General features: G+C 46.2%; 2 protein-coding genes across 3 annotated transcripts; both read right to left on the bottom strand.

The window, feature by feature from the left end:
• Positions 1-27,996: 27,996 nt before the first annotated feature.
• Positions 27,997-39,840, bottom strand: LOC125546458 (sodium/hydrogen exchanger 8-like). Its single transcript, XM_048710714.1, has 24 exons — positions 39,768-39,840; positions 38,871-39,218; positions 38,692-38,742; positions 38,480-38,571; positions 37,935-38,012; positions 37,694-37,851; positions 37,032-37,133; positions 36,834-36,951; positions 36,027-36,079; positions 35,880-35,945; positions 35,057-35,101; positions 34,840-34,895; positions 34,432-34,616; positions 34,252-34,302; positions 34,069-34,176; positions 32,908-33,139; positions 31,916-32,218; positions 31,310-31,407; positions 30,943-31,074; positions 30,610-30,828; positions 30,295-30,501; positions 29,029-29,287; positions 28,619-28,920; positions 27,997-28,520 (listed from the first exon to the last, which is right to left on the bottom strand). The coding sequence occupies exons 1-24, from the start codon at positions 39,838-39,840 to the stop codon at positions 28,167-28,169; spliced, it is 3,690 nt and encodes a 1,229-aa protein (XP_048566671.1). The 3' UTR covers positions 27,997-28,166.
• A 7,946-nt stretch (positions 39,841-47,786) lies between these two features.
• LOC125542349 (beta-1,2-xylosyltransferase XYXT1-like) lies at positions 47,787-51,398 on the bottom strand. 2 transcript variants are annotated; one of them, XM_048705352.1, is made up of 6 exons: positions 50,955-51,393; positions 50,769-50,837; positions 50,549-50,665; positions 50,189-50,341; positions 49,810-50,049; positions 47,787-49,268 (listed from the first exon to the last, which is right to left on the bottom strand). In XM_048705352.1, exons 1-6 carry the CDS (start codon positions 51,133-51,135, stop codon positions 48,085-48,087), a joined length of 1,944 nt encoding a protein of 647 aa, XP_048561309.1. In that variant the 5' UTR covers positions 51,136-51,393; the 3' UTR covers positions 47,787-48,084. The 2 variants fall into 2 exon arrangements, with proteins under 2 accessions (XP_048561309.1, XP_048561310.1); XM_048705353.1 differs by lacking the exon at positions 50,769-50,837 and having other exon boundaries at positions 50,955-51,398.
• Positions 51,399-72,089: the final 20,691 nt, after the last annotated feature.

Below are 72,089 nucleotides of genomic sequence, written 5' to 3'. Positions count from 1 at the left end.
TACTGTGTTAAGGAGCATACTTTTTTTGATGGGAAGGAGTATATTTTCTTATATTTGGCATACTTAACAATATCATTTAATTATTTATTATATATTTATATTGTATATCATTGAAAAATACTTTAAGTGTTGCGCCTAATTTAATTTCTGCTTTCTAACGATTTTTAATTTTTGTATACTTGTGTAATTTATGTAGTTTACACATATGTATGTTACATATCTCTAAAATATGTGGTTTCACAAATATTGTAATAGTAGTTGTAATATATGATTAGGAAAATATATTTGTAGAAAGTTCTAGTGGTTGTATTATATAATTAGGAAACTATATCTGTAGAAAATTCTAGAGTACAATATACTTGTTTTTTGAGCACCTATGTATAAGTTTGACAATATATTTAATAATATATGTGAGAGACCCACAATGTACGAATTTAAAAAAAATTGTTTAAACCATATGGTTTAACGATGTATCGATATACTCGTTTCCCATTGTTAGAGTCCAGAACAAAATGGAGCCTCCTCGGGCATTTGGATTTTCAGCCGTCGGATCGAAATCTCCTCGCGACACGGACCGTCGGATCTCGATCCAAATCGCTGTGGGTCGTTGGATATTTACCCGATCAACCTCGGCCGTCGGATAAAATTCCAATTGCAACAAATTGTAATATCCATGTGTTGGGGAACGTAGCAGAAATTCAAAATTTTCTACGCATCACCAAGATGAATCTATGGAGTAATCTAGCAACGAGGGGAAGGAGAGTGCATCTACATACCCTTGTAGATCGCTAAGCGGAAGCGTTCAAGTGAACGGGGTTGATGGAGTCGTACTCGTCGTGATCCAAATCACCGATGATCCTAGTGCCGAACGGACGGCACCTCCGTGTTCAACACACGTACAGCCCGGTGACGTCTCCTACGCCTTGATCCAGCAAGGGGAGAAGGAGAGGTTGGGGAAGACTCCATCCAGCAGCAGCACGACGGCGTGGTGGTGGTGGAGGAGCGTGGTACTCCAGCAGGGCTTCGCCAAGCACCGCAAGAGATGAGGAGGGAGAGAGGTAGGGCTGCGCCAGGGAGAGGTCAAAACTCATGTGTCGGCAGCCCCAAAGACCTCAACTATACATAGGGGAGAGGGAGGGGGGTGCGCCCCCTTTAGGGTTTCCACCCCAAGGGGTGCGGCAGCCCCAAACCCATCTAGGGTGGCGGCCAAGGGGGGAAGAGGGGGAAACTTGCCCCCCAAGCTAGGTGGAGGCGCCCCCTCCCCAAACCCTAGGCGCCTTGGGCCCTTGTGGGGGCGCACCAGCCCATCTGGGGCTGGTCCCCTCCCACACTTGGCCCATGCTGCCCTCTGGGGCCGGTGGCCCCACTTGGTGGAGCTCCAGGACCCTCCCGGTGGTCCCAGTACATTACCGATAGCAACCAAAACCTTTCCGGTGACCAAAACAGGACTTGCCATATATAAATCTTTACCTCCGGACCATTCCGGAACTCCTCGTAATGTCTGGGATCTCATCCGAGACTCCGAACAACATTCGGTAACCACGTATATCTATTCCCTATAACCCTAGCGTCATCGAACCTTAAGTGTGTAGACCCTACGGGTTCGGGAAACATGCAGACATGACCGAGACACCTCTCCGATCAATAACCAACAACGGGATCTGGATACCCATGTTGGCTCCCACATGCTCCACGATGATCTCATCGGATGAACCACGATGTCAAGGACTTAATCAATCCCGTATACAATTCCCTTTGTCTAGCGGTACGATACTTGCCCGAGATTCGATCGTCGGTATCCCGATACCTGGTTCAATCTCGTTATCGGCAAGTCTCTTTTACTTGTTCCGTAACACATCATCCCGTGATCAACTACTTGATCACATTGTGCACATTATGATGATGTCCTACCGAGTGGTCCCAGAGATACCTCTCCATTTACACGGAGTGACAAATCCCAGTCTCGATTCATGCCAACCCAACAGACACTTTCGAAGATACCTGTAGTGTACCTTTATAGCCACCCAGTTACATTGTGACGTTTGGCACACCCAAAGCACTCCTACGGTATCCGGGAGTTGCACAATCTCATGGTCTAAGGAAATGATACTTGACATTAGAAAAGCTTTAGCATACAAACTACATGATCTTGTGCTAGGCTTAGGATTGGGTCTTGTCCATCACATCATTCTCCTAATGATGTGATCCCGTTATCAACGACATCCAATGTCCATGGTCAGGAAACCGTAACCATCTATTGATCAACGAGCTAGTCAACTAGAGGCTTACTAGGGACATGGTGTTGTCTATGTATCCACACATGTATCTGAGTTTCCTATCAATACAATTCTAGCATGGATAATAAACGATTATCATGAACAAGGAAATATAATAATAACCAATTTATTATTGCCTCTAGGGCATATTTCCAACAGTCTCCCACTTGCACTAGAGTCAATAATCCAGTTCACATCGATATGTGATTAACACTCAAGGTCACATCGATATGCGACAGTTTAACCAGAGAGTAACAGTAACTATGAGCTAGTCATGTTACAACGGTAAAAAGGTGTAACGCCCTCGATGTGGCTATATCTCCTACGTGTCAAAGCACAACTTAGAGGCATAACTGCATTGAAAGCAATGTCGCAAGTAAGGTAATCTTCACAACATCCCATGTAAATAGATAATAAAAGGGAAGGTACATAGTTGGCTTACATTCGTCACATCAAACAAAGTACATAAATAGCATTACATCATCCAATCACTCATGGTCCGACTACGGTACCAAAATAAAAGATCAACCCAACATGCGACATGGTCCCGATCGCCCCAACTGGGCACCACTACTGATCATCAGGGAAATACACATAGTAACGGCGGGAGGCTTCATCGAACTCCCACTTGAGCTCAAGGCATCATCTGGAACGGAGTCATCAGGCCCTGCATCTGGTTTGGAAGTAATCTATGACCCACGGGGACTCAGCAATATCGCACCCTCGCGATCAAGACTATTTAAGCTTATAGGTAAGGCAAGGTAAATATGTGGAGCTGCAGCAAGCGACTAGCATATATGGTGGCTAACCTGTTCGCAAAAGAGAGCGAGAAGAGAAGGCAAGGCACGAACTAAGAACTAGAGAACAACCTACGACAAACATAACTCCAACACCGTGTTCACTTCCCGGACTCCGCCGAGAAGAGACCATCACGGTAACACACACAGTTGATTCATTTTAATTAAGTTAAGGTTCAAGTTATCTACAACCGGACATTAACAAATTCCCATATACCCATAACCGCGGGCATGGCTTTCGAAAGTTCAAATCCCTGCAGGGGAGTCCCAACTTAGCCCATGACAAGTTCTCACGGTCAACGAAGGATATACCTTCTCCCAAGACATTCCGATCAGACTCGGCATCCCGGTTCTACAAGACATTTCGACAAAGACAAAACAAGTCCAGCAACACCGCCCGAATGTGCCGACAAATCCCGATAGGAGCTGCACATATCTCATTCTCAGGGCACACTCAGATGAGCCATACGTCGGGTAGGCCAGCCCAGGGTTGCCCCTGGTAGCCCCGGACATCGCTCGATTGGACCAACACTCAGAGGAGCACTGGCCCGGGGGGGGGGGGGGGGGGGGGGGGGGGGGGGGGTTAATAAGATGACCCTCGGGCTTCGGAAACCGAAGGGAAAAAGAGGCTAGGTGGCAAATGGTAAAACCAAGGTTGGGCATTGCTGGAAGAGTTTTATTCAAGGCGAACTGTCAAGGGGTTCCCATTATTACCCAACCGCGTAAGGAACGCAAAATCCGGGAACATAACACCGATATGACGGAAACTAGGGTGGCAAGAGTGGAACAAAACACTAGGCAAAAGGCCGAGCCTTCCACCCTTTACCAAGTATATAGATGCATTAAGATAACAAGATAATATAATGATATCCCAACAAGAAAAATAATGTTCCAACAAGGAACGATCTCCAATCTTCACCTGCAACTAGCAACGCTATAAGAGGGGCTGAGCAAAGCGGTAACATAGCCAATCAACGGTTTGCTAGGACATGGTGGGTTAGAGGTTTGACATGGCAATTTGGGAGGCATGATAAGCAAGTGGTAGGCATCGTAGCATAGGCATAGCAAAAGAGCGAGCATCTAGCAAAGCAAAGATAGAAGTGATTTCGAGGGTATGATCATCTTGCCTGCAAAGTTGTCAGAGTTGACTGGATCCTCGAAAGCAAACTCAACGGGCTCCTCGTTAGCGAACTCGTCTCCCGGCTCTACCCAAACAAGACAAACAAGCAAAAAGGACACAATCAACCACGTGCAAAGCTCAAACAACATGATGCAAACATGGTATGCTATGCGGGATGCGATATGTGATGCATATGCGAGATTTGACAAGGAATGAATGAACCTGGCCTCAACTTGGAAATCCAAGTGTGCCACTGTAAAGGTGAGGTGATTTCGGTTGAAATCGATATAAAGAACACCGGAATCGGATGCATGGTTTGGAAATGGCAAGCAAAACAAATATGGCACCGGTCTGCGATAAACAGCAAGTAGCCATCTAAATGCACCAAGATAATTATGCTACAGCACTCAAACATGGCAACTAAATACATGGCAGGGATACACTCATAAATCTTAACAAAAGATGAACACTGAGCTACGGCCAATTCATCCATTAACAGGTTCAAACAAGCATGGCAAAAGTGCAATTGATAAACAGATCTCAGACTTAGTGAAATTAACACAAGCCTGGAATTTCAGATCAGGTAGCACACTTTGGAGCAAGAAAACTATATGCTACAGGAACTTAACATGGCAAATCAAGGCATGGCATGGAGCTACTCAAAGAGCTTAACAAAAGTCCCTTAGTGACCTTGAGCCAAAAGGGATCAGAAAATACAATTGCAAGCATGTGAACATGGCAAAAACATAATCAGATCTCAGACTTAGAGAAAAACTGGAACATGCAAATCAGATATCAAGTAGGCATGTTTACGAGCTCGATGCACTCACTACAGAGCAAGCATAACAATCTAAGCATACACCCATCAAGAATACACATTATATAAGCTAGACATGGCAAGAACAATAACATAGCATGCACGGATCAACAACAACATCCTCGGCAAAATTGCTAACAAGTAGACAATCTGCCCAGATTCACGAAATAGCAAAAGTAGAGCTCGATTGACTCAAGCTAGGGTGATCCATAATTGCAAACAAAGACATGGATGGATAGAGCACTATAAGATTAACAAAACATCCTTACTGATCATCCTCAAAAGAGGCACGGATCACTAGGAAACAACATGAACATATGGCATATTGATAAAAACAGATCAAGGACTTAGTGAAATTGCTAAGTCCCTGAAATCAGCATTAACGAATGCACCACTTTGCAAGCTTGTGCTAGTCACCACACACATCACAAAAATACATGGATAGCACATCTGGAAAGATGGCAAAGCATATAACAAAATACATGTAGAGCTCAGGGGTATATCATGCACACATCAATCATGGCGAAAATGACAAATAGCTATTTGATGCAGCAGATCTGACAAATAACTCAAATAGCTCTTTTCCAACATCATTTCGGGCATCAAGATAAACTCAAATGAAAATGATGCAATGAGATGAAATGATGTGCTCTCTGAGACGAACATTTTGATATGCTACACGCCCAAAATGGAGCTACGGATGCGGAGATATAGCAGGTCAAAGTGTGCAAAATAATTAGGGTTAGGGACGAGAAAGTCAACCCGATTTCGAATCTGGATCTAGATCTAGGGTTCCTGTAGCTGCACGTTTTCCGAGGATCGCCGGCCGGACTTGATGAACTTGCCGGACTACTTGCCGCGGGGAGGAGGGAGACGAGGCCGACCGGTGAGGGAGGTGGCCGCGGGCGCGGTCGCCGGCGTGGAGGGGCGGCGGCCGGCGGGATGGGGTGGCGCGGCGGAGTGGCGGAGCGGCGCCGGAGCTCGCCGGAGCTCGGGCGGCGAACGGCGCCGGGGAAGAAGGCGGCGGGCGCTCGGGCGCGGTCGCGGGGGCGCTCGGGCCGCGGGGGCCTGCCTTGGGCCCGGCGGGCCTCGGCGGCGCGCGGGTCGGCGGCGGTGACGTGGCGCGTCACGAGTGGTCGGCGGCGGGGGCAGACATGTCCGTCCGACGCGGTTTCGTCCGGCGGCAGCGGGGTAGGTGGATCTAGGGTTTCGGGGGGAGAAGAACCGAAATCTCGGGAGGGGGACCTTTAAATAGGCATAAAGGGAGCTAGGAGAGTCCAAATGAGGTGCGGTTTTCGGCCACGTGATCGTGATCAAACGCTCTAGATGATGAAGAGGGTTTTGGTGGGTTTCGGGCCAAATTGGAAGGGTGTTGGGCTGCAACACACACGAGGCCTTCTCGGTCCCTCAGTTAACCGTTGGAGTACCAAACGAAGTCCAAATGGTACGAAACTTGACAGGCGGTCTACTGGTAGTAAACCAAGGCCGCTTGGCAAGTCTCAGTCCAATCCGGAAATGTTTAATCCCCACACACGAAAGAAAGGTAGAAACGACCACCGGAGGAGATAGGAGTGCCGGAATGCAAAACGGACAACAGGGAAAATGCTCGGATGCATGAGACGAACACGAATGCAAATGCAATGCACATGATGACATGATATGAGATGCATGACAACGACAACAACACACGGAGACAAAAACCCGAACCCGAGGAAATAAAATAACTTACCGCTGGAAACGGCAAGAGTTGGATTACATATTAGGTAAATTACATCCAGGGTGTTACAAAAGGATTCAACGGTTGCGGTGCGTCTTCGTGCTCCCAGCCAATCTGGTCCGTTGGTTAACTGAACCGGTATTCTCCTAAAATGCTACAGCTAACTGAATCACTACTGGTGCTGACACCACCCTCCTCCTCGACCTTCCTCCTAGCCGTGGCTGCCTCTCCTTCTCTTCCTCCTCTCTCTCCTACTCCGTCGTCCTCCCCCATCCACCCATGCTCCACTCCTATCATGGATCCCGCTAGATCCGAGGCTTCTCCGATGGCGACGATGACCTGTAGGCGAAGGGCGACGACGCAGAGGAGAGGGAGGTGCAGCAGCACACGGGAGAGGGTCACCAGCTAGCGTTGGCATGTGCTGGTGAGGTCGGGCTCCACCGTTCCTGTCCCTCATCCTCACGCGGCCTCTCTTGGTCACCGGTGCTGCAGTTGCATGGGGCGTGAGGAGAGCAAGGAGAGGAAGGGGAAGAGTGGGAGGCGCAAGGACGGAGGCGCTCCAGCGGCGGGGCTCGCCAGCCATGCGGTGCTCGTCGTGGAGGACTCCACATCCCCTCTTGCTCGCTGCCGCCACGGCCTTGCTCGCCATCGACCTCCCCAGGCGATTCTCTCCCCAAATTGTGCCTACATGGCTAGATCGATTCAAGCCCCAGGTGAAGACACCTCCCTCACTGTCCAAGCATGCTTTTCTATGCGTCACCATGACCGGTTTGACGATTCAAGCCAAGGTGAAAATATTGTCCTCTCTTTATTTCTCAGTTGTGTGAGATCTAATTTTGTTCAGAATTTGTGTGGAGCTTGAAGCACATCAACAAGAAATTGGAGATGATTCTTTGTCCATGGGATATTCAAAAACAGAAAACAACACAATAAAGTATTCACTATGAACTGTACCATATTCAGATATTTTGTTTGCTTGTTCAGAAATCCCAATTAGACTTTTTCTTTAATTCAGATTATATCCTTTGAAGCTAACTCATGTTGCTTTATTTTACTTGCAGGGTTGCATTAGATCTTCACGGATCATATCTATTATTTTGAGGAGCACTCAAACAATTGTATTGCAAAACAGTATGCTTTTATTTGACGGTATGCCATCTTAGTCCTTTCATTGGTAGCGCTGTATAGTCCGGATTGGCTGATGTACAAGTGTATTTATTGAACTTATCGACTTTGCCTGGTTCCATGTTTTCATTTCCTTTCGTTGATGAAGATTGATTTCTTACAGTGCAGATCTGGATTGTAGAATTGCATGCTTGAGTTGGGGCTTGTGATTGGCCTTTGTGATGCGCAGGTAGATTGTAGGATGTACTTGATTGATCTATGAGATGTGTGGCTTGATGGTGAAGTTTTTTCACATCTGCTTGGTTAACCATGTACTCACTGTTGGAAATATTACCACTTTTCCAATTAGACTTATCCACGAGTAAGCAGTAAGCATGGCATAAAAGTTATGCATCTCATAGCAATACCTAAGCATACTAGCACGTACAGAACATAGAATCGAACCTTCTATGAGCAGCACATATACGGCTAGCATAAGTATGAGTAAACAAGGGATGAACAGATCATACCCTCCGGTTGGCCAAGCCAACGCGGCGGCTGCAGCAGCAGCCTCGGCGTCGTCCGTGGCCTTCTTCTTAGCGGCAGCGTCGTCGGCCATGGTGTCGATGCAGAGGAAGTAGTGGAAGCAGAGGCGAACAGAGTTGGGGACGGATCGGGAGCAGTCGCGTCGAGACGCTCCCCAAAAACCTTATTGCCGTTCTCCCGGGCAGGATCTCGAACGACAGGGTTCCGGAGGCACCTGCTCTCCCGACCAGCCGTGCACGCGGTCGTCGGGATGGGATCGCTAGAGGCAGCACGGAGTGAGGAACAGTAGATGACGGCTAGGTCACGCGAGAGGGAGTTAGTGAACCGAACTAGGTTACTTCACTGGCCAGAGCCTTCTTATATAGTCTGCAAGGAAGAAAGTCGTGGGCCATGCGGAGGCCCACGACCGAGTCGGCCCACTCCCGGCAAGGGAGTCGTTGTTCCCAGCAAGCGTCGCACCCCGGCAAGGGGTCAACGAATCACGACAACGAGGGTCCCGGCAAGGGTCGCACCCCCGGCAAGGGGTCGACGAATCCCGGCAACGCAAGTGAGCCCACAGTCCAACGTCTTGGACAGTGGCCCACATGTTAGCGACTCATTAATTAATCCCTGATTAATTAATTCATTCCTGAGCGGCAAAAATAAGCTTCGGCTCAGCTCATTCCCGCAACCCACGGCGCGCACGCGTCGTGACGAGGCGAGGCGTGGCGAGGCGGGCGGCGGAGGAGGAGGAGCGTGCGTGTACCACTCCTCTTCCCAAGCTCCCAATGGCAAGTGGTAGAGCAGCCCTTATAAAGGGGGTCTCAACTCTCCTCAACTAGCAAGGTGGGACTAAACTTCCCACCACATGCCATCTCATACATGGGCCTCAAGATTAACCAGGGATTAGTGTCTTATATGGGCCTAAGCCCATCCATAATCCAACAATCCCCCACCAGATCTTGAGGCACATAAGTTTGTCAACTGTTCCAAACAATGTTTGATATACCAGTATTTTCAGTGGAGACTGTTAAGTTGAACTTCCACCTAGAGCAACAGGATTAGACTTCTTCACAACTAAACAATGGACTATGCCTTGAATTGTTAGTTTGGCGTGCAGAAGTTTCGCCTATTGTTAGCTGATACATGGCTGCCGAAGGCTAAACCCCACGGGTGGAGCTTATTAGTCATACTCCGTACCTTCTCATGAGCTTAATAGAGATTCCCCAATCTCATAGACTGTGACCGGCAGTCGGGCTCACATAGGTGTGTTCCTCCAAAGAATGCTCTGTAGGTTAGCATCTTGCTTACACAAGCTTTGGAACACATTAAGACAAAAGTTAGCCTGCCTTACAGAATTGAGAGTATTGTGCATCTCCAACGGAGTGGGTTAATTAAGGATACTCTCCTCAGTTGACCGCTGGATTGTTTCCCCAGGTCCTAATTCACGGGATCTCCGATCACATAGGTTGGGTTACCCCCATGGCAACTTACGTGGGTCTCATACCCATCTCCCTCGATGCATTTTCTATCACAATCTGTGATAGCCCTTTCGTAAAAGGGTTTGCCAAATTCTTAGCCGTCTGGATATAATCCAACGCTATTACTCCGGAGTTTCTTGATTTTCTGACAGATTTCAATCTTCTTCTTATGTGCTTTGTGAATTTCATGTTGTCCTTTGAACTCTTAGCCTTGGCAATCACTGTTTGATTGTCACAGTTCATAAGGACAGCCGGCACTGGTTTATCAACCACCGGGAAATTCATCAAAAGCTCTCAAAGCCATTCTGCTTCGACGCATGATGTGTCTAATGTTGTGAGTTCTGCTTCCATAGTCGATCTGGTTAAGATCGTCTGCTTGCAAGACTTCCAGGAAACAGCACCACCACCAAGTGTGAAGACATGTCCACTTGTGGCTTTCATCTCATCAGCATCAGATATCCAATTCGAATCACTATACCCCTCAAGTACTGTCAGGTACCCAGAATAGTGAATTCCATAGTTCGCAGTACCTTGCAAATAGCGCATCACTCGCTCAATAGCATGCCAATGCACATCTCCCGGATTGGAAACAAACCGGCTCAGTTTGCACACAACAAATGAGATGTCAGGACGAGTAGCACATGCTAGGTACATCAGTGAACCAACCACTTGAGAATATCTCAATTGATCTACAGTCGTGCCTTCGAATTTTCGAATCCGCACGCTAGGATCATATGGTGTTGCAGAAGGTTTGCAGTACGAATATCCAAAATGGCTCAAAATCTTCTCAACATAGTGGGATTGCAAAAGTGTAATTCCACCCTCAGAATTTCTCAGTAGCTTGATGTTCAGGATAACATCAGCCACACCCAGGTCCTTCATCTCAAAGTTGTGAGATAGAAAAGACTTGACCTCCTCAATGACCTTGAGGTGGGTCCCAAATATCAGTATGTCATTGACATACAGACACAGTATAACTCCTTCGCCCCCACCATAGCGATAGTATACACATTTGTCAGCTTCGTTCACAACAAAGCCAGCAGATGTCAGAGTAGTGTTGAACTTCTCATGCCATTGCTTAGGCGCTTGTTTCAGGCCATACAAAGATTTCACTAGCTTACACACCTTTCCTTCCTGACCATTTACTACAAAGCCATCCGTCCATCTGATGAACGAGAAGACCATGCGAGGCAGCCAAAGCGAGTAACACTCGAATGGTTGTCAGTCTAGCCACAGGTGAATAAGTGTCAAAGAAATCCCCTTCTTCTTTCTGGGTATAACCCTTGGCCACAAGCCTAGCCTTGTACTTCTCAACAGTACCATCGGGCCTAAGCTTCCTTTTGAACACCCACTTACATCCTAATGGTCGACAACCATAAGGACAATCAGTGATCTCCCATGTCCCGTTAGCCAAGATGGAATCCATCTCACTATGGACCGCATCCTTCCAGTAGTCAGCATCCGGAGATGCATAAGCTTCTGAAATGGAGCTGGGAGTATCATCATCCACGAGGTACACGAGGAAATCATCACCAAAGGACTTTGCAGTCCTCTGTCTCTTGCTCCTAACAGGAGCTTCCTCGTCATCCTCCGTGGAACTCTTATCACTTTTATGTTCATAATATTCCATCGGAATAGCAGGTTCAGGAGTCTCATCAGATTCCAGTCTAGAATTGCTTTGCATATCTCTCATGGGGAAAATATCCTCAAAGAATGTAGCATCCCTGGACTCTATAATTGTACCGACCTTCTGGTCAGGTACCTCAAATTTCACCACTAGAAATCTATAGCCAACGCTATGCTTGGCATAGCCAAGAAAAACACAGTCCACGGTCTTTGGTCCCAACTTGCGCTTTTTGATTATCGGCGCGTTGACTTTCGCTAGACAGCCCCAAGTGCGCAAGTAAGAGAGTGTAGTTCTTTTCTTTTCCCATTGCTCATAGGGAGTAGTCTCATTATCCTTTGTGGGAACTTTATTCAGGACATGACAGGATGTCAATACAGCCTCCCCCCACCATGCCTTGGATAAACCCGATGTATCTAACATGGCGTTAACCAAATCAGTTAGAGTACGATTTTTCCGTTCGGCAACCCCATTTGACTGGGGTGAGTAGGGAGGCGTCCTCTCATGAATAATACCATGTTCCGCACAAAATAAATCGAACTCATTAGAAAAGTACTCTCCACCACGATCAGACTGGACTCGTTTTATTTTCTTCTCAAGTTGGTTCTCAACTTCAGCCTTATAGACTTTAAAGTAGTGTAGAGCCTCATCCTTAGTATTTAACAAATACACATAGCAGAATCTAGTGGAATCATCAATCAGAGTCATGAAATATTTCTTTCCACCTTTAGTCAACACACCATTCATCTCACAGAGATCTGAATGTATGAGCTCTAGAGGTGCCAGGTGTCTCTCCTTCGCAAGCTTGTGAGGCTTACGAGGTTGCTTAGCTTGCACACACGCATGGCACTTAGAGCCTTTGGCTAAAGTGAAACTCGGGATTAAGTCCATCTTAGCTAGCCGCGTCATACAACCGAAATTTATGTGACAAAGACATGAGTGCCAAACCTCAGATTCGTTCACATTAGAATGAATTTGGTTCACGACTTTATTACAGAAATCCTCCAGGGAAAGGCGGAACAAACCACCACAATCATATCCTTTTCCAACAAATAGTCCATACCGAGATACGACTACTTTGTTAGACTCAAATACTAACTTAAACCCTTCTTTACATAGAAGGGAGCCACTAACGAGATTCTTCTTTATGGCGGGGGCATGCTGCACGTTCTTTAGTTGCACGATCTTTCCTGAAGTAAACTTCAGATCTACCGTGCCAACACCATGAACAGAAGCATGCGAGCCATTCCCCATCAGGACGGAACAATCTCGTGCGACCTGGTAGGAAGAAAACAAAGACACATCAGCACACACATGAATATTGGCCCCAGTGTCAATCCACCAATCGGTGGACTGAAAAACTGAAAGTATGGTAAACAGATTACCATACCCAGATGCCGCATCATTGTTGCTCAGAGTGACATTCACAGACTTAGAGTCCTGTGCTGGCTTCTTGTACTTGTTTGGGCACTTGTTTGCCCAATGTTCATCTGAACCACAAGTAAAGCAGCCGTCTCTCTTTTTGTCTTTCTTCTTACCCTTCTTCTTAAAGGTAGTATTCTGCTGGACAGAGTTCTTTCCCTTGAACTTGTGGAAGTTCTTCTGCACCACATTGGCGCTAGAAGAACCCTCTGCCCCTTTCACGTGTGAGTCCTTTGCTCTCGAGTTCTGCTCAACACTGAGATGACCAATGACATCCTCAACAGAGAATTCACGTCTCAAGTGCTTGAGAGAAGTAGCAAAGTTCCTCCAACTAGGAGGGAGTTTTGCAATAATGCAACCCGCGACAAACTTGTCCGGTAACTCACACTTCAGGAGCTCCAGCTCCTTAGCAATGCATTGTATCTCATGAGCCTGGTCCAATACAGAACGGTTATCAACCATCCTGTAATCATGGAACTGCTCCATGGCATACAGCTCACTGCCAGCATCAGTTGCGCCGAATTTGACTTCGAGCGCATCCCACAAGTTTTTGGCAACACCCATATGAATATAGGCATCAACCAACTTGTCTCCAATCACACTCAGAACTGCTCCCAAAAAGATTGTGGTTGCCTCCCTAAACGCCTTCTCCTGACCAATCGTTTCTGTGAGGGACACACCACCAACCCAGAACACGTTCATCGCTGTGAGCCACAAGGTGGTCCTAGTCTGCCAACGCTTAAAATGCGTCCCGGTAAACTTTTCCGGTTTCAGAGTAGCAGCAAAGCCTTGAATCGAAAAGTGCCTAAAATAAGGTTTTTGGATTGTTGGAAATATTAGCACTTTTCCGATTAGACTTATCCATGAGTAAGCAGTAAGCATGGCATAAAAGGTATGCATCTCATAGCAATACCTAAGCATACTAGCACGTACAGAACATAGAATTGAACCTTCTATGAGCAGCACATATACGGCTAGCATAAGTATGAGTAAACGAGGGATGAACAGATCATACCCTCCGGTTGGCCAAACCAACGCGGCGGCTGCAGCAGCAGCCTCGGCGTCGTCCGTGGCCTTCTTCTTAGCGGCGGCGGCGGCGGCCATGGTGTCGATGCAGAGGAAGTAGTGGAAGCAGAGGCGAACAGAGTTGGGGATGGATCGGGAGCAGTCGCGTCAAGACGCTCCCCAAAAACCTTATTGTCGTTCTCCCGGGCAGGATCTCAAACGACAGGGTTCCGGAGGCACCTACTCTCCTGACCAGCCGTGCACGCGGTCATCGGGATGGGATCGCCAGAGGCAGCACAGAGTGAGGAACAATAGATGACGGCTAGGTCACGCGAGAGGGAGTTAGTGAACCGAACTAGGCTACTTCACTGGCCAGAGCCTTCTTATATAGTCCGTGAGGAAGAAAGTCGTGGGCCTTGCGGAGGCCCACGACCGAGTCGGCCCACGACCGGCAAGGGAGTCGTTGTTCCCGGCAAGCGTCGCACCCCGGCAAGGGGTCAACGAATCACGGCAACGAGGGTCCCGGCAAGGGTCGCACCCCCGGCAAGGGGTCGACGAATCCCGGCAACACAAGTGAGCCCACAGTCCAACGTCTTGGACAGTGGCCCACATGTTAGCGACTCGTTAATTAATCCCTGATTAATTAATTCATTCCTGAGCGGCAAAAATAAGCTTCGGCTCGGCTCATTCCCGCGACGCGCGCGCGCGTCGTGACGAGGCGAGGCGTGGCGAGGCGAGCGGCGGAGGAGGAGGAGCGCGCGTGTACCACTCCTCTTCCCAAGCTCCCAATGGCAAGTGGTAGAGCAGCCCTTATAAAGAGGGTCTCAACTCTCCTCAACTAGCAAGGTGGGACTAAACTTCCCACCACATGCCATCTCATACATGGGCCTCAAGATTAACCAGGGATTAGTGTCTTATATGGGCCTAAGCCCATCCATAATCCAACACTCACTATGTCGAAATGAGCACGTCCACCATGTTGAGTGTTCATATATTCTCTGGTTATGTCAGTGCTTATCTTACTTACCTGATTTGCTATGAATTGCTCTTGCCATTGTTGTCTCTTGCCGGTGTGAGGATAGTTGCAGATTTAGTGGTCGTATTTGTTAATTTTAATAGCAATCCATTTTATTCTGATATACATGTCTTTTATGCACTGCCACATCGGTTCATCTTTATTTCCTAGATTATCCTGACAGGTTTATGTAGGATCAACATTTCTATCTTGCTAAGCATTTTTTGAAAGTAATAACGCAACCTGTAAGTTTGGGAAATTTATACTCGTTCATTGTAACATTAGTATTCCAGTAAGCTCACACCTGATGTCTCCATCTTATAATTGCAGGTGTATTCACCTCATCATACCATTAGTTCTAATCAAGGTACCCATCATTTCCTACATTACAGTAGTGGAATGTTAATTGGCTGGTGGCGGCATGTTCAAGTATGGGAAATGATGAGCTCCTACTTCTTTTTATGCCAGCTATATGTCGTAGGTGAGCTGCGACCTTCTTCCCTACAAGTTTGTGATAATCAGTTATCCTCCAGAGGGAATTGTGATTGTGATTAGTATCTTTAGACATTGGCCATATTCGTCAGTACTCACCGTCTCTTTCATTTCTCCTCATTTTATAAATGTACTGACCTCTGGTATATACAACTAAAATCAATGTGCCAAACAACAATAAATAGAAGTAACAAGAAATATCTATATATTAGAAGATTTTGAATGCCACTTTATTACAGTAGTTCTGAAATGCTGCCTCATTTTTTTTCCATTCATGTTGTTCTCATAGTTTTAAACTAAAAGGAGGAGCTATAAAAATTGTCCTTTATCTTTCATTTCTTTATGTCGAAGCGTCTATGTAATGTCTGGGTCGTTGTTGCAGCCTTGCGGGCGAAGGCCTTGTGGTGGGACTCATTGCCTACTAAACTAACAGTCTTGTAGGTTGTAGCTGGCCTTACTTTTGCTGGGATTTTTCTTCCAAATTTGATGAAGTAACCTGCTAAAGCATGATCAACAGATTAGTCTAATCAATTAACATCTGTCATTAATTGTGAAAACCAAGTCAATAAAAATGGGCATGAACCGGTCTTGTCAGAATCTACTATTCAGTGCTTTGCATATGTCATATTGCCAATGTTCACAAAACTACATGTATCTTTTGCCAGCAAAACACCTGTACCCGTTCGGCCCGCAGCAAGACTTGGCATCGTCATTCTTCTCCAAAGATTTCGTCCTCACAGAGGTTAGCAAATAAGTGGAAAAGATAGAGAGACAGAACCTTGGTTTGGTTTCTGCTGGGTGCTGGCAAATAATCTGGAATAGTAGCGGTTGCAGCCCACATGATTTGTTTTCATATACTTTATAATGCAGAGGTAGGCTGGATTCTGGAAATTGGAGTCAATGGTGGATCAGAGAGGTGTGTGTGTGTGCATCATGCTTCTGTTTGAAAAAAATTATGATCATTGTTTCGCTAGGTGTCCTCTTCTTAGTTCATGTTGCAGCCAGAATAAAATGCTTTGCTGTTCCTTTGTGCTCGGTGTTGGTAGTTAGCAGAGTGTTGAAATTATTGACACCCCAACAAAATCCACTAAAAATGATGGGGATACATACCTAACTTGCCTTATCCGGCTCATGCTTCGAGGAGCAGTTTGAAACCTGTGTTTCATGTTTTTGGGGGAGATATTCTGGCTGGTATTTATTCTGGTTATTGCTTGCATCAATTTGGTTAAACTCACTTTGATTTCTTCTATCATGAATGAAATATGCATTTCCTCTATAAAGAGCCTATTACAGACTAACTTTGGTCTAATTGACCGATAATGACTCTGTTATTAGAGAATTCCTTTTCAATGGAAAGAGAATGTTAGTTTATTTTGCATTTAGTGATTGTATTGGTGACCAGAGAATAGATATATTTCAATATTCCTTTTTGCAGCGTTGAATTCCATTCAGCATGACAAAGTATATTTGACAAATAAATGATTTGATTCATGCGGCCATGTTCCTTTATTTAATGAAGTTTGCTGCTCGCCTATGGTTGAGTACTCCCTATGGTTAGGTGTCAATCTTCTAATTCATTCACCAGATTATTTTTTGCGCCTTCTGGTTGCGTATCCAATTTAGCAGCCAACTTATAGAGTTATAGTAGTACTGTGTGTTATTTGTTATCTACCTCGATGCCCTACTAATTTCTATTATTTCAAAGTTGCAGGCACCACATTAGTGTTTCTTGTTGTCTACCTTGATGCCATACTAATTTCTGTGATTCTAAAATTGTTGGCACCCGTTCATGTTGCCTGTTGGTGCATGGACCTATGCCTTCCATATGAGAAATGTAAAGGATGGATCAATTGGCATTGCACATGTATAGTTCTTTGTCTCTCCGGAATATGACGTGGATCTCTCAACATTGTAGAGGACGTGCATCTCTCAACACAGTCCCAGGTTAATGGTTTGCTAAAGCTACAATGTAGGTGCATTGTGCATTTATTTTCTGGGTACTAACTTCAGATGTCCTGTTTGTTACATGTACCAATGTATCCTCAGGATATTAACTTCAGAGAAACAATCTGCGCGTACTAATGTATATTTCTATACAAGCTATCCTCAATGGCTGTTTCGCGTTGGGGTTCCCAACATCGCATAGTAATCCTTGCAGCTTCTTTGGGAAGGTGGCACTAATATATACATTCAACATACTCAAGTTCTAAAACTGCTCCTCTTGACCTGTTTCAGCTTTGTGGGCGAGTGCATACATGATGATGGCAGCTTGGTGTTCGCCTACTGCAAGGAAGGAGCTGTTGTGCCTGTTAAACATATATGCGTTATATGGTTAGCGTGTACAGCAAGGAGGATCGCCACCGGAGGAGGGGTAGTTATACGGGATACTCTTGTACTCTTTATCTTGTTTTATCTCTTGTATTCTTCTCTCCCAAGATGTAATCTCTCCAACAAATCTGTACGCGTATTAGGGCTCGCACCCCTCTATTTAACACGCAACACGTCAGCCTGGATCGGCAAGACGTTTACCGCATTCGCACATGGTATACAGAGCAATCTTCTTCCCAAAACCCTAGCTAACCCATCTCCACCAAAGTGCGCAGCATGTCTTCCTCCACCTCCTCCTCCCAGCCAACCCTCAGCGGAGGAGTCACGGAGAAACTCTCCCGCACCAACTACATCATGTGGCGAACCCAGATCACGCCGCAGCTGCGGGGCGCCGGTGTCTACCACTACGTCGACGGCACGTCGACCGAGCCGGCCAAAACCCACGTCACCAAAGATGCCGCTGGGAAAGAAACTACGGAGCCGAACCCTCTTCATCCGCTCTGGGTGAAGGAGGATCAGCAAGTCCTTGGATATCTACTTCAACACTTGTCCAAGGAAGTGCTCGTCACGGTGACCGCGATCACCACGGCGCGCGAACTCTGGGTGGCGCTGGCGAGCATGTTCTCGTCGCAGTCCCTCAGCCGCGTCAACAACATTCACATGGCGCTGATCAACGCGCAGAAGGGCAACCAATCGGTGTCCTCCTTCTTCGCCGCCATGAGAGGGCTCGCTGATGAACTCGCCGCGGCGGGGAAACCAATCCAAGACGACGAGCTCATATCCTACATCATCCATGGGCTGGATCAAGACTACCAGCCCCTCGTCTCCGCCCTGGACGCTCGTGTCACTCCGGTAACCCTTGATGAGCTCTTCGCTATGCTTAGCAATTTTGACCAGCGTATGGCGCAGTTTCACGGCTCTGGCGGCGGCTTCAAGTCCTCGGCCAACTCTGTCTCCAGAGGCCGCGGTGGCGGCTCTCGCTCTCGTCCCTCCTCTCGTGGCAAGGGGAGGTCCGGTGGCGGCGGCTCCTTCAACAACACTCGCGGCGGCGGACGCTCTGGCAGCTCCAAAGGGCACCGTGGGGGTGGCTCCAACAGATCGCGTCCGGACTTGCCTCGCTGCCAAATTTGTGGCAAGCCCGGCCACACAACGAGGGACTGTTGGTACCGCTACGAAGATGATGATGGTGATTCCTCGCAAGACGAAGAAAAAATTGTTGTTGTTGCCGATGGTTCCTACGGGGTCGACACAAATTGGTATGTCGATAGCGGAGCCACCAACCACATTACCAACGAGCTTGAGAAGGTCACCATGGAGAAGTATCGTGGAAAAGACCAAATCCACATGGCCAGTGGTGAAGGTATGGGCATATGTCACATTGGTCATTCAGTTTTTAATACCCCCAAACGAAAAATACATCTCAAAAGAATCTTGCATGTTCCTAGTGCCCACAAAAATCTTCTATCTGTTCATAGAATTGCTATTGACAATCATGTCTTTCTCGAGTTTCACCCTTATTTCTTTTTGATTAAGGATCAGGCAACGAAGAAAGTGCTCTATCGAGGTAGATGTGTTCGAGGGCTCTACCCGTTGATTCCGGAGTTTAGAAGATTCAATAAACAAGCTTGTGGTGCTATCAAGTTTTCGTCCACACGATGGAACGATCGTTTAGGACATGCTTCTTTTTCTTTAGTTGAAAAGTTACTTAGGAAAAATAAGCTCCCGTTTGTTGGTGAGCGAAACACTGAAACTATTTGTGACTCATGTCAGTGTGCTAAAAGTCATCAGCTACCATATCCTATATCTACTAGTGTCTCCACTAAACCTTTGCAATTGATCTTTTCTGATGTGTGGGGTCCTGCTCCCTCCTCTGTTGGCAGACACACTTACTATGTGAGTTTCATCGATGACTATAGCAAGTTCTCCTGGATCTATCTTCTTAAGAAAAGATCCGACGTGTTTCAAGTCTTTAAGAACTTCCAAGCACTAGTTGAAAGGAAGTTTGACAGCAAAATTATAGTTGTCCAATCGGATTGGGGAGGGGAATACGAGAAACTCAATTCCTTCTTCCAAAACATTGGCATATCACACCATGTATCCTGCCCACACGCTCACCAACAAAACGGGTCGGCCGAACGAAAGCATAGGCACATAGTTGAGGTCGGTTTGGCTCTTCTCGCAGGAGCTTCTATGCCCCTCAAATTCTGGGATGAGGCGTTTCTTACCGCTGTCCACATCATAAACATGCTACCTAGTCGTGTCATCAATAATGAAACACCTATGGAACACCTTCTCCATGTCAAACCAGACTACACATCTCTCCGTGTTTTTGGCTGTGCTTGTTGGCCCAATCTTCGTCCGTACAATAATCGCAAACTCATGCTTAGATCCAAGCAATGTGCTTTTCTTGGCTATAGTGCTCAGCACAAAGGTGTCAAATGCCTTGACATCTCCACCGGCCGGGTCTATATCTCACGGGATGTCGTGTTTGATGAGACCAAGTTTCCCTTTGCGGACCTACACCCTAATGTCGGTGCTCTCCTACGCAAGGAAATCTTGCTTCTACCATCCCATCTCTCTGGCTATGATCAAGGGGGCATTACTAATTGTGATGATCATATGTTGACTAACCCTACTGATGGTCTTTATGAGTCTTGTGATGATGCAGAAAATAGCGGTGAAAAAATCGCAGCAAATGGTGAAGAAAACAGTGCAGCAGCTCCATATTTCATGTGTCCCAGCCTGAGCAACAAATCCTCCTCGGGATCTGGGCAGGATCTACTGCCGCGCAGCGCATCCACCTCGGGATCGGAGCTCTGCCGTGGATCTGCTGCACCAGACCCGACAGGCGCAGGCGCAGGTGCGCGTACAGCCGAGCCAGCCGCAGGTGGGCGCACCGAGCCGTCCGCGTCAGCCACGCGGCGGGCTCTGGAAGGCTGCGGAGATTCTCCCCATGCGCACCAATCGCCGCTAGACAGATGGCGGGCCGGCACTGGCCTGGACCGCGCGCGGCCTCAGGCCCAACAGCTTGTTTACAAGCGGCGGGCTGCGACTCGCGCGACAAGCGCGGGGACAGATCCTGTCGAAGCAGGGCCCAGGCCATCACGAGGAGATGATGATGCTTGTCGGCCTAGATTTTCTGTGGCTGATTCACCGCGCGCGTCATAGCTGGCGACCACCGAAGATCCCGACCCGGCTGCTACTACTGCCCATGCAGGTTCTGGAGCTGTGTTCGGATCCTCCTCGGGATCGGCAGAGGACTAGTCTGATCCAGGCGCGAGATCCTCTGCGCCGGGGGTCTCTGTAGTACCTCCTGCCACTACTCCACATCGCACACGGCTACAACAAGGTTTAATTAAACCCGTTGATTATAAACATATCACAAAGCATGGGATGATCTGTTCAACAGGTGAACCAGGAGAACCCAGCACTCTTGAAGAGGCTCTTGGTGATGCACATTGGAGAAAGGCAATGCATGATGAGATTGTGGCACTAAGGAAAAATAAAACGTGGCACTTGGTTCCTCCAAGACAAGGTAAAAATCTTATTGACTGTAAGTGGGTCTTTAGGATAAAAAGAAAAGCTGATGGAACTATTGACCGTTACAAAGCTAGACTCGTTGCAAAGGGCTTTAAACAAATATATGGTATTGACTATGAGGACACGTTTAGTCCAGTTGTTAAAGCAGCTACCATACGTCTTGTCTTGTGCTGTGTCTAGGGGATGGAGTCTACGACAGCTAGACGTTCAGAACGCGTTCCTCCATGGTGTTCTGGAAGAAGAGGTTTACATGAAACAACCTCCTGGGTTTGTAAATGCACAGGCACCACTCCATGTGTGCAAACTTGACAAGGCGTTGTATGGACTGAAACAGGCTCCAAGAGCATGGTATTATCGCCTCAGTAAAAAGATGCAAGCACTTGGTTTTATTCCTTCAAAATCTGACACTTCGTTATTTATTTATAACAAGTCAAGAATATTCATATTTGTTCTTATTTATGTTGATGATATAATTGTGACAAGCTCATCTGATGAGGCAATAACAGCACTGTTGAAGGATTTAAGTGCAGAATTTGCTCTCAAAGATCTAGGGGATCTACACTACTTTCTTGGTATTGAGGTTAAGCAGCACAAGGATGGTCTTTATCTCTCTCAAGAAAAGTATGCAGCTGACTTAGTAAAAAAGGCTGGTCTGCAAAGTTGTAAGCCTGCACCCACTCCTTTATCTAGCACAGAAAAATTATCTCTTGCTGAAGGAGAACTTCTGGACGCAGAGAATAGTACAAAGTACAGAAGCCTGGTAGGTGCTCTTCAGTACTTGACATTGACACGACCAGATATCTCATTTGCTGTTAATAAAGTATGTCAATTCCTTCATGCACCTACCACAGTTCACTTGACTGCTGCAAAACGCATAGTGAGATATGTGAAAAATACATTGAGCATTGGTCTGAACTTTAGCAAGTCATCCTCCACACTTATCAGTGCTTTCTCTGACTCAGACTGGGCAGGGTGCTTAGATGACAGACGCTCAACTGGCGGTTTTGCAGTGTTCTTTGGACCAAATTTGATATCTTGGAGTGCAAGGAAACAAGCCACAGTCTCTAGATCTAGCACAGAAACAAAGTATAAAGCATTGGCCAATGCAACCGCATAGATCATATGGGTGCAGTCAATTTTGAAGGAACTAGGTATGAAAAACACTAAAGCTCCATGTCTATGGTGTGATAATCTAGGTGCTACCTATTTATCAGCAAATCCAGTTTTTCATGCTAGAACTAAACATATTGAGATAGATTTTCATTTTGTCCGTGAGAGAGTTGCAAATAAACTCTTAGACATTCGGTTTATTCACTCCCAAGACCAAGTTGCAGATGGTTTCACCAAAGCTCTTCCCACAAAAAGTTTTGAAGTCTTCAAGTATAATCTCAACTTGATGAAGTTGTGATTAAGGGAGGATGTTAAACATATATGCGTTATATGGTTAGCGTGTACAGCAAGGAGGATCGCCACCGGAGGAGGGGTAGTTATACGGGATACTCTTGTACTCTTTATCTCGTTTTATCTCTTGTATTCTTCTCTCCCAAGATGTAATCTCTCCAACAAACCTGTACGCGTATTAGGGCTCGCACCCCTCTATTTAACACGCAACACGTCAGCCTGGATCGGCAAGACGTTTACTGCATTCGCACAGTGCCCACTTTCCTGTACTTCACATGAGCTGAAAGAGGTCAAGTGCTAATTGCAATGCATGCTAAAATCTATGCATTCGTCAGTATTTTTGCTCTGGTCTATGTCAATCGACTCTCCCATGTTGCTATCGTAACTATCAGATTTTAGTGTCTTTGAAACTTTATGAATTCTGGGATCTGCTTTGTAATGGTAATTTTGAAATTGGTGTGGCTCAGTGTCGCTGTGTTTTGTAATGTTTGCCCTTTTACTCACTATTAGCTGAAGCAAGAGATCCTGGAGACGAGAGCTCATTGATATTCTATTTCCTTACCTGTCATCAAATCAGTGCGAGTCAAACTGAAGTATTTGTGGTTTATATGATTTTGTAGTTATCCAAATGTGCATCTTAATTATCTTTGCTATAGTGTGCACTTCTGAGAGAAAAGGAAAGTAATAATCTATGAAAAGTTTTGTGAAAAACATTTTCCCCTCACTTATGAAGATTTCCAGTCTTTTGATTTTGATTTTGATTTTGTGATGTATGGTTACTACATACTTTTGATGTTTTATCTCTTTATACTCCCTCCGATCTAAAGTCACGTCACCTTCTTTGGATTCGAGGGAGTAGTTGACTATGGCATAAGTAATGCAAATATTTTCAAAGCACTCACAGTTTCAAACGGGGTTAACACGCACACTAAAATATGTTTTTATTTAAACACTTTTCTTAACACTCACAAAAATGGTTTTTCTTTGAGTGTGGTTTTCTGTAGCTCAGGCTACACGGTACCCCTTATCTTTGCCATCCATTTATGCATTAAGATCCGTGCAAACACATTTGTCTTTTTTGTTTCTCTCAAACGACACAACATATGAACTTCAAATTTTGCAGAACAACAATACATTCTAACTACAATATAGGAAAAAACTTTCAGATTTTTTCATGCATTTTAAATACTTGAAATAATATTTTTATTCAAAGAAAATCTCATTTTGTATATTTATATCAGACCAAAAAATCTGAAAGTTTTTTCACACATTGATGTTCTAATGTTTGTTCGGTCTGCAAAGTTTGAAATTCATATGTTGTTTCATTTTCGAGAAACAAAAAAGAGAAATCTTCTTGTTGTTAGTTAGTTGGAGAATACGAATCTCAAAGCAAGGCTGGAGGGTTGAGGATAAGAGGTTCCATGTAGCCTGAGCTACAAAGAAACTTTATGTTTTTCTTTTTATGCATAAGGATCTAAATTCTTAGTGTGCTTATTTGCTCAGACATGAGATTACGGAGAAAAACACACATATTTCCAAAGCGACATGATTTTGAATTGGGCTATGTGCTAACAAATTAAAATGTGTACATCTCATTTCATTGTACACAACAAGCCACGCTTGCCTCTATTAAAGAAAATTAAATTTGTTGCCATATGTGCTTGCCCAATACTAAATACTAACTAAGCAGTGGATTTTGTTTTAAATGCAACTCTATGCTATCAAATTAAAATGTGGATATAAATCTCATTGTAGACAACGAGCTACCTTGTTCTCTACAGCATCGCCGGCAAGCTGAGTTGGTTCTCCAAAGAACACATGTTGATGCACTGCTCAGACCTTGCTCTCCTCGCATACAATTGTCATCCTTTCATTATTTTGCATTTGTCCTTATGGCATGCTGGGTATAGATCCCAATGCTGCGTTATTTATATATGCATTCTCCTTTAAAATTGTGTATACCCTGTTTGTCATCGCCACCCTCTTTGCGACGTCTATAGCTCGCTTTACATAATATTTGTGTCCTGCTCAAAATTTGAATAATATATGTGCTCAATTTCTTCAGCGCATCCTATGATTATCTGTTTATTATTTTCCATTATTAATCACCCATCAACGCATATATGATCCAGAAAACGAAGAGGTTTTATTTCAAGGTAAACATCAAAATGTAGCGTACTAACTCAGTGTTAGTTTCTTATGTATTATTTGATACATATAAACAATGTGCTCAAGAAAACTTATTTATCTTCTGTTGCATACTCTGATATCACTTGTGGATATGCCTTTGAATGTCAACATCTAACTGCTTTATCATCCCCAACATCCAGGATACATAAACAGGGATGATGTTGCTCAAAGGCGAGCACACGTTACCTTGAAGGAGTTTTGCCCTCTGTCTATTCCTCAAGTATCAATGATGCCTCTTTGTGCTATCAGTCCCAGGTCAGACAAGGATCACGCTGGATCTGTATAACTATGGACTATCCATGCAGTCTTTTATTTAAGCTTTGAAATGAGTGAATTGGATGCTGGGTTTGAACGATTGTGTTCCGTGACATTTTTTGATGTTATATTATCTATTTCGAACTCTTCTCTGAAGGAGTACCACTCTATATGAACTTTATTGTGTTTGCGCTTTTTTATACTTGAAATGCTTTGTCGGTTGTATAAATAGATTGAACATAAATATACCCGGCAGCATACCTTGAAATGCTTCGTCGGTTGTATAAATAGATTGAACATAAATATACCCGGCAGCTATGCTGCCGGGTGCGGCAAGCCGCATTTCCTACCTAGTTTTATAAAAGACCATGGCCTCATCTTGCTCCGTCCATGCATGTGGTGTGCGTGCAGATAGCTGTCACACCTGGCCACTTGTCCGCCACTTGTCCAGTGTGACGTGTCAAGGATCGGGCCCCAGCTGTAAGAATGTGTGTGTGAGAGCGAGGGAGTGATAAAAGGGGCAGCCAGCCGCCTGTGGCAGGGCATGCGATGTAACAGACTGTCAACTCTTCCTAATCCTTCCTCTGGAAGCAATCTCTCTTCTTCCTCTCCAAGTCTCTCTCTCGCTCTCCCTCACCTACTCCGATCCCCTCCTCTCTGGTTCGTTACAATAGCCTAAGGAAAGACAGGCATTGCTTGCTTTGAAAGAGTTCCTTTTGTTTCGAGTTGATTTTACTGCTTGCTTTGAAAGTTTTTACTGCCCACCAGAGGTGATCGGCGCCCGCTGCACGCACTTTCTAGATATACAAACTCGCTGCTAGGAGAAAGCAGTGTATTTTGTTTTTCCTTTGTGTTGGCATGCATGCACAAGAGGGGGAAAGCAAGAACCGTCGCGTACGTGATTCTAAAAGAAAAGGAGATGCATTCCATATTGGGCACTGCTAAGCGTCGGTCGGTGAATTTTTTTAAAAGATCCGCCGCCTTACGAACCATCGGATCTGACGGATTGAGCGGCCAGACGTCACCTTCTACCATTGCAACACAAGCTGTGTTGTAGGAAATTTCTACAACAAAGGTCTTGCTGCGAAAAAATTTGCAACATAGGTCAAGGCGCATATTTATTTTGCAACAAAGGTCTTTTTACAGCTTTTTTTTTTGCAACAGATGTCTTGTTGCAATTTTTTTACAGCAAAGATTTCGTTGCATTTTTAATATTTTTTTGCAGCAGAGGGCTTGTTACAATTCTTTTTGCAACAGAAACATTATTGCAGAAAAGTGAAGTAAGAAGCGGCCACATCATATCTAGTGATTGAGCGGCTGCTCCTTATCCATTCGTCACACAGAAAGGACAGATCGAAGAGGAAAAGCAGGACACGCATCGCACGAACATGACGGCGGATGTTCGCATGTGATCCGCCGCCTGAAGCCAAGCTTTTTCCTTCCATATTTGGCCGGCTATTTTGTTTTTCTAAAAGAAATCAGGCACTGTCGCGTACGTACGTAGTGGTGTAGTAGATGGCTAGCTGTAGCATTGAAATGGCTGTTTTATGCAGAAGAATTCAACGTATGCATGGTACATACCAGACCAGATTGTACATTATTCATCCAGCTCTGGAGCGCAAATCCAGAGGAAATAGAGTCTAAAATTTCAGGAGCCATAGCCGATTTCTGAAACTAAACTCCCTGATTTGTAACTTAATACGTATAAGACATTTTTTTTATTAGTACATATCCTTGCAGTACAAATTATGGCAATGATCTTTACACCTGACACTCCCAGAGACGTCTCTCCGGCAACAGGTAAACATCACAAAACAACTAGACCAACAGTTTTAAACTACGGGTAACCAGGAAAAAGACTAACTTGCAGACTACGCAGCACAGAAGTCGAAGATGTCTCCTTCACGAATAATTTCCTCAAAGACGACTTGTGATTCACTTGCCAAAGAATCCTCCATTCCAGCATGAATAAGAGCACACAAAATATGGCATCAGCAGGGTGTTTCGGCATTCTTTGTGAAAAAACCAAATCATTCTTGATGTTCCAGAGACACCACCAGATGTTGCAGAGAAACTACTAACCCAGCTCACATCTACGATTTTGGATAGTTTAGAGTACTTCCAACATAGCAATCTTTGGATCTGGAATGCCATGATTTTGCTGTCTAATTCACCTCAGTTTTCATCATCATGGCTCTACATGCTGCCCAAGCCCAAAAGACAGATAGCTCCCATGAAAACACACACAAGCAGCTGTGACCTAAACCATCACAAGCTTGTATTTATTTTACATCAAAAGGGGTTGCCTCCCTGCTCCATTAAGCACAACGAAGCAACATCGTAGCAGTACAACGTACTCGGCGGAAAGCTGAGAGCTTCCTCAGTAGATAAAAGTTCATTACAGTTCACAGGAGAGGGAAACACAACAATCTACTAGGAAACTAAACATTGAACCAGCTAGTGTTCTTCCACAGGAACAGGCGACGAGTTTGATCAGAAAAGTCGGGTTTACCAAGCGGTACGCAGTAATTCGACCCCGAGCTTGTCGAGGAGCGCAGGATTTCTGTCCAGGAGGGCCGATGAGAGGTTTTGCAGACGATCTTCCATCGGTGCAGAGTGCGGCTCCTGACGCGCGCACCACGCCTCGATGAAACCGCTCCATCATTTTCCTGAAAACAGAATTTGTTGCAAAAACTCCATGAGCTCCATAAGGCAGCAGAACAAAAGATATTCATGACCTGAGTAGTTTCATAGACCACAACTGTTGGGCCACAGCACACACTTAAAAAATAAGTGATCTCTGCATTCAATCTCGGAGTGAAAAAAAAGGGGGGGAAGTAGGATCATCTACAGGGCTATGCCAGGCTTCAAGTCTCACCCACATTACTGGTTGAAGTTAACAGAACCTGTTGCTGCCATCTCTGCCACCGATTATACAACATATCGTGCATTTTACACATATACTGATATACACACACCATGGTACCATACTACCATTGGTCACAAAAGTTTATTATACAACAAGAAGAAAATATCGGTACATACTGCAACCGTCCGTCAGCTGCCTCGCGGTGGGCCGGAGGGTGGATTGAAAGACAGCATGCTGGGAGAGTCCACTCTGACGATAACTTCTTCCCCCACGGACTCATCGCTCGAGTCGTCATCTTCTCCTACCGCCCTGCGTTGCCGGCCTTCTGCTAGGGGCGGCGGAAAGGGAGCGAGTGCAGGAGCTATCGCTGGGGCAGGAGCAGATTTTCTGCTCATCGCATTGGAGCCCTCCGACCTGACCGAGAGCAGAGGCCGTGTGTCGGCTGCCCTTGAAGGCACCTTTGGATACGACACACTGTGCTTCTGGTTTCCTTCCACATGAGCGAGCCTCGGTTGCCGCCGAGCACGGTGCATGCCATCCGTCTGTGAATGAGTTGTTGATCCAGTTTTTTAGTTTGAGTTGATCAAAGATCATAAGTAACTATGAGATCGACAAAATAGATGAAAAGGCTCATACGTACCATGCTGCCATACATGCTGACTTGCAAGGCTCTAGCAGAGAAGCTACCAGGCTGACTTCTGATTTCAGCTAGGCTTGCATTCCCAGGCCCGCTGGATCTCCGGAAACTCTCCGGCCACCTGAGCAAACCGACATGCTCTTTGCTCTGTGTTCGTGATGGTCCAAGTGCTGGAGAAAGCAACGATGCACTTCTTTGCAGATCGGAATCTATATCTGGCCTCCTCATTTCAAATAAGATGGCCCTTGCTCTAGCCTCCACCTGATAACTGGGAGCAGTATAGCAGTAGTCTATCTGATTCATGGCTGTAAACAAGAGAGCACTTCAGCATTCAATTATTTTTAGAACAAAATAAATCACTGTTTTTTGCTTTAGAAAACAGCCACTGCTCGATTGATGAAAATATAGAGAACCTGAAGACTGCAGGCCAAATAAGTTCAAATCAGTGTTTGACGGCAGCAGCACAGCTGGAGCTGTGATCAAAGTTCGGTTCTCTGTCTTCAGAAATCCTTCCAATAAGATACCGATGTAATTATGCCCAAGCTCAATGGCTTCCCCCTTAATGTAGACGTTCATACTAGACCTTTCTGAAATGAGAACCCTCATCTCACGAATTGCCATTTTCTCAAATATCTGAGGGAGCAAAATCCTTGCAATGACTAGAGCACTTTCCTGTAATTTCGGCATATGAATGATTAAGGTCTATCAGATTATGTGAAAAAAGGTAGCATTGTTACACCAGACCTATTGGAGCAGTAGTGATGGGTTAGTCCCACAGTGGAAGTTCAACGTCAGTAATAATACTTAATACGTACTCCCTTCGATCCAAGAAGTGCCGTGGTTTTAGTTCAATTTGAATTAAAACTAAGACACTTATTTTGGATCAGAGGGAGTAATAAATTGTGCGATGCGACGTGCCCAAGCAAGTTTCGATAATTTGATTTAGGTGAAGAGAAGTAAATGTCCAAGCAAGTTGCAACAATTGTTGTAGGTTCATACACACTTGGGCTGCTTTGAGTATTACATATTCAATAATGTGCATGGGTATTGATAGTTTGATACAAAGATGAAGCAGATTTGAGGACTAGTGGTGGCAATAATCAGCTAGGGTGGTTGCAGATGAAAACACGGCGTGGTTGTCCAGTCTTTGACCGAATCCAGTGATGGTGGCGTTGAGGGCTCAGTCGACAGTCCCTCGATGGGGCGCTGATATGCTGCCCAGGCGAAAATCTAGGACTTGACCTCATTGTTCGAATCTAACGATGATGATGTGAGTCCCTCGATGGAGGCGTTGGTTTAGACTATGCTCCTCTACAGCTCATTGCTGCATAGTTGCTGCATCTGGACAATCTCCTGGTAACCCTTTTTTTTGGACAATTATCTCTTGGTAACCCCCGGTTTCTTGATGTTAGTGTCGAAATTAGAAGCAACTCTAAGCAAAACTTGTTAGAACAAACGCTGCCACCCACCCTCCCATTACAGGCTTACAGGACTATCAATCAATAACCAGCAGGAATTTTAACCCTATTGAGAACCACATAAAGAAAAGGGCTTCACTCCCACTCGCAGAATCAAGGAAACAACAGAGCAGAAAAGGATTATGCATTGCAGGAAATGTCTAAGAGTCAAAAATGTTAATGAGCACATGGGTTGGCAGAGGCAGTATTATTAGAGCATACCTGCCACATAAAATCCTCAATAGAAGGATCAGACTGGCGCAATTGCTCTATTTTTTCAGCTTCAATGAAGAAACAATGCACCACCGATTCTGTAATAATGTCACAAATATAAGGCTTTCCAGTTAATGCCTCGTATAGACCCAAAGTGCTTCCATGTGACAAAAATGGATCCAACGAATGCCTGGTGCATAGTCTCTGACTTGTCCACTGCCAGGAAAAAATAGCAAGGGGTATGTTCATTATTGAAACAGCTAGAGTGGGAAAGTTTATATTTCGACCAAAATGTAATGAAGTGGTCTCGAGGCAGAAACATACCTTTACTATTCCAGTCGAAACAAGCCATATACCAATTGGCCTTGAGCCTTCTCTGTATAGAACTGTTCCATGAACTTTTATTGTTTCCTTTGTATTACTTAACAATGGATCACGAACATCAGCAGACAGTGCACCGACTAAAGGATGAGTGTTTAGAAGCTCGCGAACTCTTGGCATTTTCACCAGCGGTGGATTCCTCTGAAGCTTCTTCAAGTCTGTCTACCAAATGAATAAACTTATCGGAGTTAGTATATGGCGATTTGTGAACTGAAACCAGAGAGATAAGTGATTTTCACTTCATCACAAGAAATGAAATAATATATTCGAAACTACCTGCAAAGCATCATCGAGATGGACTATTTCTTTTTCCTCAAGCAACCCAGTCTTCCCGAGGTCTTGAATGTACTCACTCAAGTGTGTCAATACTGCATATGTTACTTGTCGAGTCTTTAACGCATGAAGCACCTGAAAAGTGTTGAAACAGCTTCAGAATCTAGTTAACAGTGCCCCCGCAAGAAAAAGAAAAAGGAAACTAGATGTGCATGAAGCTGAACTAGTCTCATTTTAGTTCAGACAATGTGCTTTCGTCCTCAAGTTTTGCAAATAAAACTGCTAGTTGAACGAATTTATCAAGATTTCGTGAGGCTAGCGAACCCATAATAATTTTAGTAAAATGATATTAGCACATTGTAACCACAACCTGAGGGAATGTAACACGAACGTTTTCCAGAAACTTTTTAGCTTCCTCCCCCGCAGCAGTACTTTCATCGATGACAATTCTTGCAATCTCACTATCACCTGAAGAACAAGCAAAATTTTAAAAAATAATGGAAATGGTGAAATGGATTCGGATCGCTAATCTCCAGTGTCCACAAAACAGAAAAAGGTGATTTCTGACAGGCTTTTCATGGTATTGCGAAACAAAGAAAAGTTGCTCAGGTTCGACCTTAACAAGCTCAAATCATTTGGACCGTCAGATCTTGCTATACCAGGTAAGTTTGCAATGAAGGATATATCACACCATCAAGACATCGCCAGTTTGAGTACTAAATACCTTAACTGGCTGAGTCTACAGGAAAGCAAACCCTGCTTAAGGTAAGTACCACTTGATTTTCCCACTTAAGAACTACAACAATAGACCCCTACACCAGGAATATGTACAAACACTCTCACACATAGCATTTCTCATATAGGCACCAACTACTGAGACAGACATTTCTTCTGTACATTTTTCTGCACTTCATAGGTCAAATAACTGGTATAAAACTAGCACAGGACAAAATTTAAAGACTGTCAAGGATATTACCAAGAAAATCATGTAGTTGTCTCCTCGCAATCCTATGAGCACGGAGAAATGCCGCACAGATGTAACATCCTAACTCCAATCTTTCTACTGTGAAGTATGTGACAAGCCTTCTTGGCAACCTGCTCATCTGAAGGAACCTATAGTAATTTGGGAAATGGACATTGGACCGCAAACCCTTCCAATCGCATAATGATTGACTAGAGACAAGATCCATAGCTTCATCAACTGATCTCATTAAAATATTTGCTGTAGATTGAGTTATTCGTCCCTCTTCAAGCATTCCCCAGTAAGCAGCTTGCACACCTGACAAAAATCTGTAGTCAGTAATCTTTTTTTAAACTAATCATGTTTACTCCCTCCATTTCAGACTTGGTGCTTCTTTGGTAGGCCATAGACAGATACAGTAAAAGAGAGGTAGTAGTATGATACTGCATATTCTCATACCTATTCCAAGAGAAGGCAGAACCATGAATGAAACATCAAGTAATAGCTCAAGAGCAAAGACAACAAAGAAAATAAAAGGATGCAAAACATTAATAAGATACACAGAACTCATAGAAACCATAAGTTCCTAACATAACAAATGAAAGATGTTCCTCACAAAAGAGTGATGTGATGGCCCCAATAAAGTGCAAATTCCAATTCATGCAGAGATTAGATAAATATGTACCAAAAGTACAACCGACACAGAAGGCGGCCTATGGATCAGCTACAATCATGTTTAGTAAAATTTTGTGTGTGCAGCGACAACACATGTAATAAAATTTTGTGCTTGCTACTAGCAAGATATTTGATAGGGTATTGACAGCAAGAATTGGTAAATAACATGATATTTGATAGGATATAAGTGCATTTTACTCTTTTATATATGTATGTACCTCATAAACAAACACATCTTGGCATTCTGAAAAAGATATAGCTAAAACAAAGGCGAATTGATCAATCAACCAAACATCAAATTAAATCAGCACATTATCATCTATATTGCATACCATTCAAAAGCCGCACTCGGGTATCCTTCAAATTCATGGTATGTACGTGATCGTCCTTGTCAGGAACATCGTGGGGATGTGCTTGTTCATCTTCCAAGTTATTCAAACATGTGATATATTTCTTCACATTAACCCAATCAACAGGCCCAAGTTCCTCATCATCCCTGAGATCACCAAAAGCCTCCAATGCCTTGTTTAGCATTTCATATTGTGTATACTTCAATACACGAAGCTACAGTTGCAGGAAATCAGATTAGAAACTGGAGCATGAAGAGAACATAACTATGCTACTCCCTCCTTCCATCTATATAGGGCCTAATGCGTTTTTCGAGGCTAACTTTGACCAAATGTTAGAGCAATAATATATGACATACAACTTACACAAAGCATACCGTCAAATTCGTATGTGAAAGGAGCTTTCAATGATATAATTTTCACATTATGCATGTCATGTACTATTAATCTTGTCAATAGTCAAAGCCGTTCTTGAAAAACACATTAGGCCCTATATAGATGGAAGGAGGGAGTAGTTCACATTCATCGATCACATGTGATGTGAAACCAAATTACTGTTGTTTCTGATTGCAGATAACAATCACAGCAAACATATGCACCCATGAGTAGATAAAAAAAGAGCCTAATGATAATAATAGTAATGAAAGGCTCTATAAACAAATTTTTGAAGCCACAAGGAATCAAAAGGGTTCGACCAAAAGAGAGACTATTATTTATTTATTCATAATTTAACATGCAAAGTTCATAAATGGAGCCTACACATTCAGAGTAATCTTCAGGTCAATAATCAATATCCTGAGAAGACTGGTGTCTTTGTGCCAACATGGGTTTAACCCCTGTGGGGCAGATCAAATCTTGTTGATCTATTTCGTGGGGCGAATAAACCTGTTGTCTTCTTAATAATGTCTTGGGCGTGTTAGTACTCTCAGCCTCATTATTTGTGTACGACGAATCGATTCATCACTATCCTTGAGCTCATAGATTGGGACAAAATATTTGCATAACTTAACACCTAATGGGCCAGTTCACTTATTAACCTTATGAGTTATAGCTCAAAGGGTTAGTAAAACATGCAAATGTACAGTTAAGCAAAATCTTTAATCCCAAGATCAGAAGAAACCACAGATAATAATTTGTTAAGCTAACCTTCGTAGCTGACAATTTTCCCAGACCAAGTAGGTGCAACAAAAATTGTGTGGTAGAACCATTCAAAATCAATGTCAGAAACACGATGCCACCTGTGAAGAACACAAACTGCAAAAGAGTTATAAGATCAGCAAAGCTCCAATATAAAAAATCATACTTTTCAGGAAAAGAGAAAGAGCATACCATTGTTCCAACTTCTGGTTTCAGATAAGGTTGAAATGAATCACTAGCACGCTAGCAAAATAATTTCAGTTAATATCTCAAAAAAATGGTGGATTAGTTTTTAAAAAGATGTCTACAAATATGCACATAATGGTAACAACAGATAAGTGAGGATCAAAGGCACTGGTGCAATAATCTTACTTTAACGGACAGAGAGAGTGATAGAGCAACAGCTCCTCGCAGTCCTGACCAAACAAGAACTGTGGCTTCTTTGATGTCCATACCATACCCAAAGTGACGCAACAGTGGATACAAAACACCGACAACTACAGCACGCGATATTTGCACAAAAACATAGAGCAGAAGAAGGAACCCCCATGATGTGCCTAAAATAGTAAGAGATAAGAGAATTATACCCACGATGCAAAGATGGGTTAGAACCAAGCTCATAATATAGAACGGAAGAACATATCAGGTGCACCCACTCCTTAGGTGCTACTGTGTTCTCACCCTCCCAAAAAAAGAATGAAAATATCAAAATCCGAGAAATGTCCCTATTGATACAAAATAAACATTGAAGAGTGGATAGAGATACATGAAGATTCATACCATGCCTCTCAAAATGAATATTATCTTGTAGTATACCATCTGCAATAACAACCCCACTGAAGGGAGTTCAGATGTATGAAACATTGTGATGACAGTACCCATATTTGAAGCATTAATCATACCAAACAAAAGCAAGCATGGTCTAGTTTAGCCAGGCAAAAACAGATGTATCAGAAAAAAAATTGGGACATGTAGAAAAGTTCAAAGTTGTTGATACCTCAGTATGAAAATAAGTGTGTTTGCAATGTAAGCAACCATTTCCCTGAATACAAGTAAAAACAGTAATCAGACATGAAGTGCACACATCACATAAAACGTAAGAAAATCTAGCATGAACTGGAGAGATCATGTGTGTCTCCAACATGGAGAGCACATATCCTTTTACAAGAGGTTTACACTTAGGCCCTCACACAAGTTACGACTACAAAGACGCTCCAAAAGAATCAATAAGCCATTATATGATGGCTTAAATGAGAATTCATAGTAATGCTTAATGTACCGTGAACTGAAGGATCACAATGTACATTCTACAATCCAATTTCCCAGGAAAAGAAAGAGACAAGAATGCAATGACACTGTATGATGATACCAGCATCTTGCACTAAATGATAAATTTGTTGTTGATGCTTTAGGGCATCATTATTTTTCATGCATTTTATTTTGGTGTTTAGAAACTCCAATATAAGCTGTGAATGACATTTCAGGGCATTGATGATGAAATTGCATGTCATTAAAAATTATACAAATCTGAAGTTTAACAGGTAGACAAATAACTGACTGCTACAAACTTGTTATCTTACATTTTTTTTTTGCGGGGGATTATCTTACATTTACAAGAGGGCATAGGTTTAAATGTAAATCTACTGAATTCCAGACAATGCTCACAGAAATCCAGCATCAACAGCTTCATGGAACTCACGGGATACATAAGGAACAAAGAAAAACTAATATATTTGACTAAAATTACTACGGTTGATCATATGCTGAGAAATTTTGATCTTTGCTGACAATAGAAAGTGGCATATATTGCTTGAACATACCAGAAATGATGTAAACTTTGCTGGCTGTCACCCTTAAAAGCAGTTTTTGCAAAAGCAGCATAGAACCTGCCGACATGACGAAGTTAATATTGGAGTGAAGATAGCAAAGGATATGCAAATCAGAATGTGAAGACAAGTTTTACTAACATCCCCAAGGTCATGACGGCTAAAACACCAGAGACCTCCAATGCATCTTGCGCCTGATATGAAAAATATTAGTAACAGAAAATAGCACCCAAAAAACTAGAGGACTGGTCATTGTCTTGCAGAACACATGAGAGAAAAAATAATTCATGCACAAGCAAAGGCAAGCTCCAATCAATGAACACTGATATTTATTATCCTAAACAAAATTGAAATCTCATATGGATTGATTTCAGTTTAACAGTACACAGTAAATAGGTCCAAAAGCTGGAAAGAAAGTAAAACTATTGGCGTAGGTTAAAAAATGGCAATCGAACCATTTTTGGTATATCAAAAATCTAGAATCCTGTTCCTAGAAAAGCCAATGTTCTTTCGCATGACATACATACAGTTCGCTCACCAAACATCCCCCAAGTTAGTTGAAGTTAGAATCAGGAGTATAAACAGTAATAGAATTTTGATTCCAACATGAATCCTCTGATATACCCTCAAAACTGGAATGTTTGTTCAAACCATACAATTATACTTGAGGAAATACAATAAGGTCTGTCCAGTTCCGTGACTTAAAACCACATGGGGACTTTGCTATTGTGTATCTAGGAGACTTGAAAGCCATTTCAGTTTACCAGTAAAACAGCATCCTGGTGTTGCAAAAAGGGCTGCTTGACAATCATTCTATGACTAGTGCTACAAATTATTCCAGGCAGTGACCTATTTCAAAACACTGAGCAAATCATGTCCTTATAGACAAAAAATATATAATAAACAGAAATATGAGAGCTTCGATAGTTCGTCAGCTGGTTATCTTACAGTGAAGAAAGCAATATAGCTGACAGCAAGGGTAAGTGAAATCTCTATGATTGTATCATTGAAAATAAATCCCAGCCATAGTACTGATGCAATTCCAAACGCAAGGCCCAGAGCAACACTGGTCAAAGAAGATACCGATTAGCATCAGTAGCATCATTTTTGTATCATCGAGTTCAGACTTATAAACCATTCACATACGCTCCAAGTGAAACTTGTGACAAGAACTTTATGATGGACCCTGCATCGAAAGTTTTTCCAAGCACCATTCGATAGAATAGCTGATAGACAACAATAGCAGTCCTGTAGAATACAAGGCCATTAAGTACAAATACAGTCCAAAACAATCTTATAATTGTACATGGCGCAATTTGGTAACAATACAATACCCCACTGGTGGGTGCGCTAGCTACGGTTCAAAGTTCTGTGAGGGCAGAATTATCACTGTCGGTTACTTCCAGTATCAACTAAACATGAGCTTTTCATTGTTTTTTCTTATGAACATGCAGAGCTGGTTTCTTCCCCACACCCCACCCCATCCCCAACCCCTTTCGGTGTATTCTTCCTACATGGTGCGATTTCAAAATAAAAGAACGAACTGAAAACACAAAAACAACTGTACTAGCGAATACTTCAAATTTAATTGTGAAGCACACATTCTAAAGCACTTTCCCCGGTAATTTCTAGACACGGCAAACATAACACAAAAACCTTTAATCGATATATTGAGTCAATCATTGTGTTTTTGTTCTCAAGAATGGACTTGCTCCCAATAAAATACAGAGGAACAGACAAGCAGGCAGAAAAAAAGCATGCATTATAAGAATCAAAAGATGAATAATTTGTGAGTCACAGTAGCATACCCGTCATTCATCAAGGACTCTCCTTCAATTATTGTACTGAGCTTTTTGCTTGCTCCTAGGTCTTTTAGAAGAGCAACCACAGCAACAGGATCGGTTGCACTAAGCAGTCCACTGAACAAGAATGATGTTTTCCAGTTCCAGTCATAGGGAAAAGTGAGCTGTGGCAAATTAACTAGCTAGCATCAGAACATTAGAATGAATGGCCTACGTCCGTTGTCAATCCAGGCACATACATACATACCTTTACAGCGGCGCCAAGCAAAACTGTTGAGATCACCACGCCTGGGACGGCAAGTAACACCATCTGCGCCATGCATTTCTGCAAAGCAAACACTTGAGTATACACTGAACAAACATGTATGCAACTGCGGTTTTTGACAGCTCAGAACTGGAAGCTGGCAGAGAAGATTTTGATGTATATAGCACTACCGGAAGCGCGAATATTTCACATCCTGTAAGAAAACTTGGAGAAGCCAAATGTGATGTGTGCAGAGCTACTTTATTTAGCAGACAAGAGGGGCTGCCGGCCACAATTAGTATTGGTGCCTGGTGGATTATGATTGTCACGGATTATCTGCATCAGCCTATGATATGACACTAACCGGATCGATGGCAAATCGGTCCATAATGACAGACTGGCACGAAGACTGAATGTTCACCCAGCAAGAGCCTAATAAGAGGTAAATAAAAGTCTCTTCTTCACTGTAGACCAGCCTTATTCAGTGATGTGACTCAAATCTCATAGCAGACAGGCAGACAGATAGACAGCCATGTGAAGATAGGTACCTTGATCTGGTGCACTTCCATGGAGAAGGAGCTCTCGAAGAGGAGGGCGGGGAGGAAGACAGCCAGGAGGAGGTCAGGATTTATGGCAGCCCCTGCAACATTGGAATGACAGTTAGTAATAGCAGGCCAGGGGTGGTTAGTCAACTAGTACTACTACCGATTTGATTCCGAAAACTAGATAATATCCATCATCCGGGGTGGGGTGAGCTTACAGATACGGATGCCGGCTCCGAGCTTGCCGAGGCCATGCTTGGTCCCGTACTCTGAGCAGCATCAAAGAGAGGGGATGAAATAAATACAATTGCGAACTGGCATCTGACGGATGAGTTGAGCAGAGGTGGGACTGGGACTGGGATGGGAAAGGGAGGGGGGGGGGGGGGGGGCCGCGCACCGAGGCCGCCGAGGGCGACGCCGAGGACGAGGAGGGCGACGGTGTAAGGGACGCGGGTGCCGCGGAGGAGGTGGCGGGAGGCGATGCCCAGCACGAGGGCCACCCCGAAGAAGAGCACCGCGTCGTCGGGGCTGGGGGAGCCCGGGCTCCTCCGTCCCCATCGCCGCCGCCGTCGAGGGAGAAGAGAAGGGACGGTACTGCGGCGAGCTCGGCTCAGGGGAGCTGGCTGCCACTTCTTTCTTTTTCTTCGCTGTGGGGTCAGACAAGGCGAGGTGGACACGTCAGAATCAGATGGGACGGCGGCGGAGAGCAGAGTAATCGCTAGATTATTTATGATGCGAATCTCATCTCATCTGACGGCACCAGTTTAGTTTGTACTACTATGTGTGTGTGTCCCCGTCACGTGACAATTGGCGCTTTGGATCGCCATCTGGCTTCTTGTGCAAACGTGGTCAACTTTGCTGCCCATTTCCTTGTCTGTAGCTATGTCGTGGCCCTCGTGACCCGGACCGGGCCATCATCGTCATCATCCATCGCACTCATGACCCGACGACTCTTGTTTCACCGATCTGAAGGTGTCGTCGGGCAGAGCAAAGCTTCATCTGCTGCATCGGAAGCTTAGCCGTCGGGATCGAGCTCGCCGATCCCCGCTACACAGATAAGACAAGTCGGATCCGATGAGAGGAGCGGAATCCGGCATCTCCTTTGTCGAATGACGTCAAATGTGAGCCCTCCAACGTCATCTATCCATCGGTCTTCCCACAAACAAATGCACTTCAATCGGTCTCGTCTTCGAAATGATGCTTCAGAGAAAGGAGCGACTTTCCTCGTCTGATGGAGGGCATCGACATCTTCGATTTGATAAGTCGAATATCTATTTTCACAAAGACAAGAGACCTCGCGACCGGAAGAAGCGCCAAAGCTGCTCGGTGACGCCGCCATGGAGGAACAACGGCACCCGATCGTTCATCGACGCTAACAAAAGCTGGCCAGAGCTTTCGCCAGGAGTGTCGCACATTTACGCAAGGGGCACCATCCCTGACCAATCCCACTCGTCAAAACTAGAGCCCACACGACATGATGTCGATGCCTAGCCGAGGAGCACAGCCAACCGCAAGCAACAAGCCACACCTAGCCGGGTTCGCAATTCCCATCTAGGATGACGTCACTCTTGTTACCGCCGATTATTGCTTCTTCTTCTTCTTCTTCTTCTTCTTCTTCTTTCCTACGAGGGGCGGAGAACTAGGGTATGGGGGTAGTTGGCATACGAACCTGAAAAGAGGGAGTCTGTGGTAGTTAGCCCAAAACTCGATGATTAGTGTTTGTTTTGGGTGGACCATGCAATTCGATATGACTGCTTATTCGAGCCAAGATTACTTTGCTCTAAATCTTTACAATTCATTTATGTGCCATTCTTCATGTTTGAGTACATTTCCGCGCCACACCTCACATTTGAAATTTAGGTCCATAGTTAGTTTTCCCTCAAGGATATAATATAAGTATGTTATTTTCCTTCTTGTGTTTCAGTTTTTTCAGTCCAAATTTTTTAAGAAGACGGGTTCGAAAGGGGCCTCACCGTTACGTGGGAGCTATATCTCCCCTAGTGTGAGGCGGATATAACTCTTGCCTTCAGCGATGTAGCAAGTGGGTCGGTCCATCAAACGCGTGCACGCTCACTCACTTGGTCGTTACAAGGCTCGCTCGCTCGACAGCTCAGTTTTATGAAGCTTTAGTGGCCAGTTTTGGTACGGTTTTACAAGCTTCTACATTGAATTTTTTTTCTTCTCTTTTTTCATTTTCTGTGTTCCTTCACCGGTTTTCTTTGTTTATTTGCAAACACAAGTTTACCTTTTCCAATACACATTGTACATTTTCAGTGTACATGTGGAACATTTTCTTGATACATGTTGAACATTTTCTAAATACATGATGCCCTTTTGACAAATACATGTTAAACAATTAAAAATACATGATGCCCTTTTTACAAATACATGTTAAACAATTAAAAATACACGTTGAACATTTTAATGGCACGAAACAATTTTTACGCTGTATACACTTCTTTTAATTGTCACAAACATATTAATGAAACGTGTGAACACCCCCCCCCCCTTTTTGGTGTAGAGATTATTAGATTTTTGTTAAGTGTTTGTATGGGAGCAGAGTGCTCCTATTGGGCGCATAACGCGGTTTAGGCCGCCCCAAAGCGGGGCATTCTTTTTGTTGCCTTTTTCTTTCGTTTCTTTTTCTTTTTTATGTTTTATTCCTTCGCCCCTCTCTTTTAGTTCTTTTAACAAATTCAAAAAATGCTCAATAATTCGAATCAATGTTAGCAAATACAAAAAAATTCCTAAATTTGAAAATATTCCCAATTTTGAAAAATGTTCCTGAATTTTAAAAAATGCTCACAGACTTGAAAAAGGTTCTGAATAGCAAAAAATATTCATAATATTTAAAAATGTTCACCAATAGGAAAATTGTTCCTGGATTTCAGAAAATATTCATGAATTAAAAATTTCTTCCTGTATTTAAATTTTTCCAAAATTCAGAGAAGATGTTCAAAAAATTATTTTCATGAATTCAGAAAATGTCAACAAATTTAAAAAATAAAAAATAAAGTAAAAAATGATGAAACCCAAAAGAATTTCCCCAAACTGGTGATAGAAAAATACAGTCGATCTTGTGGAATGGGTTGGCACATGCAACATAGCTGCTCTCAGAGGTGCGTATTTCCTCATTATCCCCGCATACCGCGGGGAATAGGATTCCCGATGGGAGCATGTGGGCTGGTACCTGGGCCTCTGCCCACATGCTCCCATCGGGAATCCTATTCCCCGCAGCACCTACCCACCATGCTCCCATCGGGAATCCTATTCCCCGCGGTATGCGGGGAATCCTATTACCGATACCTGGGCCTCTGCCCACTCACTCACTCGGCTTATAACAACGCCGGCGGGAAAATATCAGGTTATGCCAACTATTGCATTCTCGCATGCTACCAATTTGAAAAGTTCAAATTTAAATGTTTCAAAAAACTTAAAGAAATCGTGAATGTTCACAACACATGTGGCCACAAAGGCTAGAAAACTCAGATCCATACTTCAAATAAACATTGATAAAAAAGAAAGTCAGATCCATGATGAATAGTGTTAAAAGACGACAAATGTAAAAATGACACTATTCACATTTGAATTTCTCTTTTTTGCTTCTCCATCCGTATTTCGATTTGGAAGTTTTAGGGGTTTTAGACACATGTCTAGAGAACACTCATGATATTCCACAACATTTTTTTGATAAATTTATTTTAATTGGTCTTTTAGTTAATTTTTTTGTAATTGGTTTTTTTTTGAGGAACTTGTAATTGGTTGTATGAGAGCAGAGTACACCTATTTGACCATAAGGCGGTGATGGGCGCACAAATGCACTCCCCTCGTGAGGTTTTGGCCGGCCCAAGGCAGGGCACGGGGCACCTATTTTTTTGTTCCCTTTTTCTCTTTCGTTTCTTTTCCTTTTTTGTTTTATTCTTTCGCACCTTTTCTGTTTTTTGTTTTATTCTTTCTCCCTTTCAATTTTTCTTATTTTACTGAAATTCAAAAAATGCTCATGAATTTCAAAAAATGTACGGAAATAGAAAAAATGTTCACAAATTTAAAAAATGTTTATGATTTGTAGAAAAGAAAACATGAATTTGAAAAATATTACTGGATTTGAAAAAAAGCTTCTGATTTCAGAAAATATTCGTGAATTTTAAAAATGTTCTTAATGTTACAAAAATGATCTGAATTTCAAAAAATGTTCACAGAATAGAAAAGGTTCTGCCTTTTGAAAAATACTCATGAATTCAAAACAAAACTGGAATTTAAAAATGTTCCAAATTTTAAAAATATATTCAAAAATAAAAATACGTGAATTCAAAAATGTCATGAATTTTAAAAATAAATATAGAAATAAAAACAGAAGCAATTCCCAAAATCAGTGATAGAAAAACACAGCCGATCCGTAAAACGGTTTGGTCCATACAACGTCGTTGTACCCAGCGGTGCGCGTTTCCTCGTTACCCCCCGCGATATGCGGATTCCCGATGGGAGCATGTGGGCTCATTTTTTGAGAATTCTCGTAACTTTTATTGGTCAAGAGCATCTGGGCTGGTGTCACTGGATATTTTTCCCAACGTCGACACCTGGGCCCCAGGCCACTTACTCACACGCTGCACAAGATCCACTTTTACTTGGCCCACTGAGTTCATTGAACTTTTTTTTTGCGAGAAATTCTTCCCGAACTTGACTTGCTCATTCTGTGCCCCGGTGCACTGCTTGCGAGCATCATGTTCATGTCGCTTTTTTGGCCCGAGGGTCGTCTCTTCCTGAAAACTTGGATGATGCTTGCTAGTTCTAGTTTTACTTGTTGTGCTATGCGGCGATGCAAATGGTACTACTGCTAGTAATGCTAATGCATTAGGCTAAACTGACACGTCGATCAACACATTGATTGATTAATTGATTGAATGCGGTTCCGTTTTATTTGTATAGCATTTAGGTTATTGACCCAACGCACGTTCTCATCTTTCCCATTTGGCTTCCAAGGTCGTTTTAGCTGGGTTTCCTTATATAACACTCTTTTAAATATTGTTTCCTTATTTAACATTGAATTTTTTTTTCTTCCTTATCTAACACCCAAGTGTAAATTTTCTTCCCTTTCTAACACTTCCGTTTAGTTCTGTTAGCCTACACCGTTAAAAGATGCATGGAGTGATGTCAGTTTTCTGTAGCTGGACGAAATTGCCCCTGCCCGTAATAATAAGCATGAGAAAAAGGAAAAAAAAAAGATGGACCGAACCGACCATCTCTCCTCTCTCCCGACCCGCGCCTCTCATCCCCTTCTCCCAACCCCAGCGGCGGCGGCGAACTTCCTAGTCCTATAGGCGGCGGTGACGGCGACGGCGACTCTGGGTAATGGATGCCGGCAGTGCTGCGGGTGGGAACGGCGCTGCGGAGGACGGACAGAGCGCGACTGCGAAGGGGTCCGACCTCGGCGCTGTTGCGGATCCGGCGTTGGTGAGCGATGGCGACGGTGGGGCTGCGGAGGGGTCGGGCCAGAGCGCGACTTCGGCAGGTGGCGGTGTCTCGGCTGCAGCGGGCTCGAGTCCCTGCCGACGCCAGTGAACATATCCCTGATCCCCTGACTCCATCCGCTGCATGCCTTCCCCGTTGCTGCGGCCACTGACAGCTCCGTACGCTGGACCTTCACCGACCAGTGCTAGCCTCACGAAGACAAGTCTGCGCCCTCCTCTTCCTCCTCTCAGGAAAGGGCTTAGTCTGTTATGTGATGCTTTATTTCTCTGAAAATGCTATGGATCTGAAAAAAATCATTTACTCTGTTATTGATCTGGTTTAACTCTAATGCTGATGCACTATTGTTCACATTGCAGGTTATTCATGCATTTTTTTTATCTGTGAAAATGTTTATGAGTTCTCTGTGAAAATGCTTATTATTTCTCTATAAAGATTTTTCTTACTTCCCTGTGAAAATCTAGATCAAAACTCTCTTTGAATTAGTCTGTTATATGCTTCAGTTAAGGAACAATGTTTGTGGTAGGATAGTGTAAATTGTGACCTGTTAGCAGGTCATGCTATTTGAATTTTGTCACAAGTTGCATGAGGGGTAAGATCGTCTTTTCAGGTTCCCTTTAACACCGTTAGTAGTCAAAATGGACGGAAGTGTTACAAAGGGAACAAATTTAGAATTGGTGTTAGATAAGGAAGAACAAGATTTCGAGTGTCAAATAGGGCAAAAAGTTTTAAGCCAGTGTTAAATAAGGAATTCTCTCTATTTCTTTGAGATATTTTCCAGTTAGTATAAGAGTACAACTGTGTATGAAAGCATGAAAGGTTATCGCCTCCTTCAAATGAGAAGGATGAAAAACCCATTAAGATTCGGGGAAAATCGAGCAGTCCTGTCGATCAGAGTTGTTGGCAGCTACCATCGGTCTCATAATATAAGGGTGTGTTGTAGAAAAATGCTCTTATATTATAGCACGGAGAGAGTAGGAAGCAGGACAAGGAAAATTGTGCGCGTTCAGAGTTGAGACACACACATACACACACATGTCTTTCCGTCTCCGTCCAAAATGTGGCACGCGGGTCGGGCGTTGTTGGGCCGCTCTCAACTAGAGTTAATTCATGTCGTGTTGATCACCGCGTCTCATGTTTGAATCTTCTCCCTCCAATTTGGCAGCCAAGCTGATGACTGTCTCTCTTGCCGACGCGCCGGCCAACCAGTGCAGTGCAGTGCCAATCACACGATTCACACCGTCGCGCCGACAGTAGAAAAATTGATAGTCCACCGGCGCGGCGGGCTACGGCGACGTGGAGAGGGCGAGGAGGCGTGCGTCGCGCCGGAACAAGGACGGCCGTACGTCGCCATTAACAGCGTCAGCGGCGTTGATGCACAAGTGCGACCAAGACATGATTCTTTGGGCCATTTTCTGCTGGAATGGATGTTGCAACAGCCACCACATCGATCCGTCGATCTCCATCCACATACACGGACGCCACACCAGGACGGACGCATCGATCGCTTCCCTGATTGCATCATCGTTCGTTACGGATAGCATTTTGGGCGATGATCTTGCCCGCCCTGGCTTGGCTTGGTAGGCACCTGCCCTACCCACACCCATCTCATCTCATTCTCATCTCCGTCCGTCCATACATCCAGCAACGTCCGGCCGGCTCTACCTAGGCGTATGCCCGTGTCTGTCTGTCGATCCCAAAAATGGTAGTATGGAAAATGCAGTTAGCAGCCGGGCCGGCCAGGAGCGGTGGAGTGGCCGTCTAATGTACGTACGTACTGCTCTTCAGATATGCATGCAGTACTCATTGATTGCATTCGCCTGTTCTCGATCGGTGCAGCTAGCCACGCACCACATTCACACTCACAAAGAAACTTTCGGCAAGTTGCTGAAAACATCTGCGAAAGGTTTTGGTGGAAAAACGGTTTGTTGCTACAGTATCTCACCACGGATCAGATGCAGACATAGGGTTTTCTGCTTCCGACGATGGCCAGTACTAGGAATTACTCACTCCGTCCCATAATATAAGAACGTTTTTAACACTAAACTAGTGTCAAAAACGTTTTTATATTATGGGACAGAGGGAGTACTTGTCACATACGCACAATAGTTAAGGCAGAATGATGAGGATTAGGAACTCACCACTTGGCCAAAGTAATGAAGGAATAGGCCGACGGCGACTGCTACCTGCCCGCCGAGAAACACAAGTTAATGCATGCACGTACTCAATCCAGTTCAATCCCGTACTACTTAAAGCATCTACAACCGGACGCCTCAAACCCATCTCAAACGCTCAGACAGACGGCCTAATTAGTGACCAGGCAAAAAAGACGACTCAGACGGGTTCAAACGGGCCTCAAATGCCCAGCCTGACGGGCTGGTCCTTGGATGTACTGAGAGTTGGATTTGCTAAGTCTAACTGCAGATGTTCTTTTAATATCCTTAACAAAAAGTTGTAGATGCTCTCAAAACCGTTTCGTTTTTTTACTTTGCGTATCAGTATTTTTTTCTTGGGAATACTGATACGCATGGTTATATAAAATCAAACTTGATAAAAGCTTGATAAAAAATGCATGAAAAACATCAATATCTGCAGAGAATAGCCGACAAATATATCTACTCTAGATTATATTTCAGGATAAATCTAATGATATTAATGCCGCATTTGTCATTGGCAGTACTAGATCATTTGTGGCAGTAGAAGCAGAGCATTTTTACACCGCAGATAGTTGCGGCGGCAGTGATTAATCCCCCGAGTAGTGCTGTCAGTAGAGTAATCACTGACAGCATGTGCGTTGCGTAATAAGCTGCAATCAAGGTGGAAACACGGCCCTTGGCTCGCGCCGTGCGGTGCGGTGCGGTGCAGTGCACGGAGGGACGGAAGGAGGTGACGGTGTGCTCGGTCGGTCATCATCCGTGCCATGATGCAGTCCAATGTCTAAAACCCGATTGGATCGACGTCACGAGCCATGGGGGCACATGGAGAGAGAGAGAGAGAGAGAGAGAGAGAGAGATCCCCGGCCGGCATCGTCGCGGCGTCGGTGATCCTCCGGATCCAACACTACAGCCTGATGAATCAATCATGGAGCCATCCGTGCAGTCAGAAGCACCCGTCCGCAGCACGGAGGCATCAGAATCACAAGAAAAAAGAAAATACATGTGCCAAACGTCGTCGAGGAGGAGAGGGAAAACGGAAGAGGAAGTACTAGTACGTACGTACACGAGAGTATACTTATGCTACTAATAATGGCAGAATGTTAGTAGTAAGCACTATTCTTCAGTTAGCCGTACTGGGCGCTTGTGATGGGGCGGCTAACCATCATTTGACTCTGCTAATTTAATCCACCATCATGGAACCGACGAGCCATGCTCTCACACGTCGTACATTGCATACACAGCAGGCTGCTGAAATAAAAATGTGAATGATGTGCAGATTTGTCGGCACGGACCGGTGATGCCTCCGAGGTACTCCAAAGTACAATAGGCTTTACTTATCTGCATTTTTACCTGTATGTACAAAGAATCTTGGTAAAATACTCCAAAGTCACACGCTCTTGGATAAAACGTACTGCTATTAAAGAGCTCTACCCCAGAGATAGATAAAGGGGGAGAGATTCGTCGCCGATTGACCTTTTTTCCTCCCTCCCAAGAAAACAACAACAACAACGACAACAAAAACCAGTCCAAGTTTGGCATCTTGTGTAGAACACGCCATAGTTGACCAATCAAGAAGACGTGGTGTCCTGTCGCAAGCGTGTAGTAGAAGCGGCAACGGAAACTAGCCTGAGACGGATCGTGTCACCTCGAGACCAAAAGAAAAAATTTCTGTTGCTCCTAATGTCAAAATGTATATGGATGAGAGCTTCTGAATGCCTCTGAAAGAACCGTCCATCATCTAACACCTTTGTACTAGTACAGTTTTCCGCAACTCTTGACCATCTCATCTACAAACACCTGATCGCCATGCCTGCCATATCATACAATTTTCACTTTGTCGGCCGATCAAATCTCATGTCATCTCATCTGCTACACTGCTACATACACTGCCGTATATAGATATAGATACATACTGCTACTGGTATATCATCATAACTAGTGGAACAAGAAAATTTGTTAAAGAAGAAGCGATCCAATTGACGGATGGATTCACTGGAGCTTGTTTGCTCTGATGTGCGCGATGGCCTTCTTGAGCAGCGGCCGGAACCTCTTGAGGTCCAGCCGGACGTCCTGCTTGTCCAGGTACACCTGCTTCAGCGACTCCCACCCCTTGCTCTTCACGCCGTCGGGGTCCGTGAATATCGGGTGGTCCGCCGGGTACTGCTCCGTCAGCGTGCTCTCCGCCGGCGCGATCCGGTACTCGAGGTACTTCAAACCCATGTCCCTGGACGGCGTGCGGAAGTAGCCGGCCACGAACTCCAGCCCGCCCAGCGGCACCACCTGGATCACCACCCCGCCCGTGGGCAGGAACACCATGTTGGTCAGCCCGGCGCCGTGCACGCCCACCATGGCGTCGCAGGTGTTGGCCAGCTCCGCGAAGGGCGCCACCTCGTGCGTGCCCTCCGACACCACCACCTCGAACCCCACCTTCTGGGCCGCGCGCACGATGTCGGCGGCGTTCACGAACCGTCGCGTGCTGGCGCGCGCGATTAGGAGAAGCCGCGGCCTGGCGCCGGTGACCGGCACGGCGAGGCCGCGGGGGAGGCCGTAGACGCCGCGCATGTGCTTGGTGAAGTCGACCATGGAGTAGCCGTTGGGGGCGCGCAGCGGGTCGATGCTGAAGTCGGCGTGGCAGGTGAGCCCCACCTGGACGTGGCGGAAGCAGCGGGTGCGGTTGTCGGCGGCGAGGTCGACGAGGTCGTAGTTGGAGAGGCTCTTGAAGACGGGGAGGAACTTGCCGACCCACCACATCTGCAGGTCGGAGACGAGGAACTGCACCTCCCCGCCGTACTGCTTGGCCGTGAGGAAGAGCGGCAGGATGACGTCGGTGTAGGCGTGGAAGTAGTTGCCCGTGTACCCGCGGTCCGAGAAGAGCAGCGCCGGCACCGAGTGCCTGATCGCGCACTCGTCGTCCTCGCCGGCGCCGGGGAGAGTCGTGGTGGAGCGCACGGTGATGTTGGTGACGTGGCGCATGGCGTTGGGGTCGACCTTGCGCGGGTACGGCCTGATGCGCCACTCCTCGGCCTGCGGCGCGCCGACCAGGGTGACCGTGGCCTTGGCGCCGTGGACGCGCACGTCGCCGTCCAGCTCGCACCAGTCGATGCGCCGGTTCGACGTCAGGTCGCACAGCGGCTTCCACTCCCGCCGGGGCGCCGTCGCCGCCTCCTCCGAACCTGAATAATAATTCCACGCACCAAAAACACGTTGATCTTCAGTTAGTAGTTGCCCATGAATGATCAGAAAAATGATTGGCACGGAAAAGTGAAGCAGCGGCCAAAGAAAATCTTTTCTTGCGAGAGCTTGGCAGACAAGAACATTATTGAGTTCGTGTAGGACCAAGCACTACTACACTAGTCCACGAAATGAAATGATCAAAGCAAAGGAGGGGTCTAGAAAATGGGGCTTTCCCGTCGTCAGATAGGAGGACGGGATGAGGCATTGCCACATTGCTCTCCTCTCAAGAAAGAAAGCTGGAGAAGAGGACGCAATGGGTAAAAGCAGAGGAGTGGACCAGTGTAGCAAGGACATTGTTTCTTTGGGACAGGGAAGTGGAGCTGCAAAAGATAAAAAGAAATGTGTCTGCATTTCGCAGCAGGACGAGTGATTGATTGCTCAAACTAGTAGAACAAGTTCAAGTGCTTGAGGTGTTCATTTTTTACCATGAAAATGGAAGAAGAATTACTAGTAGTAGGTGAGATGAGATGAGATGAGTACCTGGCTGCTGCTTGACAGCCTCTGGAGTGAGGGGAATCTGCTGGGGTGGAGGAGCCTTGGCCGCCTCCTGCTTGGGAGCCTCTGGAACTGGAACGGTAGGAGTCTGCTGGACTGGAGCAGGAATCGTCGCCGGGTCGGATTGAACCACGGACTGTGAGCCGCCATTGCTGGAGCTCTTGTTTGGTGAATTAGCAGCGGCAATGGCATCCTGCACTAGCAGCTCCTGGTCCTCAAGAACACCTGACCAACCGAACACCGCAAAGCTCGGCTTGTCAAATCCAACAACTACTAACTCCCTTTTCCCCCAAGAACAAAACAATTATGCGAAGCCGCATCTTATCTACTAACTAAGTGGTTGGTCGATTGGATCCTCACTGACCTTGTTCCTCTTGCGTGCCGTTTGCCGACAGGGGAGGGAGAAGAGCGCCGGCGGCGTCATCGTCCTTGGCGGCCTCCACGGCCGCAGCATCGCCGTCCCTCGCAAAGGTGTCATCTTTCTTCGTGTCCGCCAGCGACGCATCGTGGACCAAATCTAAAGCGAAAAGGAACGGGGAGATTAAAAAAAATACACCAGTCTTTGTCACCGGATTGCCTGGATGGACGTTGCGTGCGAGCCGGTAGAAGCAGCCAAGTAGCGGCGGGCGGCGGCCGCGGCAGCTCGTGGCCTCTAGCCATGGCCATGGCCGGACCGCCTGACGCATACATAGACAGTGTAATAAGCAAATGCTTTGTTGTTTACCTTGCGCTGAAGAGGAGGAGGGGGAGGTGGTCGTGTGGTCGTCGCCGTCCGTGTCCAGCACCTCGGCCTTGCTCCCCTCCCCGGATAATGCCGCGTCCTGCCCCGGCACGCCCAAATCTGAAGAAAAGAAGAGGGGAGGAACAGACAGGCCGTCAGTCAAACTTGTCGATTGGCAAGACAGATTCGGCCGAAATGTTGGCGCGGGGGGTGGGTTAAGCACCTAATTGGGTCTTGGAGCCGGCGGCGGCGGCGGTCGCCGGCGAGCCAATCCGGGTCTCCAAGGGGCTGACTGCACACAGACACGTCGAGATTGGTCCGTCAGAGCCGCGGGGGACAAGGGGGGTAGAGGTAGCGGGAAGCGAATGCAGATGCGCGGAGGGAGGAGAGGGGGAGGGGGTTGGCTTACCGAGGGGCGCGATGTGGATGGCGTCGAACTTGGCGGTGGAGAAGTATGCGCAGGTGACGAGGAGGAATCCGGCGACGAGGCCGATGCCGAAGTTGCGCGGCTCGACGGTGCGGCTGAAGGCCTTGAGCAGCCTGGCGGTGTCGTGGTGGTGGGCGTAGGCCGCCGCCTTGCCGCCCTCCATGCCCGCCGCCGCTCTGCTCTCCTTGCTCGGTTGGGCTGTGTCTGACTCTCTGCTCGCGAGGGAGAGAGAGAGAGAGAGGTGTCGAGGTGGAGGGTGAGCGGAGCGGAGCAGGGGCGCGGCGCGTATATAACTCTGGGCTAGCGAGCGAGAGAGAGCCTGAGCTGACCTCACATGCTTACAGGCAGCGCCGGAGCAAACAGCGGCACCGGGTGTGGGGCGAGCGACGCGTTGCGTTTACTTATACTACTTAACTAACCGTAACTCGTGAGCTAGCAGTAGTTGTACACTAAATAGCAGCAGATTCAGTGGTACACTAAATATGGAGCAAGCTGAGCGTGCGAAAGCGAGGAGAAGAAGAAGAGACGGGCGAGCGAGGCATGGCAAGGCAAGGCAACGCGGGCCGGCTTTTCTTTCTCCAGTAATCCCTCCGTAACTCGTGGCTTTGTTTGCCACAAAGAAAATCAATATAAAAAAACTGCGTGGCTTTCTCCCCTCCCCGTTTCAATCAAGCTGTACTGTTAGTAGGAGTACGAGTAGTACGCGTTGTTCTGTGTTCCCGTGAAGGGTGGAGAGATGGCTGACCAAGTAACGGAAGGACGGGACTGCCAACGTGGGATGACGAAATATTTGCCCTGTCGATGCAGACTACTACTGCCAACGTGGGATCTGCGTTACGACCGGTAAAGTGAGCGAGCGAGCGAGCGGCGTTCAGAGGACAAACTCGGATGCCCCCTTCCGCGACCTGCTTCGCGTGCCTGTCCGCCCGCAAAGAAATTCCCGACCGGCATGGGTCCCCGTCCGTGCATCGCACCGCACGGCACGAATCGGGGGCCTTGTTCCCACCTTCAGTGCGGCTTACGCAACACACATGCGGTCACTGATTACCCGGGAGTGTTAATCACTGCCGCTGCCAAGATCAGCAGTGTTAATGCTCTCCATCTACTACGGACCACACGTACCACCACTAATGGATTGAACTAGTAGTAATGCTGGGGCTTCTGCGTGCATGCATGCATTTACTAATGGTGTTTCTCAGCGGGCAGATAGCAGTCGCCATCGGCCGATGATTCCTTCCTTCAGTCGGCCAAGTGGTCAGTTCCTTCCAGCAGCAAAGAGGCAGGCTTCCTTCCTAACACTGCTGCTTAAATGCCATCATCATTCTGCCTCTTAATTATATACTGCGTCTTCTGTGACAAGTATTCATTCCAACGGACAAGGGCTCCTGGGCTGATTTACAAGCAGCGGAAACAGAATCAAGGAAATTTCTTTGCGAGTCACTGAGTTTGTGTGGCCAGTACAGATAGCCAGGACGTGCAAGAAGATCGTCCAAAAGTCCAAAATACTAGTAGTGCTACCGGTAACCAGCGATGCTGCAATGGAGCGATCGATGCGTATCGACGCGCCCGTGTGTGGCGTACGTCGTATACTGTATGTGGATGGAGATCGATGGAGCGGTTGTTGCCACATCCATTCCAGCAGAAAATGGCCCAAAGGATTCCGTCTTGGTCCAACTCGCTCATCGATTCGCCACGCCGCTGTTAATGGCGACTTGTTCCGGCGCGACGTGCGTGCGCCTCCCTCGTCGTCTCCACGTCGCGGCGGATCGTTGCGCGTTTTTCTACAGTCGGCGCGAAGGTGTGATCGGCACTGCACTTGTTGACTGGCAATGGCTTGTCGGCCGCACAAGGACGGTCATCAGTTTGGCTGCCGAACTGGAGGGAGAGAATTCAGACATGGAACTGTAGAAACCAGTACGTAGTTTGGAGCAGCCCAACAATGCCCGACTTGCACGCCACATTTCTCGAATGTTCGGCCGTCCCAACAAATTTTATCGATTTTCTCTTGCATGTCTATAGATGATGGAACATTTTGATTTTGGACGCAAGTCAATTCTTCGTGCCAAGCGTATGCGCTGGCGGTTTTGTTGCTCCGCGTGGTACGTGATTGTTCGGTTTACGTCGCGGCCAGGGGGTACAGGGGGACTAATTAAGCCGCGGGGCCCTACGTGGAAGTGTGACGACAACGTGTATTCAACGTACTCCTACCTGGGACGGTTAACTTCCTTGATGAAACCCGCCAGGCAGGTTCAAGTTCTAAACTTGTCACCGATGGGCGATCTTCATCCGTTTAGAGAAGACGTCCCGTCGACTATGAATGTGCACTCGGTGACTTTGGCATTCTAAGACCTTTGTACTGACTACGAATCTCAAAGGCGCTCCTCGGGATAGGCTGTATGTGTTTGTTCATAAAGTTGAGTTTATGTTTGTGTACATGAGCATTTTGCATTTGTATTGCATTCGAGTGCTGACGGACAAGACAAAGGGGTTCTGCCTATCGACGAGATACACCGTGCTTACCGATGAGCGTCACAAACAGTAGATCATGGCCCTCTAGGCCTGACCGAGCTCCGCTCCTGCGACCACAACGGCCGCCGCTCCCGCCATGATGAGATCCGGGGACGCCGCCCCGGCCTTGACCTCCGCCACTCGTCACAGCAATCGGGGATCCCCCACCCACCATCTCGTTGAGAAGAACGGCACGGTCGTGTTATATGTGCGTGAATGGTCCGTAGAAATTTGGACTGTGACCTTACAAGCCGCACGGTTTCCTTTCAGTGTTTATTTTTTGGTTTCTTGGGCGGCAAGTTTTTTAGCTGGAAAGTTAGTCGATTTACATCGTGATCACGACACGAAACCATTCGGTTCTCCTATATATATATGACCTATCATTCACCACCAAATCAAATGGAACTAGGGCTTTTGTGTTTTTCTCGCCGTTGTGCTGTCCTCGTACCCTACTCCACCCGAGCGCGTGCGTGCGCCGACGAATAGGAGAGCGGGTCTCCAAAACTTCTCGTTGTTGAGAGCTAGCATCAAAAGAGGGCGAGATAAGTTTTTGAGAAGCGCTTCGAGCGATTGCTTGCGTTCTTCACCATGGGTCACCTTCCTCCTCACACCGATGTTTCCGCTATTTGTCTGCCTTGATCGATCTTTGCTAGTGTCATTGTCAACAACATCGTCTCAGCACCACCAGTCACGACGACTTCATCTACAAACGATCAATACGTACTGACGGATGATATATCTCTCTTCTCCTATAATATAAGATCGTTTTGCAAGCTAAAACAACTTGCAAAAAAATCTTATATTACAGGATGGAGGGAGTGGTATTTTATCATGGTTGTTACTTACATGATGTTGTTTTACTTGTGGTTCAATTCATCTAGTAATGTGTTGCATTTGTCATAATATATATTCGGGAATTAATCATATTGCTTAATTTTTCAGCAGCAGGATTTCTGTTTCTTCTCCAATAATAAATCATATGGAAGTTCACATTCATATATCGTATTAGTTTTCTTTTTGGCGGGGTCATATGTCAAATTGTCAGTTGGTAGGTGCAAGGATAGAATATGATACGGGAAGCTCACATGAAATCGGCACAAGCTGAAAAAAAAAACGTCATGGCATCCGTTGCCGCGTCTACACGCGCTAGTGACACGACAGCACGTCCTCTCTTTCCGTGGTCAACTGGGGCGTCTACCAGAGACGACGCCAGGCCAAGCTTGGCTAAAATATATTTTTTTCTCCCCGGGAGTGAAAAGGGCAGACCAGAGACGAATATCTGGGGTACTGTTTCCTTTTTCATTTTTTTGCGGGGAAAGTATTATTTTTGTAACCAGAAAATGTAGGCGTATTTTACTCTACAAAGACTGGAGCATGTTAGTACTAATCTTTTTTACAGGTAACAAAAGGCAGATAAGTAAAGCTAATGTTACCTGAATTCCAAAAAAGAAAAACTAATGTTACCTCGGAAGCATCACAAGTCCGTGCCGACAAATCTGCATCATGACTTATTCTTTTTTTGTTTCTGTTTGGAGAAGTGTGCAGGACCATCAGTGTGTGTGTGTGCTTGGGACGCCGTGTGCACGTTCCGGCCCAGAGCATCTCCTCCCCGTCAAGGCACCTTGCGCATAAACAAACAGTTTTGCGCAAAGATCGCGGAATAATTTTGATTTAGATGATGGTTGGTTGCCCCATCGCATACGCTATGTACTAGGGTTAACTGGAGATAATGGCATCGTATATGAGCCATTGATATGCACCAATTGCTAATCCTACTCACCGATTAGTATTACTATACAATAGTTAGGCTCGTGCATTGGCAGTATCATTTGCATCGTCGAAAGAAATGAAATAGTAACTTGAAAAAAATGCTAGCGCTAATTACCTAACCGTCTGAGCACGGCTCAATTTGCTAGCTCGTGCATTAGCAGTTCCATTTTCATCGTGCAATCGTACCGCCGCTGTTGGACTGCAACCTGAAGTAGTAGTAGTAGTAGACGTCGCCGTCTGTGTGCGCTAGAAGGTCCATTGACGATGCAGTATCGGTCGATGATTGAGTGAGTGATCGATGGAGGATCAATGAATGTACTACGTATGTACTTGAATGCATGGAGTACTAGGATGTAGCCGTGGACCGGCCGATCGCCCCGACAATTCCAAGCCGCTCAACATCTCGGCACGCATCGTGCCCATGTGGCGCGTGATCCAGCCCGCATACTGGACTAGCATGTACAGTAACAGTGACTGGTGGTGGTGACAAAGTAATCCTGGCCGCAACACTAAAAAAAACTGATATGCACTGTCCGAGTTGGTTTAGATATTCATTAACAAAAAAAATGTTTCAATTAGGAATCGAGAGGCACGTGACGGGATCACTCAACAGAGTGAGGCCAACTCCACCGCACAACCCCAAAAGAACGTCCGGTTTGACTGGATTTTGTTTCTTTGAGGCCGCAATGAATTCGTCCATGTCCATTTCTGTCCGTTGGGTCATGGGTGCGTCCTACACGTGGACGCATCCAAATCATGTCCGTATTGGATGTGATAAAAAGTAGATAAACGTAGTTAAAAAAACTTAAAACATAAGTTATGGGTCACGGCCACAAAACGACTCAATTTCACGGTTCACTTAACCCCAGTGCTATAATTAACATAAAAACAAAATAAAAAACACCACCCGCGCGCTCCTACCGCGCCCGTCGATGCCGTGGCCGTGGCCGTCTTTAGTGGCCGCCGGTGTCGTCGTTGTCGCTGACGAGGTCGACGTACTCCGACGGCGTCCAGAGGCGGGCCAGCAGTCCGCGGTGCGCCGGGCGGGCTGGAACGTGGCAGGTTCCTGCACCACCTCCTCCCGTGGCGACGCGTCCCGCTCCGGTGAAGCGCTCTCCTCTTTCACGGAGCCGCAACGGCGTCCCGAGAAGGAGCCGGCCTCGCGGTCGTGCTTTCCCTTGTGGCCGTGGTTCCATAAGCCTATGGCTGCGAGGCGGCCGGCCGGCGAATTTAAGGCTAGGGTTTGGTGCTGTCGAGTTTCGAAGAAGCCGCGGGGTGAAGTGGAAGTGTGGACGACAACCGATCCACGGCTTTTCCATTTAAGAAGGATCGCGCCTGTTTGTCTGGGCAGATGACAAGCGGGGCCGTCTGCGCGTGCGCATTAATGTGGATGGGTGAGAGATAGGTGGTCGCCTGCAACGCGGGCCTGACGCGGACAAGCAATGCGCCCGTTAAGTGTCCGTCGTGATTCAAACCCGGCGTATGTTTACGCTCGAAATAAATCGAAGCCTCAATTAAACAGGGCCGGATAAAATAGGGTTGGGCGATGAAGTTGACCTCACGAGGTGGCAGGGGAGGAAACAAGTGCAGCTAGCAGGAGGTGGCCTGGAATCTGCCGAGTGTGATGGATGAAGTGAGATATAATAATGGTAATAGTTGGCTGGCAAAGTTTGACAGAAAGTTGATCCCTGACCTGGCTGCGGTGGTAGCACGCACATGGCGCAATTCACTGACACACACTTCAATCAGCCAAAGCTCCATGTTTCCTTGTCACACGCCGGCCATGTGTGTGCGAGTAAAAAGTGTCGGTACGGGTTCCGGGCGGCCGGGAGCACGACCCAGGATCCGAACCATGTGTGTTTGGTTACGGGCTTTTACGGCAAACGTATAACATACGAAAATGGAATCCTCAATAATGCTACACTTACAAAGAGTTACTCGCATTTACATATTGATTAAGATTTTTTCCAAGGCTAGTCATAATGAGAGTAGCTTAATTAGTAAAATAGCATATTTTAAAATTTTCTTTGCTTACGTGACATGTACTTCCTCTGTCCCAGAGTATAAGAACATTTTTGACACTATGCTAGTGTTAAAAATGTTCTTATATTTTGAGACGGAGGGAGTAGTTAATAAGAAGTGGTAAGACAATATATTACTGTAACATAGCGCTTCCCAATATAAGATAAGTCTGCAAGCCATTACATAAATCTACATATGACACTACTAGTATATTACTTTACGCTATAAAGGTAATAACTTAGACTAGTATCATATGCATGACACTAGTATAAGGACCCCTCCTTCCCCTTAACCTCCAATCACAACCCATCTGTTTATAAAAACCCATGTAAACTTATGTATGTGTAGCATTACTCGTGGAATCCCCGAGTTCGAGGCCCTGTTTGGTTCAGTTTTTATCGACGGATTCCACTGCCGCGCAGCAGAATCTGAACCAAAGGACGAACCCAACAGAATCCGATTCTAGAAATCCGCTGTTAAAATCTGAACCAAAAGCGGTGGCAGCCCAGGACATACTTTCCAAAATCTGATTCCGCTGCGGGGCCAAATCTGAAAAAGCTGAATCAACTGGTTTGCCAAATAACCTACATCTTTTTCACATCAGATTTTCCACAGCTATTTTTCCACAACAGATTTTTCACAGCTGCTTTTAGAAATCCACAGCTGAACCAAACACGGCCTCAGTATATTGTGTATTGGACCCATCTTCTAGTTCATCTGTATAGTCGAGATTGTGACCCTTCTCTGTATTTATATATACATGACTGATGCACCGATCAATACATTGCGATTGCACAGCCTATTCTTCTCGTTCTACGCCCCGAAATCGCCGTGACACGATGCTCGATCGCCTTGAGCCGATCACTCGCTTGCATCGGACAAGTGCTGTAAAACCGTGACCCTCCAAAGCCAAACTCCGCCCGATTTCTTCCGCCGTGCGCCAACTTATTGTTACACGCACCGTTATTTATTTATTTTTTGTTTCTTTTCCTTTTCTTCTGAAAGCTACGCGGCTTGGAAGTTTGAACAATATATTCTATGATAGATGTTGCTCCGGGCCAAACGAGGAGGGGCTCAGACAAACTGCCAGGCTTCGCGCTCCGCTCCGTTGGATCGCCGATTTCGACGCAGGGCCAGAGCCATGGACAGGGGCCATGTTTGCGTCTTAAACTCCGCCTTCAGTACAGTTTACGCAACATTTCGGACAGTGATTACTCTAGGAGTAGCATCATCAATGACTGCCACTGCAAGAGTACTGTGGTACAAAGGCAATGAATTTTGTTGCCGTGGTACAAATGACTAGTGCAAATGCTTGCTTGCAGCTGCTGTGGTACAAAGACAATGAATTTTGTTGCGGCTTCTCCGTTCATTAAAATTGGTCTTTCTTCGCGCTCGCCATCAACCCGCCGGCTTCTTTCTTTCATTACGGCGGCAAAGATATGAGTTCCAGGGAAATTGCGGGTACTACCATCATTCTGCCTCAATTGAGGGTCTGTTGAGATATCAGTTCCAGGGAAATTGTGGGTACTACCATCATTCTGCCTCAATTAGGCCTCGCTCTGGGGCTGAATTAGCGGCTTTGAAACGGAAAGCTTGCCAACCAGCCTCACTCCGTCGTCCCCGCGGTCGCTCGATACAAGAGGAGGGAGCACCCCTTGCCTTGCGTCCGCATCGACTCATGCAGATGTTTCCAACAACTTGCCGAAAAATTCATTGCCAACAATCTGCACCAAGAACCGGCAACCGCAATGAATACTGCATGCATCCAAACATATAGCTAGAGCGGCCATGAGTAGCCATCCACGCACGTAGGTAGAGGTAGAGGTAGAGCGGCAGGTCGCTGCCGGAAGGACGGATGGAGGCGAATAAGATGAGATCGGTGTGGGTGTGTACTGCTAACGAACGATGAGGCAATGAGACGATCCTTCCGTCCGTGTGTGGCGTATGTATATGCGGATGGAGATCGGTGGATATACAGGTAGCGGTTGTTGCGACATCCATCCCAGCAGAAAATGGCCGAAAGAATATTGTCTGTCTTGGTCGCACTTCCGCATCACGTCGCCGGTGCAGTAGCCACTGTTAATGGCGGCGTCCGGCCTTGTTCCGGCGCGACGTACTTCTCGTCGTCGCCACGTCGCCGGTGGACTGCCTTCTACCGTCGACGCAATTAATGGTTCGAATGTGATTGGTTTCACCGTACTCGTTGCACTGGTTGACGGGCAAGCATGTCTGCGTCCAGATGTTTTGACTCGTCTGCCAAGCCAAACCGGAGGGAGAATATTCAAACAAATTTAACTAGGAGCAGCCTAACAATGCGAGACTTGCACGTCACATTTCTCACATGCATGCTCGGTCATGCGTACAAGAAATTAGTCAAATCGTCCTTGACGGCACCTTTGGATTGCATTTTGGAACCAAGTTGCTTCTTTCTTCGGACGGTGCAAGTCTTAGCATGCACTAGAACAGTTTGTTACAGTATTATGTTACTCCGTGCGTGCACGTAATTGTTTACGTCGTGGTCAGGGAATATATAAGATCGTATGTCGACTGATTTTTAGTTTTTTTTACAGGGAATTCAAGGCGGGCGATGTGTATGTGCGATTAGGACATCACGTCACGATCGTCCGACTCGATGAAAGCGATGATGGCAATGCATATGCTGTGAAGCATTGATCGGAACAGATAGAAACTTTGACTCATCTCATTAAAAAAAGAGGGGAGAACAAACTTAGTTTGACGAGGTCAATTACACCTTAATAAATGAAAAAAAAGCCTACTCTCGCGGCAACAAAGGACTCCAATGTTTCTCCCCCGCGAGAACCCAATTCCAAGCTTTCGTTTTGATGTTGTCTATCAAGATAGTTGCCATTGTCGATTTGGTGCAGAAAAGTCTTACATCCCTTCCGTTCCACACCTCCTAGGTGACAAGCATGAGAAACGATGAGATCGTCTTTTTCCTGTGACCAAGCCCAAGAACTGTCGGTGCCCACCAAGCATGAACAGTGCGAATACCTCCCCAACTCGCAATGTCCAACTCCGGCGCATCAAGCCAACCCATGATGTCTGACCATATTCTGAGAGAGTACCTCCACCCGAAGGTTCTTGGATCATCGACTCTCTTGGCGGTTCTGGTTTCTTGTTCATGGCACTTGTCGAGCAAGACTTTATTCATGATAACTCACCATTCATGACCAACAACGACAGTAGTATTATAGTCCGCGACGAATAACCGACTCCGAGAATGGAGAATTTTCCATGTAGAGTTTCCCCACTTCCGGTAACGAGTATCTAAAATCACAATTAGCAAATATGAGCCCTTATACATCTGCGGACAAGCCCGGACGCATTCGCGGCCAGTGCCGAACAAGTCCCTACTTGCCCCCTCCACAACCACACTCCTCATATCTCAATACCAAATACATGCAAATCCATGCACATCGATCATACAATGCAAATTTATCATAAATTCAACGATATTAATATAGTGTCGCACGGATATATTCATTACATGCCAAAATAAAATTCAACGATCCATACATAGATAGGTGATACACGAATGAATCAATGATTTCAGTTGTCGCGGTCATTGATCCTCTACATGCGGACCAACCATTTCTTCCCTTCATCATCCAAAAGGTTGATGTCCTGCAACATGATCCTTGACTCTTCCGTCTCTCTCGCAAGTCTCAACTTCTCTCTCTTGAACTCAAGCCTTTGCATTGTCACCGTTTGTTAAAGCTCCCATTTTGCAACCTTCTCTTGCCTCTCCAATTCTGTTTTGTCCTTCTCTAGGGTCAACCTTTCCCAGTCGAACTCTATCTTCTCCCTTTGCACATCGATGAACATCTTGTACATTTCCTCCTTCTTCACCTCATCGGCGGAAAAAATGTCCATACAAGTGGCGCACAAACTTGCTGCGCCTTCACGCGTCACCCTCTCCTTCTCCCACTTGTTCCCCATCATCTTCAGGGTTCTCTTCGGTATGGTTGCTCGCATGTCCGCCCCACCATTTTCCTCTTCCACCTTGTCCAATCCAATTGATTGAGCGGAGCTAGAACCATAGTTTGTCTTCATCTTCTTCGTGTCGTTTTCAATCTCCTTGAGGACGGTTGCCACTTGGGTTTCCCATTTAATTTCATCCAACAATGAAAAAAGGTGAATGCTTTCTTCTCCACTTGATGGTACAAAGCCACCACCAAAGTGGCATGGGTTTGAACTCCAATGACGCTTTGGTTCCAGCCAACAACTTGTTTGAGATAACCAACAAATTTTCTCAGGACCTCTTGGATGAGTGACCATCTATGTTGGAAAGAGCACGTGACACGGTTGGTGGAGATTGGTTGTGGCTTCACATAGTGTTTTTGCTCATCGTAAAGTTTGTGAATTTTTCTCAATATTTCTCGCCTTTTTGGTTTATTTTCACAAATCAGATCCATGCTAGTATCACGCCAACTTATCGTGCAACAAAATATCTTCAAATTGTGTAAATGTCGGACCTCTTGGCTTCACTACTTTCACACCAACTTTCTTCTTTTTAGTGTGTGATGTTTGCTCAACTTCAAACACTGAGGACGCCTCTTCCCACCGGAACAGCTTTCGCTACTGGAACTACTCTCCAAAGGTGATCAGGGAGGCGACTTTTTGCCTTCCTCGCCACCAGCGACGCTAGGGGTCCTCGTCCTCTCTGTTTGCAGCTCCGGCGGCAACGGACGGGGACCCCAGCAGTTTCTCTACGGTTTGTGCATTATGATAGGCTTAGTTTGTTTTCAGAGGTGCTGCATCAATGGCGGGGACAGCACCGCGTCAAAATAATCTGCTTCTGCCCATCCCCCATCTCGGTGTCGTTCTAATGGGTGGCGTCGGGGAGCAGATGGCTCCGTCTTCTTGCAGGTGGCTTCGTCGGGGACGCACCACGAAGTCTCGGTCTCGTCGCTTGCGGCGGTCCGGTTCATCGGCTCGAAAAGCATCCTGGTATGCGAAGGTGCTCCTCCAGATCTGGGTATGATGGCAGTTCCCCTCTTTCTCAACGTTGCTTCGGCGGCGGAGGAGGACGATAGTTGGCGATGTTTCGGCATGGCACAAGATTCTGCCAGAGTGAAATTGCAATTTTACTTCCCGCGAAGTCTTTCGTGCAATATTGCAAGATATCTATGTATGTCTCTTATGATGACCACATGTATACTCTTTGTAATCGGTTTGTCTAATTTATGAAACATATGTGGTTATTTCGAAAAAAAAACTTCAAACACTGAGGCGTTGGTAAATTGCAAAGATTCTTGATCATCATTTATCATATCCTGCTACATCTTTTTTCTAGAATCTGCATCGCAACTTAACTATCATCTTACAAGTTTGAACCCATGGTACGTGGCGACAAAGGAATCTACGAATGCAAGTGCGAATGGGGGGCAAAGAATGTACCGAGCCTTGGTCGGGCGTCCCCTCAATTAGCGTGTGGGCATGCCCGGAGCCGGCATTGCCCGATGCATTTGGAGCTGCGGCGAGTCAGCAATCATGGATGCGTCAAGGATGGCTTGCATAGGCCAGGTTGGTTTGCAATTTTGTGTCTGGATAGTGGTCGGACAGGCCGTCCGGGGATGGATTTGAGGGCTCTGGTTATATATGCTTTGAGTCATAGGCCAGTGCCTTACATAGGCCTTTGATTTACATCACATGTTAATCCAGCCTATAGATTAGTCCTTGTCGTCGGTAGTCATGAGTGGTTAATATTTACATGATCGAAGGCAATGTGGGAGTAGCATGGACCATCTCCCCTGCCGCGTGGACAGTTGATCGCGAGGGATCCTTTCGAGGGTTGAAACATGGATCGCGTCGCGCCGACAGTTCAAACTTAAAAGCCATGAAATCGTAGACACTTCCTGGCTTGGCTTGAATCAGCCGGAAGCTCCCATGTCGCCCGTCATGTGTGTGAACAGAGTGTCGATCCCCGCGGACTCCGGTTATCCATGGGGCAGAGCCCGCGAGAAGCATGTGGAGTTCACGGGAAATACGCTGTACATCGGAGGAAAACCCTTTTTCGTAAATACGCTGTACAGCCTAGTGTTTTTTTTTCTCTTTTGCCATACTTGATTGTTACGTGGGGTCTTTGGTGGACGTGACAGGCTCGCCGTACCTAGTGGACATATAAGCACAAGACAAGGTGGCGCCGGACGCTGCCCAATTTCCTTGTCGTGCTCCCCGGCTACCCGGCCTTCTACCACGACCGACTGATTTTTATTCTTCTTCTCGTGAAAGCGTTCACACACACACACACACACAAGGATGCACTTACTATTGAAACTGCAAATCTCCAAGTCGTTCACATAATAAACCAACTTGAGACTCGCGAGGGTGAGGACGTGTACCGGTGATAATACGTGCGTTGGATCCATAACCTAGCTAGCTATGGTTAGCTAGGCCAAGTACTCCTGCAACTACAAATAAAACGAACCACATTCGGCACACAATCAACCAGTCAATGTGTGGATGCTGATCCACGTGTCACGGGTCGGGCTGGTAGCTAGCACCTCAGAGTCGACCGAGCTGTCGCCCAAGTGCGTCCACGCAGCGGCCGTGTGTGCGCGTACGTGGACACTCTCACCCATTCCTCCCTGCTATAGTAGCTAGCTAGCCGGTCCATTCTTTGATGACGCAGTTCCAACAAAAGAGTGACGAGACAACAGAATTCATCGGCGAGTTGAGGTATGATGATGGGCAGTCGGTTCGGTTGGATCCTTATTTTCCTTCCCTCTTGGAGGCCGATTGATTTATTCATTCTTCTGAAATCGCACCATTGTGTTGAAAATGCGTTTCTCTGTTTTTTTCTTCTCTATTTCGTTTCTTTTCTTTTTTTCTTTTAGTGTTTTTGTTTCTTTCTTCATTTTAATTTCTTAGTTTTCATCGATTCCATTGTTCTTTTTGTTTGTTTGTCGACTTTCATCGGGGTTTTTGTTCAGCACATGTCAACTTTTTTCATTACATATTTTACATTATAATATACATCAAAAACATTTTTTCTATACACCCTGTGTTTAATATTTTGAAGTGGAAAAGCTACAGAACAAACCTTAAACTTGTAGAGGAAAGCTATATCGAACCTTGAATTATGAATCCCGGAAATCAGCACACCAAAATTATTGATCCCGGTCTACTTTGAACCTTCAGAGCCTTCCTAAACAAGATTGTTGACGTGGCAGGTTGGATTCCAGAATCGTTGACTGTGGTCGCGACTGGGCCGGGCCATATGTGAAGTGATTTTTTTTTTCTTTTTTGAAATAACACGCGAATTAAAAATACCAAAAGAGCGAACTCGAAATTGCGACCTTGATCTTCTCAACTCATCCTGCTAGCCATTAGAAGCATTGGATGTTATTGCTGTAATGAGAGGCCAGAACAATTTAACCACGAGAAGCGGGCCGCTGGCGGATGGCGTGCTGGCGGTGGCACCTTGGGTGTGGAATCTCGGATTGCCGATCCGGCAGAGCAGAAGATCTGATTTTTTGCATGGACTGCTAGACTGATTTTTTTTCAGCCGCCGTGTAAAATCTAGGCGTACTTGCCTCTTTTGGATGTGATGATCGGACATTTGATCCGGCGCTGGTGTGATCCCGCGAGCGCTATGGATCGGAGTTTATTTGAATTTTGAATTGTCATTTAGTAGTGGATATATACAAAACATCGTTTGATGGCCAGCTCCTGCATCCCCTTATTGGCGGACGGATGCGGGAGTCAATTTACATATCAGCATTGGAGATGCCTTTATGCATATTCATTTTATTAAAAAGGTTGTTTTTGCATATTCCAATTGTTATGTGCAAGTAGGACGCAAATAGGCACGTGACTGGGTCACCGGAGTGACGAGGTGTCATAGGGAGGAAACAAGTCAAGGATGGTGGCCTGGAATCTGCCGAGTGTGATAGATCAACTTGAGATATAATAATACCAATAATTAGCAGCAAAAATTGACAGAAAGTAGATCCCTGACCTGACTGCTGTGCTAGCACGCACATGGCGTAATTGGCTGACACACACCGGCACACTTCAATCAGCCAAAGCTCCATGGATCCTTGTCAGTTGTCACACGCCATGTGTGTGGGTAAAGTGTGGGTACGGGCTTCGGGCGGGGAATCCGGGGAGCAGGACGCAGGATCCGAACCATGCGTGCTTTGGTTACGGCAACCGTAACAGTAGAACAAGGAAGCCCCAGAATCGGCCATGGCAGACAGGAAGGCTCGATCGCCCCCGATCCCAGGCCTTGCAAGCTTTATCGTCACAAGCTGACCTTGAAAGTTTGAACAACAATTTTTAGCTTTGGATGCTAAAGAAAATTTTCGGGTAAAATAGTCGTACTCCCCAGTTAAAAAAGCTCGGTGACTCCAAACCAAGGTTTTGGATCCCAAGTGTATATTTTTTCTCGAGGGGCACCGGAATTCGCGGTTACCATGATAACCGTGAAATACCAGAAAAAATTCGCATGAAATTTGAAATTAAATTTTGAATTCAAATTTTTTGAAGTCGATATAGATAGGGGTTTAACTTCAAATATTACCATGTACCTGGTGCTGGCGTAGTGGCTGTTCAAGCCGAACTGCCCCTTCCTAAATGAAATGGTAGCGAGTTTGACCCCTTGCCACTCAAACAAATTTCTAGCTTATTTTAACAAATTTCTAGCCGAGCCGGATGGATGGACACAGAGGCGGGTCAGATGAGATCGGCGTGGATAGGTACGTACACATAGCCAGGACGGACATGATCATCAGCCCATCATGGCGTACCAACACGGCACTGCTAACGCTCGATGATGCGACGAGACGATCGATCGGCCGATGCGTCCGTGCGTGGCTTAAACGTGGATGGAGATGGGTGGATACAGCTACAGTGGTTGTTGCAACATCCATTCCAGCAGAGAACGTACGGCTGCAAGAATTTGTCTTGGTCCAGCTTCGGCATCGCCGGTAGCCATCCTATTTATGGCGACGGCGCGACGGACGTACTTCTCGTCGCAGTACCGCGCCCGTCGGACTGCTTTCTGCCGTCGGCCAAGGCAGTGGTGTGATTGGTTTCACCGCCCTGGTTGACGGGCCAGCTTGTCCGTCGGCCAGCCAAAAGAGGCCGTGATCCGTCGGCGTCGACATGTTCTGACTTTTCCTGCCAAACCCAAACCGGAGGAAACAAAACTCAAACAAATTTGGGAGCAGAGCAGCCTAACAATGCCAGACTTGCATGCCACATTTCTAACACGCACGCTCTCTCGTCCAAGAATTTAGTCAAGTTATCTTTTTTTTTACCATCGTTTGTCGACTGATGATGATTTACCAGGGAATTAGGTGCGCAATGTGTATGTGCGACTTGTACACATCACGTCACGCTCGTCCGGTTCGATCAAAGTGACGATGGCAATGTATATGGCGTGAAGGATCCATAGGAACGCGTCCAAAATATGCTGGTAAGATGAGGACCACCATTGTTTGTGTCTCTGTGACACGAGAAGATGGACTTTTTATTTAGTATATGCAGAACCCGCAAAAGAAAAAAAGAACTGTAAAGTGGCGAACTGTAAAGTGGCATACTTATAGGGTAGTCTTTGCTGCACTACCATCACTGTGTACCGAGCTCTAGTGAATCAGAACGAGCGTTTAGCTCTAGAAGAAGGGCAGATAGCGGGACCATCATTGGACGAAGAACAGATGTGGAGTCGCCTTTGAAAACTCAAAGTGGTACCAAAAGTCAGAGTGTTCTGGTGAAGGGTAATCAGAGGGATCATTCCGGACGAATCTACCCTACGACACCGCCACATCAAAGACACAAGTTTGTGCAAGTTGTGCCTTGCCATGGACGAGGACTTAATGCATGCGCTTGTTCATTGCTCTCATGCAAAGCGTTTCTGGGAGGAGGCGAGCTTGCTTTTCGAGGTTAACCTGCCACGTCTCCATCCTAGCACCTGGGCACGTGACATTCTTTGTGACAACCAATTCTCAAAGAAGGATCGTGCAACAATTATCACCGTCATGTGGGCTATTTGGATGTCTCACAATAGGAGAACACACGACCAGGAGATCATTGATCCAGCGGCCTCGGTTAGACGCATTCGCGAAGACCTGGCACTACTAGACATCCCTCGGCAGAGCTTCATACCACTGCCGGGCCATGGCTGGCGACCCCCTGAAGATGAATGTATCAAGATCAACACAGACGCGGCGATTCACCGCGATGCTGGCAACACCGGCTTGGGGGGAGTAGCCCGCTCTTCCTCGGCATTCCTGGGCGCATGGTGCAAACCCCATGTAGGGGTCACAGATCCATTCATTGCTGAAGTGTTGTCCTTGCGAGAGGACGTCATCTTCGCGAAGCTTCGAGGCTACACGCACGTGCGACTGGAATCCGACTGTCTTGAGGCAGTTAACCTCTGGAACTCTAGCTACATCGATCGCTCGGTCGTAGCTCCAATCTTGTTAGAAATTAGAGAGCTCTCTGCTGGCTTTTTGTCTTTTCATACAGCTCATGTACTTAGAGCCGCTAACAGTCCAGCACACTTGTGTGCTAAGCGTGCATGTACGCTTACTATGACTGAAAGTTGGCTAGACTCTATCCCTAGCTTCCTGGTTAGCAGCCTGTTGGCTGATTGTCCAGCGAATGCTTTCCCATAATAAAGCTCTCTGAATTCTTCGGAAAAAGAAATAATTGTTTGGGCAACCATCATAACTGTGTATGAATGGGACGACGTGGGAGAATGTCCGCAAGACGCCTTGCGTATAAACAATCTTATGTTTTTCTCATGGGTCGTGGATTAAATTAGCGTCAAATGATGGTTAGCTGTCCCATCACACACACGCTAAGTGCGGTTAAGTGAAGAATGATACCATTGTGGCGCTATTATTAGTAGTAGTATATCTCCTGTACTTCCCATGTCCAATTAAGTTAGTGGTTTGTAAAACTGAAAAAGAGAGCAGAGCCGGCAGATTAGTTATAGTAGAATACATGCTTGTGGCGAATCAACCATTGGTTGGATGGTTAGAGGGACAGTGATATCCCCAGTTCATCAGGGTTCAAGTCTTGATGCTCGCATTATTTCTGAATTTATTTCAGGATTTTCGCCTCTCGAAGGTGCTCATAGGGATAGGCTGTGCGTGTATGCGTTCATAGTGGTGAGTGTATGCACGTATGTATGAGTGCTTGTGTCTGACTGTTTTTCGACAAACTGTGGTATCCTCGGCCCACCAGGGTTTAAACCCTGGTGCTCGCATTTATTCCTGGATTTATTTCAGAATTTCTGGCGATGCGCATTCTGTGAGAGGAGACGTTCTCGTTGACGACGAGGTGCCTACGGTGACTTCATAAATTTCAAGATGATATGTCAGCTCAGTTTTTTGAAGGTGCTTATAAGGGTAGGGAGTGCGTGTGTACGTTCATAGGAATAAATGTATGCGCATGTATATGAGCGTTTGCGTAAAAAGGGAGCTGATTAGCCTCTATGACTGGTTGATTAGTCGATTGAACACGCGCCCTGAGCGGTCAATTTGTTGGTGGCGTGTGTCAATAATTACATTGAAAGGGATCGAAGGCGACGTGGGATTCGTAGTACCATGGACCATCTCCCCGCCGCGTGGACCAGCTGAGTTGATCACGAGGGATCTCGTCGAGTTTGCGCTAGCAGTGCAGGCAAACCTGTCGTTTTCTCTCAGATAATTACACTAGTTTATTTTTTTTGAAATCAAGCAAAGCTTGTACTCCCTCTGTAAACTAATATAAAAGTGTTTGGATCACTAAATTAGTAATCTAAACGCTCTTATATTAATTTACGAAGAGAGTATTACTTAACGGTGCTGGGCCATATCGCCCACGGCACAAGATGCCACGTGGGCAGGTACATCAGAATCCCATTCCACAAACTGGTTGGGAGGATACATATGACCGATCTTAGCTAGCTCATGCGCTACGAAATTCGCCCTACGCCCACAATACATGATTTTATGTTGGGAGAACCATAGCTTGAGTTGCATTTTCGAGTCCTCGATCACTGTGGCGTATGCCGATGAGTCCACCTTGCCGAGATCAAGGGCATCAACCAGAAGCTGGGAGTCAGTCTCGAAGAACATCCGGGTTAATCCCAGATCCGCAGCAAGCGTAACAGCCTGTGACATAGCATAAACTTCAGCCCCAAACGCATCTTGAACGTGATCTTGGCGGCCTGCTCGAGCACTTACAATGTGGCCTGATCCATCTCGTGCAACCCCACCCCACCCAATGAAGGATTCGCCAGGTGTAAAGGCCCCATCAAGGTTTATTTTGATCATGTCCTCCCCCGGCGGCATCCAAATATCCTTGGCGCCGTGTTTTTGATCTGGTGGCTTGAAGGCTTCAGCATAGTCGAAAACCATAGCCCGTGCACGTCTCGCAATATCGCTGGTTCCTGCTGGCAGCTCCCCCTCCCTGAGCTTATTCCTATTGTTCCACCACAACCACCAGGCCGTAAGGATCAGGACCCGTTCCTCCTCATTCAAACCCCACATGAAATCAAACATAACATGCACAGATGTTATTTCTTCTAGCTGTGCTCTGACATTCTCTAGGCCTAGCTCCCGCCATACCAGCTTGACTGATTTGCATCGTATGAAAAGATACGCTCCGTCCTCATCAGCCCTCCTGTAGAATAGGCACTTCGTGTCTTCTATGGGTATACCCCTTCTTTGCACACTTGTACGGAGAGCCAACGATTCATGTTTTAGTCGCCAAGCGAACATTTGAATGTTCTTGGGGCATGGTAGTTTCCAAAGTCTCTTCCAAGATTCATCCATGCATATGTTCAGATTGCCCACCTGTGCAATACTTGCACCCTGCCCTCCATTCTTTGCCTGCTTACCGAGGTGCACATGAAGCTTGTAGGCGCTTTTCACTGAGTGCTTTCCTTTGTCATCAAACTGCCAGGCTATGAAGTCAGGCACTCCTTCCCTCAAAGGTATCTGTAAAATGTGGCGTGTATCGTCCGGCCAGAACGTGTCACGGACAAGTTGCTTGTCCCATGTCCCGGTGATTGGAGATATCAGATCAGTAACATACTCGAGTAAGTTGTCCCCTCTAGGGGTGATGACATGTCGCGACCCCGGCCGAGGAATCCATGGGTCGTTCCAAATCCGAACTTCAGACCCGTCTCCAATGCGCCAGATATAGCCTTGCTTAACTAGCTCGAGTCCATGCAGCAGGCTTCGCCAGGTGTAGGAGATCCCGTCCCTTGGAACAGCCTCAGATAATTACACTAGTTTAGCCTCGTGCATTAGCGGTACCATTTTCAACATGCAACCGTGTCGTCGCTGTTGGACTGTTCCCGCTGAGAGTCACTAAACAAGTAGACGTCACTGTCTGTCCGCGCTAGCACGTCCGTTGATGCAGTATCATTCGTTGATTGATTGAGATTGAATTAAGACATGAATCGCGCCGACAGTTCAAACTTTTTTTTGAGGGAACCGACAGTTCAAACTTGAAAGCCATGAAATCGTAGACGCCAGCACCCAGGCCAACTACAATGATGCTCATGTGTCCGCTTTGCTTTAAACGGACAAACGCGATGACCCAATGTTCGACTGCAACCCTAAATTATGACCCTTTGGTGTCTGGCTCAACCCATTTTTCGATCAAATTTGTTTTTGGTTTGCGTCCCGACGGACAGGGAGCGGATGCGCACGCGTCCTCTCCTCATCCACCCTAGGGCCCGCGTGGGTGAGCCTGCTTTGTTAGCCACTCAGTTGCCCCGTGCGCGCCCTTTTTAATGTGAAAGCCATGGACCGACCAGTCGACACACTTCCACTTTTAGAGTCGCGTGCCTCCTTGAACCCTACATGCAAACCCTAGCTACCGCCGCCGCTGCTCCACCTCCTCGCCGGCCGCCATGGTGTGGAAGTGAATCCCCAGCAAGGAGAAGCACGACCACGAGGCTTGTTTGTCCTTCGGGCCGCAGCCGCCCCTGGCGCGTCCTTTTTGATGTGAAAACCGCGGATCAGCCAATCCACACACTTTCACTTCCGGAGCCAAATGCCTCCTCGAACCCTGATAAACAAACCCTAGCTCCGGACGCAACTCCTCCACCTCCTCGCGCAGCCGCCATGTTGTGGCAGTGGATCCCCGGCAAGGGGAAGCACAACCACGAGGCTGGTTCGTCCTCCGGCTGCACCCGCCCCTGGCGCGTCCTTTTTGATGTGAAAACCTGGATCAGTCAATCCACACACTTTCACCCACGGAGTCGCATGCCTCCTCGAACCCTAATATGCAAACCCTAGCTCCGGACGCAACTCCTCTACCTCCTCGCCAGTCGCCATGGTGTGGCAGTGGATCCCCGGCAAGGGGAAGCACGACCATGAGGCTGGTTCGTCCTCCGCCCGCAGCCGCCCGCATTCAGCATCTTTCACGGCCCCCCTCGCGTGTGGTCGTATGTGAAGGCCGAGATCTACCAGCGGTATTGGAAGATGGGCACGCTGCTGGTGTGGAGCGACGTCCACCAACCCAACAACTGGCACCTATTAGTAGATCGGGTGCTCGTGCCTCCGATCCGGGTGAGAGGCCGCGCGTGGCTTGAGGAGATCAACCACCGCCGCGCCCGTCTAGCGCCGCCTGCCTACGGACCTCGTCAACGGCGCCAGGCACTCCGCTGACTCCCCACTCTGGTACACGTGATTCCCGGACGAGCACGATCCCGCCATGGGCGCGCTCGCTTTTTTCGGTTGTGCTCCGAGCCCGCCACGTGCGCGCTCTGCCAGCTGCGCACACTGTCGGCCCACTCCGGGCGCGCGATCGTGCGCAGGGTAACGCCCTCCCCCTCGCCATCCC

The sequence above is a fragment of the Triticum urartu genome, chromosome 3 (genome assembly GCF_003073215.2).
Source record: "Triticum urartu cultivar G1812 chromosome 3, Tu2.1, whole genome shotgun sequence".
Taxonomy (NCBI): Eukaryota; Viridiplantae; Streptophyta; class Magnoliopsida; order Poales; family Poaceae; genus Triticum; species Triticum urartu.
The sequence above is the reverse complement of the archived record's forward strand: the minus strand, read 5'-3'. Positions and strand labels throughout refer to the sequence as shown.

Coding starts and splice junctions, on each gene's coding strand:
- LOC125546458 (XM_048710714.1), bottom strand. CDS start 39,840: ATGAACGATCGGGTGCCGTTGTTCCTCCATGGCGGCGTCACCGAGCAG. Junction 35,102..35,879: donor CAAAGTTTACATCATTTCTG/GTATGTTCAAGC, acceptor ACTTGTATTCAG/GGAAATGGTTGCTTACATTG. Junction 33,140..34,068: donor GAAAATTGTCAGCTACGAAG/GTTAGCTTAACA, acceptor CTGCAACTGTAG/CTTCGTGTATTGAAGTATAC.
- LOC125542349 (XM_048705352.1), bottom strand. CDS start 51,135: ATGGAGGGCGGCAAGGCGGCGGCCTACGCCCACCACCACGACACCGCC. Junction 50,342..50,548: donor CTCCTCCTCTTCAGCGCAAG/GTAAACAACAAA, acceptor TTTTCGCTTTAG/ATTTGGTCCACGATGCGTCG. Junction 50,050..50,188: donor CGGCACGCAAGAGGAACAAG/GTCAGTGAGGAT, acceptor TCGGTTGGTCAG/GTGTTCTTGAGGACCAGGAG.